This window comes from Tenrec ecaudatus, unplaced genomic scaffold, assembly GCF_050624435.1.
Source record: "Tenrec ecaudatus isolate mTenEca1 unplaced genomic scaffold, mTenEca1.hap1 Scaffold_2223, whole genome shotgun sequence".
Classification (NCBI taxonomy): domain Eukaryota; kingdom Metazoa; phylum Chordata; class Mammalia; order Afrosoricida; family Tenrecidae; genus Tenrec; species Tenrec ecaudatus.
This window is the reverse complement of record NW_027458453.1, coordinates 1-72,089: the sequence shown is the minus strand read 5'-3', so window position 1 is coordinate 72,089 and position 72,089 is coordinate 1. Positions and strand designations below refer to the sequence as shown.

Sequence of the window (72,089 nt, the reverse complement as noted above, 5' to 3'; positions counted from 1 at the left end):
TTACAATCATTCCTCCATTTGGACTCATCATTGCAACCTTTGTGACAATCCACCTCCTTGAAAGACTCTCTATTTTTCATTGACAGTCTACTTTACCAAGCACAGGACCAATCTCGGGGTTGTGGTGCTCCTAATGACATGCTCAAATAAAGGAAATAAAGGCTTACTTGAATGCTTCCAAGAAGCAGCCAATCGGAAGGACCTTGGGCCTCTACTCAAGCACTCCCTCAATGCATGAATACTTTCTTCTATTAAATTGGCATTCTATGATGCTCACCCTCCAGACACAACCGCTGAAGCCAAAGTGGGTGAACAAGCAAATGTGGTGAAGAAAGCTGATGGTGCCCGGCTATCACAAGAGATAGTGTCTGGGGTCTTAAAGGCTTGAAGGTGAACAAGCGGCCATCTAGCTCAGAAGCACCAAAGCCCACATGGAAGAAGCACCACCAGCCTGTGCGATCACGGGGTGTCAAAGGGATCAGGTATAAGGCATCATCAGAAAAAAAAATGTCTTACCATAGTGAATGAAAGGGGAAGTGCAGAGTGGAAACTCAAAGCCCATTTGTCGGCTGCTGGAGATCCCCTCGCAGAGGGGTCTAGGGGAGGAAATGTAGCACCGATGAAGAATATAGCTTTCCTCCAGTTCCTAAATGTTTCCTCCCTCCCCCGCCCCTCCCCCCCCCCCCCAACTATCATGATCCGAATTCTACCTTGAAAGTCTGGATAGAACAGAGGATGTACACTGATGCAGATAGGAGCTGGAGGCACAGTGAATCCAGGGTGGATGATACCTTTAGGAGCAGGGGTGTGAGGGGCAATACTGGGAGGGTAGAGGGTGAGTGGGTCGGAAAGGGGGAACCGATTACAAGGATCTACATGTGACCTCCTCCCTGTGGGACGGACAACAGAAAAGGGGGTGAAGGGAGATGCCACACAGGGAAAGATATGACAAAATAATAATTTATAAATTATCAAGGGCTCATTAGGGAGGGGGGAGCGGAGAGGGGGGGAGGACTTGATGCAAAGGGCTTAAGTGGAGAGCAAATGCTTTGAAAACAATGAGGGCAAAGAATGTACAGATGTGCTTTATACAATTGATGTATGTATGGATTGTGATAACAGTTGTATGAGTCCCTAATAAAATATTTTTTTTTAAAAGCAGCCAAGATGTGCTTATTCCAAGACAGACCTGCTTGTCCTTCAGGCAGCCCGTGATATATTTAATATTATTCTCTAACACCATAACCCAAGTACATCAATTCATCTTGGATATTTCTCATAGGGTATTTGACCTTTACTAGAGTCGCTCTTAGTTATCACAACTGTGGCAGCTGTTTCTGACACTACAGATAGTGTCCAGGGTTGCTACGGAAAACACACAATATATAGGACAGCATATTCTACATATACTACAGTGAATACTCACGGAACAAAAAATAGCAGTAGCACTGACGTTGAAGAAATCTATATGACGTCTTAACACTGGTCACCATGAAGAGAAATGTTAATCTTCAGAATGTAAAGGTAGATTCATGCAAGTTATACTCAGGAGAACTTGGACCACAAAGGTATGTGGCACAATGATTAAATGCTCAATTTTAGCAAAAAGATTGGCAGTTCAAAACCACTCAGTGATTCCGTTGGTTAAAGAATTGATAACTTTCTCCAATCAGTATTTCAGAAAAGAAAATCTATTCAGACGGTTCTCTTTCATGTTGGAGACTTCATTAGGAGTCTCTAACAACAATCCTGCGCTCATATAACCTTGGATGCATAAAGTTCGATTGATATGCAGACAAGACATGTGCTGCCAATAATTATCCAAGACACAGTGAACGTCAACATAAGAGCACTTATAAAGACAATGTATTCTGTTACATATTTCCCTTTGCTAGATGTGCTTTTCTGCATAAATCATATACCATTTCCCTAGCACTGTTATTCAACCCGGGAAGAATGTTGTGTATTTTGATTTCTTTTTTATTATGTTAAGTACCAAAGAGTCAGTTCCAATTCACAGTGATTGAAAATACAATAGAACTAAAAAACGTCTCCCTCAACACCATAATCACAATGAATATTTTTAGCTCATTGTTACAGCCACTGTGTCAATCTATCTCATCATGTACCTTGTTCTTCATTGATCTCCTACTTTATCATGGATGATGTCTTTCTCAAGGGACAGGAATCATAACTTTACATGAAACAAAGTCGCCCCATCCTTGATTCTGAGGAACTCTCTCACTGTACTCCCTTCAAAACAGATCCATTTGTTATGTTGCCAGTCCGCCCCACAGTACTTTCATCATTCTTTTTCAACATCACAAGTTGAAGGCCATCATTTTTTCTACGACCTTCCTTATTTATAGTCCAGGGTTAATATTTATATAATAATATTGAAAATGTCATGACTTGGTTTCTAAAAGGGACCTTTAAGAAACCCTGTAACATGTGCCTGTTGGTGCAGAGATATGAAGGGATATGGTGGTGCTGAGGGATAGGATATGGTTGCTCACCACAAGGTCAGGGATTCAAACCAGATAAGGAATCCTCCTGAGTAAGAAGTTGTCTATTCCTGTAAGTAATTACAGTCACAGAAAAGCCTAAGGAGCAGTTCTAACAAGTCTTATAGCGTTCCTATTAGAACAGATGCACTCACAGGGGGTTTGGTTTTGGAGGAAGAGCTTGTTCGTTTCCTAAAGCAGCTGCTTGCTTTCTTGGTTTTCCTTCAGTGTAGAAGAAGATCTGGTATGTTTCTAGCTCTCAGACCTAACAAAAAATAAATTAATTAATGAAATAGTAGAAGTATATGTTCACATCAAACAATACTGTACACTGGAACTCTGATAATTTTATAGTTGCAAATATTGGAATCTAAGGAGCCTACTGGTTTAAGGCATGCCTGTGGGTCACATCACTCCCATCTCTGTCATCCAACTTGTTTCAGCAACCAGCTCTGGAGACACTTTGTTGTGGAGCTGTGGTGCCTGTGAATTATCACTCTGATCATAGTCCCCACCTCTTATAACAGCCAGGAATACTCCTAGGGAAATGCCTGTTGTGGTTTCTTTCATAACGAGACCACCACCATCACCGCCCTGTGATAAGAGGATTCCAGAGCCTTCTGAGTAAGGGAGCTTTTGATATAGAAACGTCAGTCTCCTTTCTCTTCCGCCTGATAGTACTAGTTCTCCCATCAGGTCAGTGGCTGGGAGATGCAGAGGGTCACAGCAGATTCAAAGACCCATTGGTCCTTTAATGCTTGTTCCGAAGACTCCAGTGGTCCTGTACGAAACACAGGTTGGGTTGGGAAGACAGCATTGGGGTTCACACTGACTCTTCTTTACTGTTTATCTTGCACACTCATACAAAGTTGTGTCCTCAATTTCAATCCATTAATTTTCACAGGAAAAATATTTTTGAAATAATTTCTTTAAAAAAATCATTTCATTGTGGGCTCATATACTTCTTATCACAATCCATACATACATCCATTGTGTCAAAAAACATATGTACATTTGTTGCCATCATCCTCAAAACATTTGTCTTCTACTTGAGTCCTTAGTATCTGCTGCTCATTTTCCTCCTCCCTCGCCACTCCCCCCTACCTCATGAACTCTTCATCATTCATAAATTTTTATTTTGTCATATATTACACTGTCCGACATCTTCCCCCGCCTTCTTCTCTGCTGTCCATCCCCCAGGGAGGAGGCTATAGGTAGATTCTTGTAATCAGTTCCCTCTCTCTACCCCACATTCTCTCCAACCTTCAGGTATTGCAATTCTCACCACTGGTCCTGAAGGAGTCATCTGTCTAAGATTCCCTGTGTTTCCAGTTGCTATCTGTACCTATGTACATCCTCTGGTCTTGCCAGATTTGTAAGGTAGGATTGGGATCATGATAGTGGTGGGAGGAAGCATTCAAGAAGTAGAGGAAAGTTATATGTTTCATTGTTGCTACTGTGCACCCTGACTGGCTCATCTCCTCCCCACCACCCTTCAGTAAGGGGTGTCCGGTTGGCTACCAATGGACTTTGAGTATCCACTCTGCACTCACCCACATTTTCAATGATATGATTTTTTGTTCCTTGATGCTTGATACCTGATCCTTTTGACAGCTCGTGGTCACACAGGCTGGTGTGTTTCTTCCATGTGGGCTTTGTTGCTTCTGAACTAGATGGCCACTTATTTATCTTAGAGTCCTTAAGACACCACATGCTATATCTTTTGATAGCTGGGCACCATCAGCTTTCTTCGCCACATTTGCTTATGCACACATTTGTCTTCATTGATTGTATCAGGGAAGTGGGCACCCACTGATATGATTTTTAGTTCTTTGATGTCTGATAACTGGTACCTTCTGTACTTCGTGGTCAGCCAAGCTGGTGTGCATCTTCCATGTGGGCTTTGATGCTTCTCAGCTAGATGGCCGCTTGTTTATCTTCAAACTTTTAACACTGCAGATGCTATATCTTTTGATAGCCAGGCACCATCAGCTTTCTTCACCACATTTGCTTATGCACATGTTGTTCTTCAGCAATCGTGTTGGGAAGGTGTGCATCCTGGAATGCCAATTTAATAGAACAAAGTGTTTTTCCATTGAGTAAGTGCTTGAGTGGAGGCCCAACGTCCATCTGCTGCCTTAATACTAAACCTATAAATATATGCACATACATCTGTTTCCCTCTACTCATATAAAATATTTACATATGTACATTCCAGTCTTTAGACCTCTATAAATACCCTTTGTCACCTAGTTCTTTCCTCTATTTTCTTTTACTTTCCTCTGTCCCACTATCATGCTCAGCCTTCATTTGGGTTTCAGTAATTTCGGTTACCTTGCCCTTGCTGAATCCCTACCAGGTCACTCACACTCTCCTTGCTACTGAGTTTGGATCACTTATTGCTCCCCTGTCCCTGGGTTGGTTAGCACCACCTCCTTTCCCCCTCCTACTTCTCTCCAATGTCCCTCCAGAACCATTGGTCCCGTAGTTTTCTCTTCCAGACTGTTTATCCAGTCTATCATATTTAGATAGATCTGTAGAGATAATAATATGCACCAAAATCAAGTCATAGCAAGATAGGCGATGAGTGAGAAGACAGCTAGGACAACAAAAAAAGGAATCCAATTACCCATGCAAGAGTAAATTAATTAAAAGAAAAAAAATTTTAAAGGAGAGAAAAACCTGTAAATAGATCAAGGTCTGAATTTTGATCTCTAGGTATGTCCCCCAGTCAGGTCCAATGGGGTACCATGCTTTGGACCCAAGTCTGTCCTTTGTACTCCCTCGGGGGCTCCCTGCTCTGCTTCTACAGTTGCTCTGCAGCACACTTTTAGTGGTTTGTCACAGAGTCAGTCTTAGCCAGTCCTGGCCCTGAGTCTGCAGTGTTGACCCCTTAGGACCCGGGGCCATCAAGGGATGGTGTGTCTCTTAGTGGGATCAGCCATATTGTCCACTCAGTCCATTGGCTGCTCAGAGTGGGGATATCGTCCTCCAGACATGATGGGCCAGGATGTGCTCCATTGTCTCTTCCTCCCCATTCTTTGCTCCCATTTGCTCTCATCAAAAATGCCCCTCTCCCCTAGGTGCAGCTTCAATGCCGTCCTCTCAAGTAATTGAAATAATTTCTTCAGGTAATTAATCTGCCTGGATTAGTGAAACATTCTGCTGTGTGACCTTGGGCTTTATATATGCACCAATTTGTTCGAGTATCTTCTCTAGATTCTACCTAATTCACATCCAGAAAACCTGAAACACGAGTGTGTGTGTTTTTTGTTTTTTTTTTTACTGGTGGACATTTCCAGAGAAGAGTGTCCTAGGGATTCGGAGACAAGTCTAGCAGTAGTCCACTTGAACTGTGATTGTCCTTTTTCCCTCAGGCCAATCTCAGGTGCAGTTGTAGGGATTGCCCCCCCCCCCCCAAGAAAAAACAACAACACCGAATTTACTGCTGTTGAATCAATTAAGACTCATAGAAACTGTAAAGGACAAAACATCATTGCTCTTTTGAACTTCTGAGACTCTGAAACCTTCTATGATCAGAAAGTTTTATCTTTCTCCTGAGGATTAGATGGTGGTCTTGAACTGCAGAACTTGTAATTAATAGTCTATTGTGTAATTCACACCACCACTGGATTTCCTAAGTTTGGTTTGTGTGTGTGTAGCTTTGGCCTTTGTTATGACAGATATATTTCATTTTTTTAAATTAATGAGTAATTTCTTTAAAATTTGATCAGTAATAGATGCTTGGATCTTGTTCAGAAGTTAATTATAATGATAATAAAATTATAATTATAGATTAGTTAGAGTGTGTTATTTTCACAAAGTTGAGCCTTCCTCTTCATAAACATGGTCTATTATTCTAATTATTTGCATTTCTTTTGGTATCTTGGAGTAGTGTTTTTCTTATAGTTTTCTTTATACAAGAATTTTGTTTCTCTGCTTAGGTTTATTCCATTTATTTTATCTTTTAGGTAGCTATTATAAATTGTATTATTTTCTGATTTAATTTTTAGAGATTTCAATATTATTCTTCTAGGGCTTTTGCATTTTCTATGTTTAGAAAATCATCAGCAATTATAGAGAGTTATCAGCAATTATAGAGTGTTTTATTTCTTTGATGCCATTTTGGATGCATTTGTTTTACATTTGTTGATTGATAGCTATTGTTCAGAGTTTGTGTTAGTCAGGATTAACTAGAGAAACAAATTCATAGACACTCAAATCTGTTTAAGAAAGACCTTTATATAAAAGAGCAGTTGTATATTGAGAAAACATCCCATCCAAATCCAGATCAAGTCCATAAGTCCTATATTAACCCATATGTCCGATATCAATCTACAAATTCTTCTTCAGACTCATGCAACACATGCAATGACCACAGGTCAGTAGGTAGAAAGACGTGGATCCAGTGGCAATGGAAGCATCTCAACACTGGCAGGGGTCTCTACAGGCTCCTCCAGCTGCAGGACTCTAGTGTAGCTCCATGTGTCTTATCAGTAGGAATGTCTCGCGGGGAGTGTGGAGGAAAAGCCATTCCCCCACAATGAATCACGGGTTTGATAGGCACAATCGTACAGTTGAAGTATATAATGATTATAATAATGTCATAGAGAATAAGGAGAGATAGAAGAGAGATTTAAATAATGGAATCAGACACGTTTCATGATAGCATGCTCACCTCAGTCCAGATTGATGGTCCACGTGGAGATGGTAGACATGAGGGCAGGACGGAGGGGGAGGGGAAGGGGGACAAGGGGAAAGGAAACAGGGGAGCAAGGATGGTGGGATGGGGAGAGAGCCAGAGAGCGAAGAGAGAGAGCTTTTTACTGCTAACCCAGGCGTATATATCTTTTTTTTTGGGGGGGGGGCGGCGTGCAAGCCCCTAATTACAGATTAATACATAGAGGAAAAGGTTGTGCTATAGGTTATACAGTAATGGGAGGGCAGTGATCTAAGGGTACATACCTAAAGGAATAGGAGGGATTAAGGGTATATATGTGACAAGATGGGCAGATCCTAGGTTCAGGATGGCAGCCTAACTTTGCATGTCACCAAGCGGATTTGACCTGTTCTCTGGCTCTCCATGGAAACATTATCAGTAGGATGTGAACCCCACCTACAGTGGACCAGATTTCCTCACGGAGAATATCTCTAAACATATGACCTCCCACCATGTGCTGGAATATAGCCTCTAATGTTTGGCATATCTTTGGGGGAGACAAAGCTGGGAAGGCATTTGTATCCTACAAGGGAGTGAGTGTGGATCCCATCTCCAGCAAGCTATTTATTTCCATAGTGTTACCAAATGAGGTCATCAAGCTATCACCTGATTGACAGGCTAAATTCCACCCCATTCGCTATCAAAATTCTCAAGTTGACACCAGATTATGTAACTACCACAGAGTTTCAGCACAATATGAACTAAGATTGGTATTTAATGGTAGCCTTATCTAGTTCCAATTTGAAAGGAGAATGCCTTCACTTACTCTCCATTGAGTTCAATGTTTGTCATTGACTTTGCATTTTAGGGCCTATCAAATCAGTTTGGACTCACAGCAACATGAGAGAAAACAGAATGAAGCACGGGTCTTGCTTCATCCTCACAGCTGTGATTCATGAGGCCTTTGTTGCAGTTACTGTGCCAATGTATTGTGTTAAAGGTCAGCTTTTTAAAAATTACTTTATGCTTTATTAAGCATTAGGTCCTTATTCAAGCTCTGATTTTCCTGACATATGTCCAAAGTACTTGAGATGAAGTAATCACCTCACTTATTTCTATTAAGCATTAAACATCATCCAATATACAATTGTTTGTTGTTCTGGTGGTCCACCCTACCATCAAATTATTCACCAGTACCACAATTCAAGTACATCGTTTGATTTTCTATCTTTTTCATTAATTGTCTGACTTGCACGTGTATATGAGACAATTGGAAACCGCATAGTTTGGGCCAGGTACATCTCAGTCCTCAAAGTGTCATCCTTGCTCTTCAACCTGTAAGGAGGTCTGTGCAGCAGGTTTGCTCAACGAACTGCATCATTTAATTGACTGTGGCTTCCATGAGTATTGATTGCAGATCCAAGCGAGATGAACTCCTTCACGGCTTCAATATTATCTCCATTTATCTGATATTTTCCATTGGTCACATAGTGGAGAGTTTAATTTCTTTACATTGAATTTTAAACTAAAGGGAAAGCAGCAGTCCCGCTCTTTATCAGTAAGTTTTACAAGCCATGCTGCCTTACAATATGTAGTTTTGTGTCATTTGTAAATGACAGATCATTAACATGACTTCCTACAATCTTGATGTCGTAGTTTTCAGTTAGTACAGCTTCTCAGGTTATTTGCTGAGTATAGCATGTTTCTCAGAGAAACTACTGAAGTTTTCAATGATTCTATATTACTGTGATGTACACTGAAAATCCATGGAAACAAAAAAATACACCACAGATTGCATTGAAGGTATGTGTTTAAAAGAAGAAGAAAAAAGATTCCATGAAAGTACTAAAAATGTTATCTGGGAAATATGGCCAGGTCCTCTCTAACTATTCCACAAAAAGATCTGAAAAACAAAATCAACCAAATAATAACAACACCAATGAGTAATGGAAGTTAACATATTTGTATGTGTATCTTTGCAACGTGAATGCCTCCTTTAGTCATGTATCTATTCATTTCTTTTGCCCATTTTGTGTCTCGAAACTGTACATGTACATTGTCTCAACTGGGCTGATTTAGATGTTAGAAAAAATAAAGAGGATTAAATTCTCAAGAGAATATTCAGAGAAACGAGGAAACACAGTAGAATTAATATCCACTGTCAATTGGGGGTTTTAATGAAATCAGAATTTCTTAACACTCTCTATGCTTTCTGTGTCCAGACATTTTCTCTGCTCTTCAGCTTAAGGACCTTGAGTTCTCAATAAATGGAGGCCAATCCCAGAGAAGATGAAGACATTACACTTTCTCTTTTCGGTTTTTGAGAAAAGACTGAAAGCTTCTCTACTTTTTCCTCCTGAGACTCTAACACGCAGATCACACCTTCAATTTTTGGGTTAAATTTCAAAACATGATGAAAGACATGACACTGTGGTCAGAGATCTCTACGAACTACCTAACTTGTCCATAAGTTTTTATTTTCTTTCGGATATTCTTTGGCCTGGTGGTTATGTATTTCTCACAATATCAAGATATTTTAAAATGGTTGATATAAAAGAGGCTCATATTAGTAGTCATCATGGATTTTTCTCCCTGTCCTGGGTGCCCTGTGACAGGTACACCATCAGGATTTGAGCCCAGGAGTGATGAATCCCTCACAAATTCTCCCCCTAAGATTTTCTGTCTCTTGTGGTTCCATATTTCTGGAGCTAAATCTACCACAACCTGCAGAAAAGTTTGCAGTGGTTGTAAGCAATATGTTGATCAGCAGAAAACAATTACCCACCTCAAAGGAGTTGACTATCAAGCTCCAGAAGAACATCCACCAAGTCGTTCACCCCGCAATACTGAGCTCAATGACCACTGAGGGACACAGCTGTCCATTACTGTGTGAGAGGAACAGTGAGAGGACTCAGTGCCATCCCAGGCGCAACCTTCCCTGCAATAATGACCTCAGTCTATAGGGATCACATGGGCTGCACAGAGCATAGGAGCCAGACTTCTGGGCAAGGGCAATGGGGGAGGCAGAGGAGCAAGGAGCTTCCTGTTAGTATCTAGGGTTTCCTTTCCCTCCAAAATAGTTTCTCCAATAATCTTTGCTTCCTTAATATTTATTACAAAATCACACATCAATTTCAATGTTAATTCATTTATAAGTTGTATGCATAAACACAATTAAATATATGTACGCATGCACACATGAATCGTGAGGGTATAGTGGTTGCTCATTAAGCTGAGACTTCAAATTTCAGGAGATCTGAACCACCAGCTGTTCCACAGTAGAGAAATGGGTCTTGCTGTTCCCATAAAGAGTTACAGCTTCAGAAATGCTCACGGGCAGTTCTATCCTGTCCCCGTGAGTCACTGTGAGTCTGCACTGACTCATGGCAGTGAGTGAGTGTGAGTGACGAATACATGGATGTATACTATATTATTTGTATCATTAACATGAATGGTTGTACTGGGTTAAATGAAAATGAAATCACAATACAACAAACTGTGGGGTTTATCTGAAGAGAACTTAGAAGGCAGTTCATAACCACACACATTTGAATAGTGTGGAAGCAAAACTCTGAAATTGATTACCTCCATTTCCAATTAATGGACCTAGAAAAAGATGAGTATGCATAGGTAGTATCCATAGAATAGGTAGCAGAGGGGAGGAGGCAATATAAAAGGAACCAAGATAAATGAAATTATAGGAACACCATCAGTAAGCCAATGATATGAAAACTGACTCTTTTAGAAAATAAAGAAAAGTGAAAATTAGCCAGGTTTCCTGATCATGACAAAAGAAGGGGGACTTGAATCTCCCAGATCAGAAACCAGAGAGACACCATTCTGCATGTTTTGTGGACATGCCTTATGAACAGCTTCCTGTCCACGGGGTACAAATGTCACTGAAATGTGGGAATGCCTTGGAAGGCAAGAAAATCAGTAAGATTCCCACACAAGAAACATATAATTGAATGGCCACTATGATCATGTGTATCCACATCTTAAGGGGAATGAGAGAGGATGCATTGTGAGCGTTCATACCACAAAGTTAAAAAGTTTGTTTTGTATGTAATATAAAGTTTACAAATAGAAAACTACTTTATAAAATGTTGATAATATAGAACAATTAAAGCAATGCTTGATAAACAGTTTGTTAAAGTGCAGTTTTTCTTTGATAGTGTTTGTATTTCTCTGGGTCCGAGGGAGAATTATTGCCTAAATTTTCTACTCATCTGCTTCTAAATATCAGGGGATATGCAAATGCAACTGTCTGCTGATAAACCAGCCACAGTCCCTGATGTGGGCCTTCTCAGAAGACAGTCTGTCTCCGGGGTCTTAGTTACTATTTTGAACACAGGAACTAGTACAGAGGACACATAATGAATTTTATACCAAAGTTGGCTTTCATTTTGACAATTTTACATGGCAATTACTGAGAGCTTGCTGTATGTGTGTATAATTGCGATTGTCTGTGATTTTATGTGTGTCGTCTAATCACAGTGACTCTATGTTTAGAGGTGTCCAGTGTGAGGTGCAACTGGTGGAGTCTGGGGGTGACCTAAGAAAGCCTGGGGGTTCACTGAGACTCTCCTGTGCAGCCTCTGGATTCACCTTCAGTGACTATGGCATGAACTGGGTACGCCAGGTTTCAGGGAAAGGCCTGCAGTGGGGGGCAACCATAAGCTATGATGGTGGTAGTACATACTACACAGACTCTGTAAAAGGACGATTCACCATCTCCAGAGACAACTCCAAGAACACGCTGTATCTTCAAATGAACAACCTGAAAGCTGAGGACACAGCCATGTATTACTGTGCAAGTGACACAGTGAGGGGAAGTCAGTGTGTGCCCAGACACAAACCCCACTTGCAGGGAGGAGACTGGTCCCCAGGAGGCACTCAGGACCCTCAGAGCACAGGACTCAGACCCAGGAGTAGGTGCAGCGCGAGCTTCAACGCTAGTTTCCTGTTGTCATGTGTGGATTCTCTAAATTTTAGAGTTCCCTCTGGGAATCTCCGTCTAATTTAAAAATAATAATTCTGTGCCTACTCCTGTTATCTATATTAAAAAATTATATTGTAACAGGAAAAGATATTCTGTCCTACAGCAACAATCAACTTGTTAACCTTTAAGGACAAGAAATGACTCTGCCAGGGGTCCCTGCATCAGAGTTCTCATGACTTTCAGATAAATACTTTCCAATCAGACTCTAGAAACATTGTAGCTGGCAAAGTTGAGTCTTAAGTGTTTGACTATTTGCTGAAAATTTCACAGCATGTTCTTCCAACACAATTTGTGAGGCATTCTGACAATCATCTAGCTAATGATGTAGTTAAAATCTAGGCAGTCAGCATGTTTTATGTTGAAATTATTCTTCACATGACACAGGTTTTGTTGCTGCTGTTGTTTGGTTTGGTTGTTTTCCTAATCTGGATGGTAGCCTACGTGTGTGTGTGTCTTTTCTGGAGCCCCATATGAAAACACACAAGCTCATCCATTGCATTTTATTATCTGTGTGCTAATATCTTGTGTTGATCTATCCTTCAGAACCTTCAACCCGTGATAATCCAGAGAGACACGAACTTATCTGTGCAAATTCAGTATTCAGGGAGATCTCTAGGGCCAAAAGGGATCATTCAGTTCTTCATGCTGGATGCTGTATCTTCACCTTCACAGCCCCACAGAATGTTGGCCACTCTTTCTTGTTTCACCCAGAGAGTCCATACCTGTCACTCTCCTTCTGGTGGCTTTGCTACTATTTTGTATTGGGATACCAGTAACATTCCCAGTATCAAGTGACATGCAACTTTACGTGAGGATTTTCGGATATTTCAGTATAAGAATCTGTATTAAATGTAAAATTAGGTGTGAATGACATTATTAACGATGACATTTTGTATGAGAAATATCTTCCTGTGACAAAGGTAAATTGCTTTACAGTGATATGTACTCTTTCCACAGTAGAATGACTCTTAAGTAGACATAGCAGTGTAGTTGTTGAAGAAAAGCTCTTTCTCTTTAGTGACTTACAAAAGCCATTCCTATTTACAGCAATCATTGAATTGGAGCCACTTTGGGAAGAATTCACTAAGATTGCTAGATTTAGCTGATCTTCTAACTTTTGAATAATTCTACCATAATCTAATGGAGAAGAGAAAATGTATATCTGACAGTTTAAATGTTCTTGGTTTTGTTATGTGTGTCTGATAAATATATAAGTTCCCGATAGTAGAGGACTACTGACTTTATTCCTAAAGTCATCCTCAATGCTAAGCCAAGTCTACCTCCTCAGCCATCTTCCCCATCACTTTCTGTGTTCTGGAAGAATGGGACCTTCGTCTTGGTGAATGGAAAAGTCATGGACAGGATTGTGTTCTCTGAGGATACAGTCAACAATCTCAACCCAGATGAACCCATTTTAAAATATATTAGAAAGCTACCAATGATATGCAAATCTCCAACCAGATATAGTTTCATGATGTATTTATTTAAATTTAGGTCTCATTCACTCTTTATAATATATCTCAGAACCATGGACCTCATTCCCAAGAATATGTCGGTTTCGTCATATTGGGGCAGCTCTCAGAGGTGAGTAGGTCAGAGACTGAAACGAGAAGGTTTGGCAATACTTCATCTGAGCACCTGGATCTCTGTCTCCAGGCCAATGTGCTGGGGTTGGACCAATGTATAAAGTGTATACATTTTGTCTCACTATTCTGTCTCCTGATTCTCTTACATCAGCTACGAGTCAGCGTATTATGGAGTGGTGTGTGCAGACTATACTCCTCCTCCCATATATCAAGTACACATCCCCAGTGACCCTGTTCATAGTCACATTCATTGAACACTGAGCTCCATTGCTGCGCAGGCCATTGCCGTGCATCCCTGTGAAAGGAGGTGGGGGAGAAGGCAATGTGACTCCTGAAGTCCAGGAGAAGAAAGGCGTATGAGCTGCATAATGCTACATGATCTCCGTTTCTGTGTATTCTTGTTTTTTCTTACACGTAATGTACATTATTGGATAGAATGTTCTTTATTTTCTATAGTAATAGTCTCCAAAAATAAATACCCACTTTATGTTTTTCTTTGTATCAGGTCATTTTTGTGACCTTGTTAACGATAATATTTATACCACATTTATTGACATTTTCCTGTAGATTTTTTATCATAATTTTAGAGTTTCATATTTAATTTTATAATACCCATCTCTGTGTCAATCATGTATCCCAAATTGATGTGTATCACTTACAACCGTTTCTTACTATTTTGTATTACCCATAATATTTGTGGATAGATGGGCATGTTCAATATGTCCATATATATCAGCATATTATGTTCTGTATGATGTTTTCTATTGAGGACTGATTATGACCAAAGTTCTGCTAGGCTTTAGTTGTCAGAGTTTGTTAAAATATAGTCATGGATCCATTTGTAGTTAACTACAAACAATGTACATCACTGCTAACCTTGGTTTTTATTTAAAATATTAAAGGACTCAAATTCCTCTATAAAACTCTTTTTAAAATGTGTTTGCTTTGTGTTCACTTGCTCTATCACTAGAGAGAATCTCGATATTAACTTCCCTGATGCACCCTGCTGTTATTTTTACTGAGTGCGGGTCACTGTTGTGGCAGGGTGTGGGCCATGAGCATTTCTCTGGTCTTTTGACTGAGCCTCATTCCAAGGGGGTCCTCCTGGACCGGGCTCTGAGATGTGGTTTCTACCTGTTCCTTTTAGTCTGCGAAGGTTCTACGGATCTGCACATTCTGCCTACCCTTTCCCATTGGGCAGAGAACTTTTCTTCCAAGTTGTTCATTCCGTTGGTGCAAAGGTTTTCCCCAGTGCCTTCAGCTACTAATCATTAAGCTCTTCCTCTTCAGATGGAAGACTTCATGCCTAAATAGAGAGGTGGTCTGGGGCATGACTTTAGACTTGCCCTTTTAAAGATAGATTATTTTTTTTGTCTTACGGTGGCTTTTATTATTATTTTTTTGACACTGTTTTTTAATTTTAACAATTTATTAGGGGCTCATACAACACTTATCACAATCCATACATAAACATACATCAATTGTATAAAGCACATCTGTACATTCTTTGCCCTAATCATTTCCTTTTTTTTTTTCCTTTTCTTTTTTTACATTTTATTCGGGGCTCATACAACTCTTATCACAATACATACATATAAAAACATCAATTGTATAAAGCACATCGCACATTCCCTGCCCCAATCATTCTCAAAGCATTTGCTCTCCACTTAAGCCCTTTGCATCAGGTCCTCTTTTTTTTCCCTCCCTCCCCGCTCCCCCCTCCCTCATGTGTCCTTGGTAATATATACATTGTTATTTTGTCATATCTTGCCCTATCTGGAGTCTCCCTTCCCCCCCTTCTCTGCCGTCCATCTCCCAGGGAGGAGGTCACTTGTGGATCCTTGTAATCAGTTCCCCATTTCCAACCCACTCACCCTACACTCTCCCAGCATCGCCCCTCACACCCTTGGTCCTGAAGGTATCATCCACCCTGGATTCCCTGTGCCTCCAGCCCCCATATGCGCCAGTGTACAACCTCTGCCCTATCCAGGCCTGCAAGGTAGAATTCGGATCATGGTAGTTGGGGGAGGAAGCATCCAGGATCTGGGGGAAAGCTGTGTTCTTCATCGGTACTACCTCAAACCCTGACTGACCCATCTCCTCTCCTAAACCCCTCTATGAGGGGATCTCCAGTGGCCGACACTTGAGCCTTGGGTCTCCATTCTGCTCATCCCCCTTCATTCAATATGGTGTGTATATATATATATATATATATACACACATACATATACATACACACACATATATATACATATACATATATATCTTTTTTTTTCATGATGCCTTATACCTGGTCCCTTTGGCACCTCATGATCGCACTGGCTCGTGTGCTTCTTCCATGTGGGCTTTTTTGCTTCTGAGCTAGATGGCCGCTTGTTCATCTTCAAGCCTTTAAGACCCCAGACACTATCTCTTTTGATAGCCGGGCACCATCAGCTTTCTTCGCCACATTTGCTTATGCACCCATTTGTCTTCAGCGATCCTATCATGGAGGTGTTCAGCCAATGATATGATTTTTTTGTTCTTTGATGCCTGATAACTGATCCTTTCGGGACCACTCAATCACACAGGCTGGTATGTTCTTCCAGGTGGGCTTTGTTTCTTCTGAGCTAGATGGCCGCTTGTTTAAAAGATAGATTTTTACCAATTGGTATTGAGCCTTAAAGTCATTTTGTTCTTCGCAGAGTCAGGAGTGGTGGATCTGGTGCATGGGGCAGTGACTCTTCATCTGTTACTGTAGCCATGATCAAGAGATATAAGGAAATAAGGTTTTGTTTATTATCTGCAGCGTAAGGGATTTTTCTGCAAGAAAACAGTATTTTTTTAAGTCTGTGTTCCAGGGAGATGCTATTTACTTTAACCCAAGGAACATTTAACTGTTTCTTAAATGTTTCAGCCTAATCTTATTGAGTTTAAATATCATCCAAGACATCTTCTCCAGAGAAGGTAAGAACTTGCTCCTTTTCCTTCCTGATAGCAGCTCTCTCTCTCAAAATACGATCGATGTTTGTTGTTTTAAGTGTAATGATCAAGGACCTAATATGAATCCCAGCGCTATGAAGACCATTTATAAGGAAGCAGGGACACATGTTAGTGCCCCATTTCAGGGCGTTCATACGCTGTCAAACACAGCAAAGGAAGTACACACAAAGAAGGCAACATAGATGAGAGTGATCTAAAAATCAGACATTTATGTGCATCAAAAGAGTTAAAAGGGAAATCAAGCAACAAATAAAAAGCTCTTTCAATTTTAAGCTGCAATGTATATCTATTCCTTGTACAACAATAGACAACTGGAGCAAATATTATTGCATTTTCCTTAAGCCATATTTTCTATTATTTCCATCTTTCAGAATTTTGAGAGATGCAGTGCACCTTGATTAAGTGACTGACCAAGCCCAACCTCATGAGATAGGGGACTGCAAAAGAAACCCAGACATCTGAGTCTAGAAGAGTTCGATGTGTTGCTCCTTCAGAGTACAGGGAGATAGGAGATCATTGAGAACATGTGTACCAAACCTGTTAGGATAGTGATGTGTACATGAATAATGTCATGTGGTTGACACTTAAGAAGACCCCTACTAATCACTGCTATGAAATTATGATATGATCATGGCAGTGACCTGAACTAGTGTGCAGCTATGTGGTAGTCACCTAATCTGGTGTCAATTTAAGGACTGAGAGTGTAAGGGTGGAGTCTAGGTTGTCAATCTGAAGATAGCCAAAGGGACCTCTGTTGGCATGACCTTCTGAGAATTCCGATACTTCCTCTTTGGAGGAAGAAGACACCTCTCTCTCTCTGCTACTCCCTGGGAGACATTCCAGAAGACAAGCCACATGGACAGAACCAGACCACAGAAGCCAGAGAAGCCACAGAGACTTCTGCCAGGGCTAAGATATTCCTAATGATACTGGATCCAAAGACTTCCTACCCACTGGCCTGTGATCTTCTGCATTTGGCATCATTGCATGTGTTGTGTGAATCTCAAGAGGACTTTGCAGATTGATATCAGAAATATGGGCTAATATCGGATGTATGGACTTGATCTGGACTTTGCTGAGATGTTTTTCAATGTTCAATTGCTCTTGTATATAAATATGTTTTTTATACACATATGTGTGTCCATGGATTTCTTTCTCTAGTCTACCCAGATTAACACAAGCTACATCACGGTCTCAAGCTTGAATCGGTTAGACAAGCACCAAGAGCAAAGAGTGAGATGGGGGTTTGATGAAATGAACAGGATCAAGTGATGCTCTGCCAGTGTGCATATGAAAAGTGAACCAACTCAATGATCTCCAAATGAAAAATGCTAGAGTGTCCTGTGCTTTCACCCCTGGATTGTAGTGAGTACAATGTGTCTTCACTTTAAAGTAATTGATTATGCCCTTCAGCAAATTCTGGCACAAAGAAGTCCAGGTGACCAACACGTAGTGCTTGGATTTCCCCACCGTAAAAAGAAACATTAATTTGGAGGTGTACAGATTCTAATTAATCAGCAAATGAGTGTTGTCAACCCTCAGTCTGAGGAAAATATTTAAACTTTATGAGGAAAGAATCTATAAACTACATGTTTATAGATGTCACAGCTTCTATAGCCAATAATATGTACCATTTTCCAAAATTAGACAATCTTTGAGTTTAGGGAATAAATGTCAGTTGAGACCCATGAGCAGTTGTGATGTGGCTGTGCCCAGAGCACAAATGGAGAGGCTGTCTGTGGTTGGAGATGCTCACATTTCAATGGAACCAGAGTCCCAGGGCAAGGGACATTTACAAGAGTGTCTGTTTAATCTCTAAATGTCGAGGATCAGTTGGATGGATAGACCTAATTATAATGACGAGTGCCTCGTGGGTTTCAGGAAAAGGTCTTTGGTTTCAAAGTCGACAATATTGTACTTGACTCTTACTCTGAGCCTTTTCTTAAATGATTAGTTTTCATTTACTGGTTTTCTCCATCTTTGTACTTGAAATCATGACTCGACTGATTTTTCACTATTCCGGATATTCTAGCAAACAAGGGAGTGGTTTTCTATTCAGAATCTTGCATTTCTTAGAGGCTACTGAATTAAAATATTGTCTTGCCTGGGGCCCAACTTTTCCAGGTGTCACGTTCTTCCCTGAGACCCAGTAACACTTGAATCACTTTACTTACACTGAGGTTGACCTCGATCATTGGGCTCTGGGATGTAGTGTGGGTATTACAGGTAAGAGTAGTGGGGTTGGTGATGACCATGGCCCAAGTTTGGGAAATCCTGGCTGCAACAGATTAGCAGAGGGACAATGTTGACTGGAAACATTCTGCCTGAGGCTTCAGGTCAGATGTGTGCAAATAAACTGCAAAGCTGGGAGTGGAGCTTGTCCTTTGGGCACAGCATCTGGTTTACCCTTTCCTGAGTGTCAGAATTTGGACTGAACAGAACCCACCGTCACGTGATTCCTTTCCTCAAAATTTCATTAATTTCTTTTGGATTTTTCATTGATTCACAGAATCCAGAAACATAAGGGAATCTCCTCAAGAGTGGAGTAGGTGGAAATTGGAACTGAATGGCTTCATAGAAGAGTTGGACCTTTGGGATCTTATCAACCACAACTCCTTGGGACTAACCTGATATTCATGCTTCTCAAAGATGTCACTCCCACACAAGGAAAACTATTAAGGCTCTGAGGAGGTTAATTAAGAAGTTTCAGGGTATACAGGAAAAAAAGGACCTTGGAAATTGTGAGGTCTGAAGATGACTTGGGGTCCAATTGATGGTTTTAACAAACTATATTCTGCCCACTCTCTGGAGCACAGGATATACAGGAGCCCAAGGCAGGGCAGGAGCAATGAGGACCGGGAAGGAAAGAACACTGGGCTCAGAAATTCTGGGCACTCTTTGACCTCTCCCACACACCTCTTGGTAAAAACTTCTTCTGTTATAGACTAATATGCATATGAGTTCAAACATTTACCCTACCATGAGCTCAGAAGATAGAGGGGGTCTGGTCTCTATCACTTTCTGTTTATAAGGACAGGACATCCTCATATGCAAATTATATTTCAGGCACTAGGGTACAATTTCACCCTTGGGGTGGGAAAGCTATCAGTTCTCTTCAGACGGGGCTGTAGGTCTCTTGGGAAAGCAGAGGTGTGGTGTTAAGATGCTATTGTTATGTGTTCTCCTATGCTTGGTGACAGTTCCCCAAGGTGAGAGATACAGATATCTGACCTGGGTCTATGGGGATAGTTATGACTTCAAGTGACTGACATGGAACATTTGTTTTTGTTTTCAGGGGTCCTGTCCCAGGTGCAGCTTCAGGAGTCAGGTCCAGGACTGGTGAAGCCGTCCCAGAAGCTGTCCCTCACCTGCATTGTCTCTGGTTTCTCCATCACAAGCAGTGGTTACTGCTGGCATTGGATTTGCCAGACTTCTGGAAAGGGGCTGCAGTGGATGGGAGAGCTATGCTCTATTGGTAATACATATTATAACCCGTCTTTTCAAAGCCGACTCTCCATCACCAGAAACACATCGAAGAATCAGTTCTCCCTGCAGCTGAACCCCGTGACTGCTGAGGACACGGCCATGTATTACTGTGCAAGGGAAACACACAGTGAGGGGAAGTCAGTGTGAACCCAGACACAAATCTCCCCTGCAGGGGAGACACTGGGCAGCAGGGGGCACGCAGGATTCATGAGCACAGACACCCAGTCCTAGACAGGCACAGATAGATGACAGGGAGGATTTCCTGTTGGAATTAGGGCTTTCTCACTTAACTCTTAGCCTCCCCTGGGACAGCTTTTTTTTTTTTAATTTTGCCATCTTTTTTGTTTATTTTATATTGGGATGCAAAGTGCAAGGTCAGTAGTTTGAAACCACCAGTTCCTCCAAGGGAGAAAGATGAGGCTGTTTGCTCCTCCAAAAGATTAACAGTGTCTGAAACCCTACGGAGCAGTTCTACTCTGTCCGAGAGTCACTGTGATTTGGGATTCACTTGGTGCCAATGTCTTACAGTTATCAAATTTCTGAATTTGTATCTTGTTTTGTTTGTTTATGTCCATTAATTGCTTTCTGTGTATTCTGTATTTTGTTTAATCGTATTTGATATTATCAGGAATTGTTCTATTTTTTCCATCATCCTGGTCTCCATAGAACTTCATACATCGTGTTTTCATTTTAATTATATCATCCTTTTCTGTGACACCTTTTATGATATTATTTATAAAATTATTATTAACATGTTAATGGTTCCCTTTTACATATATTTTGCTGGTTGTGCTTCAATTTACAAGGTACTTTTATAAAAATAACCTTAGTCTCCCTTCAAGTTGAATTACTCCCCTTCTTGTGTACTGCACAAAATATAACTGTTGATTTCGGTAAAACCAGTGTGTGAGGTCACTGACAAAAGCTCAGCTCACACACAGGCTCTGTGTGCAACAGTAGTTTGCTCGCACAGAGAAGAGACAGGGCCGGCTCATCATCAAAGTAGGCAGCAGTCCTCACAGCCAGTGGCTTCACCTGTGGCAAGTGCAGGAATGGAGGTTTGCAAGCATGTCTTGTTTGTGCTGCAGTTGTAGAATAGTGTTCCTTCCTCAACAGCAAACATAGAGAAATAGGGTTGTGCTGTGAGCTGAAACCTCCTGGAAGGCAGGGAGTTGGTTGTGTTGTTTGTTTTTGTTGTTGTTGCTTGGTGTATTTAATGTCATGTGAAGGACAAGCCGTTTGCTTGTTCAGCATGAGCCACAGGGTGTGTTGCAGGATACCAGCTACTAAAGAGTGCTTTTGGTTCCAGAAAATCCTGAGAAAGGCGGTCAACTGGCAAGATCCTCACATTCCAGTAGCCAGACTGACACATCTGAAACACACCTAGGTCTGTTATGGATTCCGGGCAAGGGCCGCAGACTATACTTGGACTGCCTACTTCCTCAATTTTAAATTCCTATTAGAGTTTATCTCATGTGTTTTGTCATTGGGGGATAGCATTATTGAATTTCTGTGATATGTTTTTCTGTTTGACTGTAGATGAAAGCCAGAATTGATGTACATAAAGAGACAGCAAGTAGAATAAGGGCTTCTGGGGCTACAGTGGGGGGTAGGGGAGTGGAATAAAGGAAGATGATGCCATTAGTTGAAGAAGGAAGATGATGTTTTGAAGCTAATTGTGGTAGCAGTCATACAATACTGCTTGATGCACTTGAACTACTGATGAACATGACACCTGTATTTGCTCCCCAAAAAATGGTTTTGGAGGGGGAAAAAAGTGAGAAAATAATTAAAATATTAAATAAAGACTATTCCATTGCTAACAATTTTTACAAATTCAAATTTTGGGCTTATATCATAATCTCTTTTCGGGTTCAATGTTTTAGCTGGCTTTTTGAAGTGTTGCTGTACCAGCAATACTTTCCGTCAGTTTCTGATTGTGGTTGAAAAACTATGTCATATTTTAAAAGTTATTTTTCTCATACACGTGCAACAAACTAATATTTTCATCACTCTTCTCATGCATAATTCAATGGAGAGGGAGGTGGTTTATTGTACCAACCTGGTAGATAAACACATGTGGGGTCAATTGAGGGGCGGAGGGATAAATGACTCGGTGAGCCTTGCCTTTCTAGTTTTGGGGTCTCTTGCTTTCTGATGGTTGGAGCAGATTGCAGATCCCTTACCCAGTGCCATGCTTGATCTGGCAAGGCTCACTTCCTGCAAGAACATCCCCAAGGACACACCGCATGTACCTACCCCAATGCAGCCCTGGGTGCTGGAATAGCTCTGTGGATACCCCTGCCAGCGCTGAGATGCATACACTGCTCACTGATCCAGTTTTCCTCCTGCAATCGGTCTCATTGCATGTGTTTTGTGACATGGAGGAGGACTTTGTGCATTAGTGTCAGACATATGGGCTAATGTTGGACTTGTGGACTTGGGTAGTACTTGGTTGTGATATTTTCCTGATGTAAACTTACCATTTATATAAAACTTTCTCTTATTCAAATGAGTTTCTGTGGACTCGTTTCTCTAATATACCCACACTAACACAAATGGAATTAGATTATCACTGTGTTCAACAATTATCAACAGCTGAAAATTTTCCTATCACACGTCACTGAAACCCATAAAAAAGAATTCTGACTTGTCAATTTCCTCCTTAATGTGGAATAAATAACTCTATAACTCTCTTGCTTTAATTAATTTGAATAGAAATCTTCTTTAAGTACGTTTCCTCTTCCTGTGGAAAGAATGAAGCCTAACCGGTGTTCAATATTTGATTGTTTTTCAGGCAAATTTCTTTCTTGATCAGTATTTTATTGTGGTATATATCTCAATCTCAAAATCTAGATAAATATCTACATGTATATATCATACTTCCTTTCACTGCAACCAATTCAGAGTGTTTGCAACTTGTATCACACTCTATGTCCAAAGTATTTTATAGTGAGGGAGAGTCAGTGGGAGTCCAGACATAAAACTAACCTCAGGGGGTGGGCTGACTTGCAAGGATGCTAAGAACCCACCCACTCTGGACCAAGTGAAGAAAGAGGTGAGCACGGGAGCCTGGATAAGGACTGCAGTGCCCGGTCAGCTAGAACTGCTGTGCTGACCACTATGGTAGCTCTATGTGGACTCATCGTTGCAGCCTTTGTGACAATCCATCTCTTTGAGAGTCTCTCCCATTTTAATTGACATTCTACTTTACCAAGCACAAGACCATTCTCTGGGTTCTTGTTCCTACTAATGTAATGCCCAAATAAGTGAGATAAAATCTTACTTGAAAACTTACAAGAATTAAACAAGATGTGCTTACTCTAAGACAGAACTTCAGGCAGCCCATGACAAATTTAACATTATTCTCTAACACCATGTGTTAGTCCAGGCAGACTAGAGAAGCAAATCCAGGGAGACACTCACATGTGTATAGGAAAGAGCTTTATATCAAAGAGTAACTGTATATTAAGAAAACATCCCAGCTCTGATCACATCTATAAGTCCAATATTAGCCCATATGTCTGACACCAATCTATAAATTCTTCTTCAGACTCACACAACACATGTAGTGACAAAGATCACAGGCTAGTGGGTGGAAAGTCTTGTGGATCTGGTGGTGCTGGAAGCATCTCAGCACTGGCATGGGTCTTCACATTGCCAGGGCTCCAGTGCCAGGGCTCTGGCTATTATCAGTGTAGCACCATGTTGCTTTGTAAACAGGAATATTTCAACAGGTAGAGATTCTATCTGGGTCTGGCTTCCAGTGAGCTATTTATCTCCTTTGCACCTCCAAATGAATTCATCAAGCTGTGACCTCATTGATAGGCTAGACTCCATCCCTTCCCAAGTTGTCAAGAGATTATGAAACTGCCACACCATATCCCAAATGCGCCAATTCCTTGATATGTTTTATGGGGTCTTTGGCTATTATAGTAGTCACTCTTAGTTTGCACAACTCTGGGAGGTGTTTCTGGCACTGAAGATGGTGCCCAGGGTTACTATTAAAATCACACAATGCCTAGGACAGAATCCCATAGTAAATACTCAAGGAACACATAATAGTAACAGTACTTGCATTGAAGAACTCTACATAATGTCTTAAGACCAGCCATCATGCACAGAAATGTTCACCTGTAGAAAGTAAAAATAGATGCATATGAATTGTACATAGGTGAACCTGAAACACAGAACTATGTGAGCATAATTAAATGCTCAACTTCTAGCCAAAAGGTAGACAGTTCAAAACCTTGGCAATTCAGTTGGTTAAAGACCTGATATGGTTATCCAATTATTATTACAGAAAAGAAAATCCTTTCAGACAGTTCTCTTTCATGTAGGGTCAATACGAGTCTTTAACTGTTTTTGCACCCAAACAACCTTGGATGCTTAATGTTCTATAAATATGTAGACAAGACTTTTGCAACCAATAACTAACGAAGGCACGGGGAACTTCAACATAAAAACAGTTATAAAGAGTGTATTCTGTTACATATTTCCTTTTCTAAGGAAAAGAAAACATATACCCATTCCCCCAGCACTGTCATTCAATCTGGGAAGAACATTGTGTCTTTTCATTTGTTTTGATGATGTTACGTGCCACAGAGACAATTGCAACGCTAAGTGATTCAGTGTAAAACTGAACTAAATCATGCCTAGTTCAGTACCATAACCATAACGAATATTTTTAAGCTTATTGTTAGAGTCACTGTGTCAATCCATCACCTCCTCCTTCACTGATCCCATGCTTTATCGTGGATGATGTCTTTCTCAACAGACTGGTGTCATGATAGCCTGTCCAAATTACATGAAACAAAGTCTCATCATCCTTCCTTCTAAGGTATTCCTTGGCTGTATTTCCCTCAAAACAGATGTTTGTTATATTGATAGCCCAGTTTGTGGTGCTTTCAACATTCTTTTCCAAAAGGTAAGTGAATGGCCATAATTTTGGATATGCCCCCCCTTATTCATAGCCCAGAGCTCATAGTCACATAATAGTATTTAAAAATCACCACTTGGCTTCTCAATGTGACATTTATACAGCCCTTTATACGGGCTTCTTGGTGTAGAGATATATGAAGATATGGTGACACAGTGGGATAAGTATTGGATTGCTCACTGCAAACCAGCCCACTGTGCCTCCCGAGTAAGATGAGGTTGTCTTTTCCTGTAAGTATTTATGGTCAAAGAAGTTCTCAGGAACATTTATAATCAGTCTTATAAGGTTCCCATGAGACAGGATAGGTGCACTTGCAGTGGGCTTAGTTTGAGGACGAAATCATTCGTTTCTTAGCTCATTCGTTTCTTGCTTGGTTTACTGATTTTCCCTCCGTGCAGAAGACTGTCTGGTGTCTTCATAGCTCTCAGAACTCACAATGAATACAGTAATGCATACATTAGTGGATGCATGTGTTCAAATCAAACAATTCATATACAATGGAACCCTGATAATTTTGTGATTGCAAATATTGGGATCTGGGCAGGGTAAAAATTCAGTGTATGCCTGTGGGCCACCTCACTCACATTTCTGACATATTTTTGCCATCCAACTTGCTTCAAGGCCCAGCTCTGGAGAAGCTTCCTTGTGGAGCTGTGACCCCTGTCCATTAGCACAAGCAGAAGACTGGTGTGGTTTATTTTCTCAAATGATATGAACACCCACCTTCACTCCCCTCAAGATTCTCCTCTGGAACCAGAATTCCAGAGCCTGCTGAGCCAGGGAGACTTTGATACAGAAATGTCTGTCTCCATCCGCTTCCTCGTTTTGATGGTCCTAGGTCTCCCATCGGGTCAATGGCAGGGAGATGCACTAGGTCACAGCAGATTTAAGGACAGATGGGATATTCAAAGCTTGTTTCCTAAGACTCCTGGTGTCCTGTCCCAGGTGCAGCTTTAGTAGTCAGGCCCTGAGGTGGTGAGACCATCACAGTACCTCACTCTCATCTGCACCATTACTGGGGACTCAGTCTCCAGCACAAGTGCCACATGGGAGCAGATCAGGCAGCCCTGAGAGAGGCTGTGAGTGGATGGGAAGGAGCTTCTACAGGTCAGAGTGGTTTAGCGAATACACACCAAATCTCAGAGATCTAGTCAGCAACCCAGACACATCCAAGAACCAGTTCTCCCTGCACCTGAGTTCTGTGACCACTGAGGATCCAGCTGTGTATGGCTGTGCAAGAAGACACAGAGAGAGAAGTCAATGTGAATTCCCACACAAACCACTCTGCAGCACAGGGGTGGGGTTGGACTGAAGGGAATTTGGGGCAATGGGTGTGCTCAGGCCCAAATAGCACAGGCCCAGGTTCCAGGAGCAGGTACAAGTGAGAGCACAAATAGGATGGTCTGCTGTGTTCTTTAGTTTATTTTGTTAAAACAAAATTTGGATTTTAGCAACAGATTTAGCAGGAATTTCAGTAGGAATCATTCTATTTTCTCTTAATTTAAAAAAAAAAGATGACGCAGCAGCAGTAGTAGTAGTGGTAGTAGTAGTAGTAGTAGTAGTAGTAGTAGTAGTAGTAGTAGTAGTAGTAGTCGTAGTCGTAGTCGTAGTAGTAGTAGTAGAACAACAAGAAGAAGAAGAAGAAGAAGAAGAAGAAGAAGAAGAAGAAGAAGAAGAAGAAAAAGAAGAGGATTGCTGTAAAGCTTTAGAAAGGAAATAGTAGAGTAAGGTAAAAAGTTGTGAAAAGAGGAAAACAATTATATTCCATGAAATAAGTGCTAAAAAGTGGTGAGGTGGAAAACTGGAAAGACCAGGGGTAGAGTGTAGGGATGGCCTCATTGGAATGGACAATGATTTCTCTTCACTACAGTTTGCTGGGTCATTCATGTCTGTGCCCTCAGGTTTCAATCCATTAATTTCAAAGGGAAACTGTTTTCAAATCTCTCTTGAGTGGTTCACCTGCCTTTGCTTTATGAAGCATTTTATGTTGTGTGACCATTGGCTTATATAGAAATACATCCTTTCCAGCCTCTTCCCTAATATCTGGTTGATTTACATTTAGAAAAATCAAAACACAGTGAGTCTATTCTGAGACGTTTCCAGAGGAGAGCGCCTGAGTGATTCAGACATGATAGTGTGTAGATGCTTCTCTTGATCACATGGCTCATTGTGATTGTCCTTGTTTCCTTGGGTCTATCTCAGTTGCAGGTATAGAGGCTGGACCCCAAACACCCAACTCACTGCTGTCCAGTCACATAAGAATATTAGAAACCCTATAAGGCTCTGGTTCTCAACCTATGGTTCGAGACCACTTGCTGGGGGGGGGGGCAGGGGGATGAGCAAACGACATTTGAGGTATTTACTCGTGCCAACATGGCTGGTAAACACATGTGGGGTTAAATGAGGGCCTGAAGGATAAATGGCTCGATGATCCTCACCTTTCTAGTTCTTGGGTCTCTTGCTTTGCGATAGTCGGATTAGGGTGCAGCTGCCTTGGCCAGTTCCCTGTTTCAGCTGTCAAGGCTCACTTCCTGCAAGACATCCCCAAGGAGAAGCCACATAGAGCTACTGCAGTGCAGCCCTGGGTGCTGGAGCAGCCGTGTGGAGACCCCCGCCAGCTCTGAGATGCTTACAGGTTCACTGATTTGGCTTTCCTCCTTCAGTCAGTGTTATTGCCTGTCTTTTGTGAGATATAGGAGGACTTTATGGATTGGTGTCAGACATATGGGTTAATCTTGGACTTGTGAGCTTGGGTAGCACTGGATTGGGATGTTTTCTTGCTGTGCACTTAACCTTTATATAAAACTCTCTCTTATACATGAATTTCTGTAGATTTGTTTCTCTAAAGTGCCCAGACTAGCACAACCCTTTCACAGTGATCACCTAAGATCATCAGTAAACACATTTTCCAATGGTCTTAGAAATCAAGACACCACTCCTCCATCCATCTCCAGGTGGGTATGCACTCGTGCAGATACACCCACATATGGGTAACTGGTGTGATGACATCATCGCGCCTACCCCATACAAATACAAGTGTATGTGAAAGGGTTGGCACCATAATGTGCTTAAGCGGACAAGTAACACATGTGCAGAGAGCAGCTACTCTGTAGAGATCAGTTGCTTTGTTGAAAGCAGTTAGCTACTCTGCTAAAAGCAGCTACTGTGTTGAAAGCAGTAGTATTGGAGGTAAAACGACACTTCATGAATTATAATTATTGGGTAAATGTAAAATCCTGTACCGTGAAATCATCAACTACTGCAAAAATATGGGATATCTGTACCATGGCAACTTAATCCTGATGCTGATTGGTCTTGTTAAATTCAGCTATGGTTGATATGAATACTACTCCCTTGTGAGAGTAACAGGTATGTAAAAAAAACACAAACAAACCAAAACCACAGAATGGTAAATCACAGGAAACTTTAACGAACTCTATTGACTGAACTGTGCCATGTATCACCTTTTGTATTATTAAAGCGATTGTTTTATATTATTTTCATTAGAAAACCATGCCATGACAATGAATCATGTAGAGAAGAATGTTAACAAAATAAAATATAGCGAGGATTTTTTACAGTATGTATTTATCTCAATATTTACAGCAGGAATTGAGGAATCACAATGTGTTATTTGTTGTGAAGTTCTATCAGCTGAATATATGAAGCCAAAGAAACTATAACGCCATTTTGTTAGCAAGCATCTGTGTTTGCCAACAATTATACCAACTATTTTAGAAGCAAAGCTCATGGACTCAAGAAAGCCAGACTTGACACTGGTGGCAAAACCACAAACCAAACGTTAACAGCCAATGAAGCTTCATACTTGGTGGCACTCAGAGTTGCCAGAGCTATGAAACCTCACACCATTGCTGAGGATTTATTGTTGCAAGTGACCAAAGTCATTGTTTGAGTTATGATTGGACACAAACTTGTTATGAAATTGAGTCAATTTCCTTATCTAATGATACTGTCCGCAGAAGAATAGGTGACAAGTTTGCTGATATCCTTTATCAGGTCATCCCGGAAATTAAATCTGCTCCACTTCCAATATTTAGCATCCAGTCACTTCCAATATTTAGCATCCAGTTTGATGAATCTACAGACATTGCAACCTGGTCCCAGTTACTGGTTTACCTGAGGTATATTAATGATGGCAACTTTAAAGAAGAGTTTCTTTTTTGCAAACCTCTTGAAACAACAACTACTGCAGATGATGTATTTGACACAGTAGGTTCATTTCTGAAAGAGCATAAGATCTCTTGGGAAAAGTTTATGGAGTTTACTCAGATGGTGCTCCAGCTATGCTAGGATGCCTACCTGCATTTCAACGTTTGGTACTGAATGAGTCACTAAAAGTCAACGGACTTCACTGTATGATTCATCGGCAAATATTAGCAATGAGATGCTTCCACAAGAGTTACAAGAAATAATGAATAGTGTCATAAGTTCTGTCAATTTTGTAAAGGCGAGCACTTTAAACAGTTGACTGCAACTGCAGAACGAGATGGATGAGCACAATAATGCTCTGCTATTTAACACGGAAGTAAGATGGTTGTTAAGAGTAAACGTTTTAAAACGTGTTTTTGAGCTTTGTGATGAACTCAAAGCATTTTAAAATCAGAAGGCAACAACGCAGTTCAAAGCACTTTTCAGCGATCAAAGTAAACTACAGAAAATAGCTTACTTGGTTGACACATTTTCCATCTTGAATGAGTTAAATTGATCACTGTGAGGAACAAATGCAACATGACTTGATTTTCTGAAAAGATCTGATCATTCCAAATGAAACTTTAGCTTTGGCACAAAAAAAAGGATGAAAATAAAATTTATATGTTGTATCTGCTTTTTTTGAGGAACATGACATTGAACCATACAAAAGAATGACGATGGTCATTCCTATGAAAGAACACTTGCACATGCTTGCAGATAAAATTTCATTGTACTTTCCAAATCTACCTGACATTCCATTTGCACTTGCTAGACACCCATTCACAGTCAAAGATGAAGATGCTCCGGAGACAGTTCAAGAAGTGTTCATTGAACTCATTAACAGTGAGTCAGCACAAACTGATTTCGCTACAATGCCAGTTACAAAATTCTGGATCAAGTGTTGGCAGTCATATACCTATCTGAGACCATCTTCTTCCATTTCCAACAACATATCTGTGAAACAGGGCTTTCCAGCTTTTTGGTTATCAAGTCTAAATACCAAAGTAGACTTCGTTGTGCTCTTGCAAAGACTGAGAACTTCTGATCTGGTGAGAAGGAAGGTTTCTCAGCATTTGCACGCACGCTGGCTTTTTATGCATACAGTCGCAAAATGTAGCAATGCAGTTTATTATCATTATATTAAAGACTGTTAACCATGCTACACCATGCTTCAAGACAAAATTTCATTTATTTGTAATCAGAAATAAATATTTCACAATACATAATTACATATTGTTTTTGTGATTAATCACCATGCTTTCATTATGTTCAATTTGTAACAAAGAAAATGCATCCTGCATATCAGATATTTATATTACAATTCTTAACAGTAGCAAAATTACATTCATGAAGTAGCAAAGAAAATAATTTTATGGTGTGGGTTCTCCACAACATAACATGAGGAACTGTATGAAAGGGTCATGGCATTTGAAAGGCTGAGAACCACTACTATTGGACAAGGGCTAACTGGCCGTTTTGGATTTCTGAGATCATAAAACTTTTCAGGATCATCTTACTCCGAAAGAGTAGCTGGCAGTTTTTAACTGAGGACCATGCAGCTAGTAGCCCATTGTATAATCCACTACACCATCAGAGCTTCTAGGTATAGAATCTCTTCCCTTTCTTTTTCAACTTTTCAGAAAGATGCTGGGATCTGAATCAGAATTGCATTATAATTATAGATCACTTGTGGTGTGTTTGATATTTTCACAAAGTAAAATTCCCTATTAAAGAGTATGGCTAATTTTTCACTTTATGTCTTATGGTATCCTGTAGTACTGTTTTTAAGGTTTTCTTTGTACAGATGTTTGTTTTTCTGCCCAGGTTTTTTCCATTTTATCTTATAGGTGGCTCTTGTAAATGGTATTATTTTCTTGAATTCCTTTCCAGAGCGTTCTCTGTTGGTACACGGAATCCAAATGGACTTTTCTATATTGACCTATGGCCTGTGAAATTGCTGAACATTTCATTTGGATGCAATGATTTTCTTGTAGGGCCTTGGATTGTCCATGTTTAGAGTGATACCATCTCCAATTACAGTTTTACATCTTTGCTACCATTGTCAGCTTTTATTAGACACTTGTTGATCAATAACTGCCATAAAGACTTGCAGCATATTATTAAATAAAAGTGGTATTAAATGGTATCCTTATCAGGTGCCAATATGTAAAGGGAAAAATTTAATTAACTATGCATCAAGCAAAATGTTTGTCATTGGCATTGCATTTTGCTGTTTAAGTCAAATTAAATCATGTCACTCTCATAGAAATGTTAGAGAAAAAAAAGAATGAAACACATATGGGTCCTGCTTCCTTCTCACAGTTGTCAAGTTTGAGCTTAGTTGCAGTTACTGTGATGTTCTATGTTGTTGAAGTTCATCCTTTTTTCAATGATATTTTGCTTTATCAAGCATGATGTCCTTTAATGGACAGATCTCTCAACAAATTTCTAATATACTTAAAATGAAATTTTCATAGTATCCATTTATGACAAGCATTATAATTGTACAACTTCTAAGCTACAATTGACAGTGCATCAAACTATCAAGTTCTTCACTAGCACTATAATTAAAATGCATCATTTTACTTTTAAACAGCCTCATTCATTTTTCAACTTTCAGTGGCATATGAGACAATTAAAAATAAAATAGCTTGGATCTGGTAAATATTAGTTCTCAAATAGACACTGCTTTTTAAATGTTTAAAGAGGTCCTGGGAAACAAATATGCCCAGGGAAACACATCACTTGTCTATGGCTTCTGTGTATATTGATTGAGGTCCAAGTGAAATGAAATCCTTGACAACTTCAATGATATCTCCATTTTTCATGGTAATTTGTATTGGTCCTATAGTGAGGATTTTGGTTTTCTTTCATCGAGCTGTATTCTGTAGTTAAGGCACCAGTCTCTGATCTTCATCAGTACGTTTTTCAAGTCAGACTACCTTATGGCATGCAGTATTAAGGCATCTTCACACTACAGGGAATTAATAAGGCTTTCACAAATATTATTTCCGTGCTCTTCTATATTTAGGACAACTTCTTAGATTACTTTCTTTTTTTAACATTTTATTACTCATACAACTCTTATCACAATTCATACGTATACATACATCAATTGTATAAAGCACATCTGTACATTCTTTGTCCTCATCATTTTCAAAGCATTTGCTCTCCATTTAAGCCCTTTGCATCAGATCCTCTTTTTTCCCCTCCCTCCCTGCTACCCCTACCTCATGAGCCCTTAATAATTTTTAAATTATTATTTTGTCATATCTTGCCCTATCCAGCGTCTCCCTTCACCCCTTTTCTGTTGTCCCTCAGGGAGGAGGTCACATGTAGATCCTTGTAATCGGTTTCCCCTTTCCAGCCCACTCACCCTCTACCCTCCCAGTATCGCACCTCACACTCCTGGTCCTGAAGGTATCATCCACCCTGGATTCCCTGTGCCTCCAGCTCCTATATGCACCAGTGTACAACCTCTGCTCTATCAAGGTAGATTTCAGATCATGATAGTTGGGGGGTGGGGTGGAGGAAGCATTTAGGAACTGGAGGAAAGTTGTATACTTCATTGGTGCTACATCGCACCCTGACTGACTCATCTCCTCCCCTAGACTCCTCTGTGAGGGGATCTCCAGTGGCCGACAAATGGGCTTTGGGTCTCCACTCTACACTTCCTCCTTCATTCACGATGTTAAGTTTTTGGGTTTTTTTTATGATGATGCCTTATTCCTGATACCTTTGGCACCTCGTGATCACACAAGCTGGTGTGCTTCTTCCGTGTGGGCTTTATTGCTTCTGAGCTAGATGGCCGCTTGCTCACCTTCAAGGCTTTAAGACCCCAGACACTATCTCTTTTGATAGCCGGGCATCATCAGATTCCTTCGCCACGTTTGCTTATGCACCCGTTTGTCCTCGACAATCGTATCATGGAGCTGTGCAGCCAATGATATGATTTTTTGCTCTTTGATACCTGAAAACTGATCCCTTCGGGACCACGTGATCACACAAGCTGATGTGCTCTTCCATGTGGGCTTTGTTGCTTCTGAGCTAGATGGCCACTTGTGCACCTTCAAGGCTTTAAGACCCCAGACGCTATCTCTTTTGATAGCCGGGCACCATCAACTTTCTTCATATTTACTTGTTCAAATGCTTTGGCTTCAGCAATTGTGTCGGGAGGGTGAGGATCATAGAATGACAATTTAATAGAAGAAACTATTCATGTATTGAGGGAGTGCTTCAGTAGAGGCCCAAGGTCCTTCTGCCACCTTAATACTAAACCTATAAATATAGACACATAGATCTATTTCCCCATCCTCATATATATATTTGCATGTACATGTCTTTGTCTAGACCTCTACAAATGCACTTTGCCTCCTAGTTCTTTCCTCTATTTCCCTTGACTTTCCTCCTGCCCCACTATCATGCTCCATCCCCACCTGGCTTACAGCTATACCTCTTCTTTAAGTAACCTTGCCCTTATCATTCCCTACCAGGCCAGCCACTCCCCACCTCGCCACCAATTTGAATCCCATGTTGCTCCCTTGTCCCTGGGTTTGTTAACACCACTTCTTTACGGCCAATCTCCCCCTATCCCAGGTACCCCCAGAACTGTCGGTCCCTTTGTTTTTCCTCCAGATAGTTCATCCAGCCTGTCTCATGTAGACAAACCTGTGGAGATAATAACATGCACAAAAATAAGACAGAGGAAAACAAAGCAACAGTATACAGCCAGACAACAAAACAACAAAAAACCACTGACAAAGAACAAAACAAAACACATCAAGATAGAAAAGCTTGTAGTTAGTTCAAGGTTCGTTTGTTGGCCTTTAGGAGTGTTTTCCAGTCCAGTCTATATGGGCACCACGCCCTGGCCCCAAATCCACTTTCAGCATTCCCTGGGGACCTTGCCACTCCATTCCCTTGCTGTTCCGCTGAACTCTCCCAGTGATTTGCCTCAGTGTGGTCGGATCAGGTCAGGTGCAATCCGCACACTGTGTCTCTGATGCTTTCTCCGGTAGCGCCATTGGTCACTGAGGGGTATCATGTCTTATAGTGGGGGCCATGTTGTCCTCTCTGTGGACTGGCTGCTCTAATCAGGAACATCATCCTCACGGCCTGGTGGGCAAGTCTGTGCTCCACTCTCTCCTCCTCCCCTTCATCTGCGCCCGTGTGCTCTGATCCGATATATCCTTCTGCCCGAGCTGTAGAATCAATGTCGTCCTTTGAAACAAATTCTTCTTGGGGGAGGGGCAGGAATCCACTTAATTTTTGGTGTTGGGGCCAGCCTCCCAGACCTCTTCACTGGTTCCCTACTCCACTCCGGAATGCTGCATTCACACCTCGCGGCACTGGGTGGAAGTCTGGTCCCACTTTCCCTGTGGAGATATAAACAATACCCTCCCCTTGGGTGGGTTAGTGCCCCATGCCCCAGCTCACCTTTTCTTCCTTATATTCATCCTTTTATTTTTCTTTCCCCACCTCCTCCCCAGTTGTCTACTATGTGCATCCCTGGTTTTGATCTGGTCTCTGCCATACTACACAGTCTTCAACCCAAAAATGTTAGTATATAGTAACTTTTTCCCCTATGCCACATTAGCATTTTTTTTAATATTTGCCTCAGCAGGATCATGTTTTACTTTTCCTTTTGTACCTGACTTACTTCACTTAGCATGATTTCCTCCAGTTCCTCCCAAGCCGGTATGTGCATCATAGTTGAGTTTCTTTCCCTGTGATCTATCTTTCTCAGAGTGGTGTGTTGAAGTCACCTACTATAATTGTCGGGTCTGTGATTTTTTCTTAATCTTTTGGAGTGTTTGGTTGACATATTCAGCTGGTCTCTCATTCAGGGAATATATGTTTACAATGCTTAGTGGTTCATTGTCTATGATTCCCTTGAGCATTAGATAGTATCCTTCCTTATCTCTTTTTATGGTTTGTACTTTGAGGTCAATTTATTCCGAGATTAGGATTGCAACCCCTGCTTTTTTTGTATTGCTGTGTACTTGGTAGGTCCTTCTCCAGCCTTTGATTCTCAGCCTATTTTTGTCTGTAGCCTTGAGATGTGTCTCCTGTAGGCAGCAAATGGATGGGTTGTGTTTTCTAAGCCATTCTGCTAGTCTCAGTCTTTTAATGCCTGAGTTCAGGCCACTGATTTCAGGGTTATTATCTCCATCTGTGGACTCTGTGATGCCATTTTATACCTTTTGTGTTGGGAGTTTTCCTACTTTCCTTTCTCATTAGTGTGTGTTTTTTGTGTGTATCATTCTTGACTTCTTTCCATCCTTAAACCAATGCTATCTTGGGGTCTCTTTTCTCCTTGTTGTGCTCTGGGTGAAGTTGTTCTATGTATTGGTCTCTTATTTGTGCTTGGTGAGTGTTGTTCATCTGCCCATACTGAGTCGGCGAGGATCTTTTGTAAGGCTGGGTTTGTTGTAATGTAATTTTTGAGTTTTTCCTTGTCTGGGAAGACTTTTACTTCTCTATCGATCTTGATCGATAATTTGGCTGGGTAGATATTCTTGGATTTGCGTTGTTTTCCTTCAATTTTTGGAGTAATGTTACTCCACTCTCTCCTTTTTTTCATAGTTTCTGCTGATAGGTCTGAGCATATCCTTATGTGGGAACCTTTATATGTGACTGCTTGTTTTTCCCTGGCTGCTGTCATGATTTTCTCCTTTTCCTCAAAGTTGGATAGTTTAACTATTATGTGCCTTGGTGATTTCATCTTGGGGTCCTGTCATGCTGGTGTTCTTTCAGCCTCCTGGATGGTTGCCTGGTTTTCATTCATTAGGCTGGGCAAGTTTTCCTCCAAGAATTCTCTCGCTATTGTAGCAGATGATTCTTTGTTGTGTCTTCCTCCGGTAGGCCAATAATTCTAATGTTCTGCTTCATAGCATCAGACATAGCTCTTAGGTTTTCTTCAGCTTCTCTGATGCTCTTGTTAGATTTTTGTTCACGTTTATTAAAGTCTGCTTGGCTGTCCTCCAAGACATGATAGGGTTCTCTGATTCCTCCAATCAATTTTCAAGGAACATGATTGTGCTATTGTTTTTCATTATCTCCTCGCTAAGCTCCTGTATCGTTTCATCCTTTTTCTGTATTGTTTCCCTCATATCCTGCATGGCTCCAAGCAGCATTCTGAGTTTCTTTGAGTGGCATCTCAATGTCTGCTTCTTCTATGTATGTTGTTATGTTCAGGTCATCTTCTGCCTTTGTCTTTTTTTCTCCTGTTTTTTTCGTTGAAGTCGTTAGGGGTGATGGCTTTTTGCGTTGAGTTATTTTAGAGGGACCAGGTGCCATTTTCTAGTCTCTCTCTGGAAGACTTACAGGAATGCTTCTTCGAACTGCCTACAGCTGATTTTGCTATGGTATTAACCTACCACTTTATCTTCCTGTGGCTTCCCTATCAGGGGAGTACCCCAGATGGCAGGTCGGCTGCCTGCCCCAGTGTTGCACAGGCTGGGCTGATGTTCCTGTTATTGGTTTGAATGTTGAAAAGTGTTGGCTGAGCTGCCTTATGTCCCCAGGTACTCAGGCAGGAACTCCCTGGTGAGAAGTCTGAGGAGTATCCCCTAGAGAGCAAGCAGGCCTTTCCCTAGCCTTTGGCTATCTAAGCAGGGTGGAGCTCACCTAGCTGGGTGTGGCCAAGGCGCAAATGCCCTAGGGCAATGGGAGTGCCCCATATGTCTGCAATGGAGCATGAGAGAGCAGGGTAGGAATAAAGAGCAGGGGGAGAAAAATTAAAATGTTAGACTAGACTCTGCAGGGGTATAGGGAAGTGAGGGAAGCAAAAGCAACTATGTAGCTGAGTCCCACTCCCTGCCTGTGGAGCTACAAGGGCTTACTCCCTGCCCCAAGCCCCAGCTGCTATCCACAGCTGAGCCCCAAGAGTCGCAAGAAAGCTGCTGAGCAGCCCCCAAAGAAGTGGGGGGACACAGAGCAGAGATGTTAACAGATGCAGCAGTGTAGCTGAACCCTGATCCCTGCCTGTTGGGCTGTGGGGTGTTGGGTTTAGTCCCTGCTCAGACCACGTAGGCACCGCAAGCTGTGGCCATGACATGAAAAAGCTCCTGTGCAGCCCTCCACGGCTGTGTTGGAATAGAGAGCAGAGATATAAACAGAAGCAACAATGTAGCTGAACCCTGATCCCTGCTGGTGGAGCTGCCAGGGTCCTGTCCCTGCCCTGAGGCAGGCAGGGGAAAACTGTGGCTGTGTTTAGACCAAGCCCTGCTACAGGCTCCAAATGGCCCCGGCTCCGGCAGATACATTGGCTGGGCTCCAAATGGTCCCGGCTCCAGCAGTTACAGCGGCTGGGCTAAGGTCAAGCCCCCGGCGGCTTCCAGTGATGTAAGCCAAAACCCACAGCCCTTCAAAACCCAGTGGATATGCGCCTACTTATCTTTATGATGCACCTCCTGCAATCCAGCAGCGTTGAATTTCCCTCTAAGCAACTCTCCTGGGCTGGATTCTGCAGAGTCCCCCTGGCATGTGTCACTACGTTGCCATCGTCCTGTGGGCTCGAACTGATAGTCCTTAAATTGGGGATAGGATTTAGTGCAAGCCCCAAACCCATTCCTTGATCTATTACTTTATTACCTTTTATTTGATAAAATTAAAATTATTTAACTTGGCAACCACTGTATAGGTCATATTGTTCCATAGTTCAATTCTGTCCAAACGAATTGTGCAATTTCTTGCATACTCATACATGTTTTCCAAATGATAGGGTTCCTTCCTAGACTTCTTGAAATCATCTCCCTTTTTTCTCCTCCACCCTTCAAGCACCCTAAAACCTTGTTATGCTTTCTTTCCCTGTGGGCACAACATCCCTAGGTTTCATTTTCTGAAAAATAACCAAACAAATAACACTGCTTCAAGACGGTGAGCTCCAATGGCGGCACACCTGTGAGAAACAGCCTAATGTAGATGAGTATAAGCAGACTGCAACAGAACAGCCACACAGTTGCCAGGATAATACGTCTTAACACAGCACACTTGCTGTACCAAGACTTGTTTGTTAGACAACCAATAGTAGACAGCTCTTGGTACAGCTATTTTCTTCAACCCCAGACACCATGTGTTTTCCAGCTTAATTCCTCAGGTTACAGTGAGTCTGGGGTAGAATCCAGTTCCCCCAGTGGAGTTCCCATTTGGGGATCCCACAGAAGCAGCTCTGCAGCATGACTTGTACTCTGAGAGTCAGGATTCAGTTTCCCACTGTTCTGTGACATCTGACCTGGCTTCGCAGGTAACCCCAGAGTCCTAAGTCAGCTCTGCTCTCCGAGTGCAAGTCATGAAATACCCTCCCTACCTGTTGATCCGAAGAGCACCTGCAGTCTCTCCTTACTCCACTTGGCTGTCAGCTCTCCTTTCCCACACCCGAGCAGACACGCACTTACGTTCACCCAAAATTGACTGTTCCATCTCCCCTCTTCAGTCCTGCCCACGCCCTACCATCACTAAGCCTCACCCCTTTGAGAGGGCCACCACCCTCTCCAGGGGACCTCACCCCAGATCCATATTGCTACTACTCAGCATCCTGCCCCCTTTCCCCCACCAATGGATCCCAGCTATCAGGAGATCAGGAAGTGTCCTCTGGCCAAATGACCTCCACTATACTTACCTTGACCAGAGGATTTGTGGTTCATGGCACTGGTCCAGCTCTTTCCCAGGCGATCTAGCTCCTAGCCAGAGGGCCTGATGACGTGCAAACTTGAGCTTGTGCCCTTTCTGCGACTTTTTCCAAGTGGAGTGAACTTAAATAGCATTTGTCCTTTTGTGCTTGACTAACTTCACTAAGCATGTCTTCCAGATCCTTCCACGACTTGAAGTGTTTCAATGCTGCTTTTTAGGGATTCATATTATTTGTGTGTTTACATCAGTTGTTTTTTTTGTTTTTTTAATGTATCCACTTTTCTCTTGATGGGAATTTAGGCTGTTTCCAGCTTCGTGCTATTGTGAACTGTGCTGCAATGATCATGGGGGAACACATGTCTGTTCGTCATCTCTTTCTTATTTCTTTGGGGTATATGCCCAGTAATGGTATTGGTGAGTCAGATGGTAGTTCAATTTCCATATGTTTTAGGTATCGCCATATCTCCTTCTATAGTGGCTGTACATATTTACATGACTACTAGCAGTTGTACAAAAGTCCTTATCCCACCAGACCCTGTCCACCCTTTATTGTTCTGTTATGTTTTGTTTTTAAATTGGGATACATTACTGGGCTTTAGTTGGTATCACATTGTTGTTTTGATTTCCAATTCCTGAATGACTACAGACCTAGAACATTTCCACATGTGTTTATTAGCCATTTATCTATCATCTTGTATGAATTGTTTGTTCAGGTCTTTAGCCCATCTTATCAAAAGTTTTTTTCTTGCTATAACCTTGTAAAATTCTGTGGATCTTAATCATTAGTCTTTTATATGATGTGTCATTACTAAATATCCTTTTCCAGTCTGTGGGCTCTCTTTTTACTCTTTTATTAAATAAACTCTATTGATTTACACAAGTGTTTTCTTTTTCATAGGTCCCATTCATCTATGTTACCTTCTATGGAGTATGTTTCTTTTGTTAATTCTGCCAACCCATGTATTCCCTGGACTAATGATCCTGCTAGCTCTGGATTTTACATGTAGGTGTTTAATCCACCTGGAGTTATTTTAGTACATAGAATGAGATATTTCATTTCATTCTTCTGCAGGTGGTTATCCAGATTTTCCAGCACCATTTATTGAGGAGGGCACCTGCTTCCCATTTAATGTCTTTTGGGCCAATGTAAAAATCAATTGTATGTGGATGTTTTTATTGTTGGGTTTTCTGTCCTGATTCATTGACCTGAGAATATTGGTCTTTTAAAATAAATTTATATGCTGTTGGATTCTATTGACCAGGGCTTTGTTGAGGATTTGGGCATCTATATTCATGAGAGATACCAGTCTGTATTTCCAGAGGTTATTGTGGTTTGGGGCAAGGGAGGAGTATAACCAATCCACTACAGTCCCTTATGTACCCTGTGAATTATTTTTAGAAGAGTGCACTTTTATTGTGCTTATAACAGTGGTTTCCTAAACAGCTCAGAATTATCCGCTGTTTATGCGTGGTCCTGGGGTGTCAATTTTCTATTACAATGAATGGCCCAGGGAGGAGTGTACATTCAGAAGTGGATCAGGCTACAGTCTGGGCACCAGTTCTGAAAGGTACCTGGCCTGTGCAGGACAAGTGCCGGAAACCTGGAAATACCAGGTCCTATTTCTACTAGCACGGTGAGGCATTTTGTGATTCCTTTCTCAAAGCAATATAGAAACACCTCCACCGACACCTAGCCCTGCACCTGGCAGATTCCAAGCACTCCTGTTTCCCCAGTGCTGAGACTCTCTCCACGTGGCCTGATCTAATCATCTGCAGGAAGGAGCTGGGCATAGCTAGGGATTATCACCAGTGGGAGCTCTCCTCCCTCTGCAGACCTTGTGGTTCACCATCAAGCCTCCAGTTGTCTCTGCAGGCTTCTGTGGGATGATCCTGAAGTACCAACAGTTCGGCCGGGAGTTGCCACAGCACCTGCAAGGGAAGCAAAGCACAGGAAGGTGCTGTGAACTCTGACGGCATGATTGAGAGCACAGCTGTGCTCTCTGTGGATAAACCAATTTAAAGGACACCTGGTATTATATCCCAGGCCCCAACCCAGCTACCTACCTGCAAATTTGGCAATCCCACAGCAGTGAGCTGTTCACAGGGCCGATCCAACACTTAGCTTTCCTTTTAAATATATTTTTTCACTTGCTTTGCTTCAATTTAAAGGTAGATGTACAAAAATAGCCTTATTCTTCCTTCCAATAGTATCCCCCTCTATTGTAATGTAAGGTCAACTTAACAGCATGAATCTGTTAAACCATTGTCTGCGGTCCCCAGCAAAAGCACAGTTTACCAACAAATACTGCATGCAACAGTACTTTGCACACACAGAGAAGAGATGGAGCTGGCTCATCAGTAACGGGTCTCACTACCCCCAGCCAGCAGTCTCACTTTGCGGCCAGTGCAGGGATGTTGTTTTGTAAGCATCCTTCGTTTGAGCTGCTAAAAGAACAGTGTTCCCTCCTCACCAGCAAAGATGACAAAATAGGGCTGTGCTATGAGGGAGAATCTACTGGAAGGCAGGGAGTTAGTTTTGTCGTCGTCGTTTGTATTCCTTGTAATATATTTAACAATCAGTTTGGGGAATGTTAGCATGTGTTCAACCAAAGGTAGAAGGGGCAGGCTGTAGGACACCAGACCTAAAGAGTATGTTTGAACACAGAAGCCCCTGGAAAGGCAGTGATCCAGCAAGGTCACCACATCCCAGGAGCCAGACTGACATAATTGATCCTAAACACAACTGGTTCAGTCCTGGACTCCAGGGAAGGACAGAAGAGTACACTTGGACTGCCTTCTTCCTCAACTTGCAATTCCTTTTGGGTTCACCTCAGATGTATTTTGCAATTGGGGGTAATTCTCTTGAGTTTTGTTATGTGTCTTTCTGTTTAACAGTATACGAACCCAGAATTGATAAATGTATAGAGGCAGCAAGACAAACAAGGATTTCTTGGAGATACAGTGGGGCAATGGGTGGGGTAAAAGGGAGCCGATATTAAAAAGTTCAAGAAAGATGTTTTCCTCCTGCTTGATGTGATGGAACAGTGGGATGATATGATATCTATGTTACTATGGGTAGACTAGAGAAACAAATTCATAGACACTCACGTCCTTGAGAAATAGCTTTATGTACAAGAGAACTCAAATATCAAGAAAACATCCCAGCCCAGTCCAGATCAATTCCTTAAGTCCAATCTTAGACCATATGTCCGATACGTATTTTTAAAGTCTTCTTCAGACTCACAAAACACATGCAATGATGCCAAATGCAGCAAGAGCACAGGCCAGTGGGTGGGAAGTCTTCTGGATCTGGTGGCATTGTAAGCATCTCAGCGCTCGCATGGGTCCACGTGATTTCTCCAGCTGAGAGCACTCACATAGTTCCACATGTCTTGTCAGCTGCAATGTCTCCCAGGAAGTCAACAGAAAGAGACAGAGAGAGACAGACTCCTACATTCAAGGAGGAATGAAGGAGTTCCCAGAATCCTCAGGAGGCCACTCCAACACAGAGGCCACATTGGCTATGATCTGATTAACTGGCTAGACTCCACCCCTTCACTCTTAATCCTGTGAAATTGACAAATGATTATATGACGACCACAGCTAACTATAAGATGGTTTGGGCAAAAAACAAATAATCAAATAAAATAATAAACATAGACTATTTCATTATGAAATTTTTTATTGTAAATTCAGTTATTGGTTTATATCACAATCCCTTTCCTGTTCAATATTTTAAAGTTTTTGAAATATTGTACTGGCAAGAATTTCTGTCCGTTTGCAGCTATGTGTGCAAAACTTTCTGTCATGTATTGGAACATATTTTTCTCATGAAACATGCAACAAAATACTATTTGCAACATTCTTCTCAGGTGTAGTTCAGTGGCATTAGAGTATTGTTTTCAACAATTAAAAACATCTGCAAAATTTCCCATCAAACATAACAGAAAACCACCCCCAAAATAATTCTGACTAGAAACTTTCCCCTTAACATCAAATAATTAACTAAAACGTTCCAGTTTCAATTATTTTGAATAGAAGCCTGATTTAAATACTTCCCCGTTCCTCTGTAAAGAAGGCAGCCTAAATCCTGTAGAATATCTTTGTCTTTGAGCCAGATTTTCTTTACCAGTATTTTTTGTGGCGTACATCTCAATATCAAAATCTGTATAAAGAGCTATGTCTGTAGATCATACTTCCTTTCACTGTATCCAGCTCACAGTGTTTGCAACTTGTAGCACTCTCTACCTCTAAAGCTTTTCCCACTGAGGGACCAGAGGTAAAAATAACCTCAGGGAGAAAGTTGACTTGCAGGGGTGCTTAGGCCCCACAGGAGCCTGGATACAGACTGCAGTTAGAGCTGCTGTGCTGACCACTATGGTAGCTCCAGTGCCCGTGTTTGGAAATCTGCAGAGACAACTCCAGGTAACACTCCTGACCAACAATCTGAATGCTTATGACCAGAGAAAATGTTACTGTGTGCCCCACAGAAGTTGGAAGACTGTGTAAGCCCAGGAAACACCTCTCCTGTATGTGATGGGTTGCTGTCAGCAGGGGGCTCAGAATACCCATCACCCACAGAGGGTACTAATCCATGGGAAGAAATATGACCTTCTTAAGACTTCTGTGGGTTCCTGTTTCCCCACAAATAACCTTGTTGGTAGGAAACACTTTTTTTCCAATATTAAACATGGACTATAACGCAGTATATTTTATCCTTTCCCAAATATTCTGAAATGTTATAGGGGAAAGGAGTTTTAGGGAGACATATACTTGTTTCCCTACGTGGTCAAAGGAATGAAAAGATTCAGGTAGGCCTAGTCTTGATTCCATTGCATGGTAAGCATAGAGATTGTCTTTAATTTCACCAGATCATCTGTGTACTTCTGATGGTAATAGATGTAAAGCTACATTAAACTTAAAATCTGCACAGATGTCCGCATGATTGGTAGAGTGAAGACCTCAAAGAGAGGGCTGTGTTCTCTCAAGGACTCCACCAGCATCACTTTTCTAGTGTGAGTCCCAGAGGCAGGGGCCCCATTCAGCCCTTTCCACCTTTACATACCATGCACCTCCCACACGCAAATGCCTGACAAGAACCCAAATAAAACCACAACATGCAAGGACTTAAATTCATATTCCTTCTCACCTGGAGAGCATTTTCTGGGTGTCACGAATCTTATCCACATGAACATGAAGCATGTGTGGGTTTTCCTCTTTCTGGCAACTCAGGGTGGTGAGTGGTTCAGGGAGTCAGACATGAAGTCTGGGAGTGAAGAATCGGGGCACATGACTCACTGGGTTTCTCTCTATCCCCAGCTGTATAGGCCCAGGTGCAGGTACAAGAGTCAGGCCCTGGACTAGTGAGGCCCTCACAGACCCTATCTCTCACTTGTGCGGTCTCTAGATTGTCTTTAACCAGCTATCATGTGACCTGGGTCCACCGGGCTCCAGGAAAGGATCTGGAGTGGATTGGGATAATATGGGAGAATGGGGGGCACAAACTATAATCTAGCTCTCCAGTACTGAGTCAGCATCACCAGGGATACATCCCAGAACCAGGTTAATTTAAAACTGAGCTCTGTGAATCCTGACGTCACGGCCATGTATTACTGTGCAAGTTACACAGTGATGGGAACTCAGTGTGAGCCCAGACACAAACTCAGTTTCAGCAGAGACAAGGGAATGAAGGCAGTGAGGCTTTCCTCTCAGAAGCTGTGGTTTCCCCACCTTGTCAGCACTTCTCCAGGGACTACCGTGTATAGTCTAGGGAACCTTCATGCATCTGAGGAAGAACATGCACTCTGTGGAAGTCTGGAAGGTCATCTGTCGCCAAGATGGTGGGCCATGTCAGTAGAGGGACAGCAACACAGAACACGGGTACCCATATGGTAAGTCACAACTGTCCGTTCACACACTTGGCCCAGGCCAAACTCCAGCACCTCTTCCTTTGTTTTGAAAGCTTTGTTACACTAACTCCAATGAAAGTTTTTCTTGTTGAAAATTTCTCATGATTAACGAGATCTGATGTCCACATATAAGATGTTCCACATTTAATTCATGCAAAGGGCTTTTTTCCTTTTGTCAAATCTCTGATGTGCTGTAAGGCATTGTGTCTGGCTGAAAGCTTTTCCACATTCATCACATATATGGGGTTTCTCTCCAGTATGAGTTCACTGATGAACAGTAAGAGAAGCCATCCAGATAAAGGCTTTTCCACATTCATGACATACATGGGGTTTCTCCCGAGTGTGAATTAGCTGATGAACAGTGAGAGAAATCTTCTGGATAAAGCCTTTGCCACATATATAGGGTTTTACTCCTGTGAATTTTTATATGAGTTTTGAGATTTCCTTTACGAATGAAGCTTTTGCCACATTCACTACATTTATGTGGTTTCTCTCCACTATGAGTTTGCTGATTAATAGTGAGAGCAGTCTTCTGGATAAAGCCTTTTCCACATTCACCACATACATGGGGGTTTTCTCCAGTATGAGTTCGCTGATGAACAGTAACTTTACTCTTTCTGATAAAAGCTTTTCCACATTGACTACACACATGGGGTTTCTCTCCAGTATGAGTTCGCTGATGAACAGTGAGAGCATGCTTCCGAATAAAGGCTTTTCCACATTCACCACATACATGGGGTTTCTCTCCAGTATGGGTTCACTGATGAACGGTGAGAACATTCTTCGTGAGAAAGGTTTTTCCACATTGACCACATACATAGGATTTCTCACCAGTATGAGTTCGCTGATAAACAGTAAATTTACTCTTCTGGCTAAAGCCTTTGCCATATTCACCACATACATGGGGTTTCTCTCCAGTATGAGTTCGCTGATGAACAGTGAGAAGAGTCTTCCTGATAAAGGCTTTTCCATATTCACCACATATGTGGGGTTTCTCTCCAGTATGAGTTTGCTGATGAGCAGTGAGATCACTCTTCCTAGTGAAGCCTTTCCCACATTCACTGCATACATAGGACATTCCTGCCACATGAGGTTCCTGATGTCCCTTGAGGTATGATACACTGTGAAAATTTTTCCCACATTGCAAGCATTTTCCTAGCTTTTGTCCTTCATGACTTTTTTGATAATGTTCATTGAGTTTGAACATTTTCTTGAATATTTGCCCACACTGACTGCATTCGTAGGTCTTATCTAGTATACCAATAATCTGGTGTTCATAGAACACAGAGTCTTCAATGAAGGTTGTTCCACATTTATCGCCTGTGTGTAGTTTCTCAATTTCATCAGACTCCTGATGCTGAATGCACTGTGACTTCATGAACCTGGGTGGTTCACACTCAGGGAATTTCATTTCAGTATTAAATTGCTCTTGTTCACTGTGGAGAAAAGTTTTCTCATCTTCTGTATTTTGTTGCTTCTGTTCTGATTTAATTCCAGAATGATTAAATCTGATTTTACATTTTTTTCATGTAATCCAAACATCTCATAAGTTTCCTTTGGAGGAAAATTATTTTTATGCTGAGAATATGTATTACATTTGTAGCACCATTCCATTCTGTCAATGCATCTTTCACATTGCAAGTGCTCAAGCAAATGATCATCATCTTTCTGGATTTCTATAAAAGAACACAACATTGACTCTTTTAAATATCTTGGTTTTCAATGGACCCCATAAAATACACATTGATATAAAGTAGATCTTTAGTGACAACCCTCTTTTATGACTATAAATAAAACACTATGCTTAATGTTTATTGCCCATTGGACGAAATACAATCATGTAAACAATTCAAATGGTAAAAATAGTTACTATAGAAATCAGGTTGGATATGAAAGTGATAAATGGACACAGGTTTGATATTTGCTTAAAGAGGTACATGAATACATACAACAAACATAACAGAAGGAAGACATGAGACCAATAGACCACAGGAGTGATATGACTTGCTAATTCCATTTGGTAGAGGTTAAATGTATTCATTTAATCAATCTTTACTGAAAGACAACTAAGTGCTAGATAAAGTTGGGAATGCGAAACATGGCGAATATTCTACTTGGGAGAAAACCATTTTTACAGGTATATATGAAAGGGATTATGGTACAGAAACACATTCCTTATGTTTGTGGAGCCTGTATTTTAGCTCACAGCACTCCTCTTACAGTGCTGTCCTGTGGTGGCGTGCAGGTTGCTGTGATGCCAGAAGCACTGCCACCCAGTGTTTCAAATACAAGCAGGACCACCCATGGTGCACAGGTCTTAGTGGATTCTCCAGAAATAGGGACTGGGAGGAAGATCTGGTGATCGACTTCTGGAACATGAACCCCTCAGGTTTAATGGCAATGAAATAACACTGAACAAGTACTAAATCCTCAAAGTACAGTCAACCATAATGATGTAGATGGAGGAAAAGCTTTGGGGACCTTCAGTGCTTGACATGGCATGACTGAAAATGAGAAAAAATAGCTGCTAATATCCTCTAGTAAATGGAAAATGGCATACATGCAATATTGTCATGAAAAATTGCAAGTTGTCAAAACAAAATGGAATGGTAAAAATTGATAGTGTATGCATTATTCAACTTTAATAGACTGGTACTGGCTATTTTTAATTAGATAATCAAGTGGTTTATAAGGCTGAGATCGACAAATTCAAGAAGACTGGCATCATATTCATTATCCAAAAGCACACTGCAATATCTTCCCTGATGTATAATTTTGTCAGTGGTAGGCTAATATTCATATGCCTGCAAGCAAGACCAGTTAGTACAAGTGTTATTCAGTTTTGTGCACCAATTAAAGCAAACATAGAAGCATTCACAAAGTTGGAGAAGAGTCCCAGTCACATACTCTTAGTTAAATATCATCGCCACACTATCCTTTCATTGTAGTGCCACCTTAATGATACCTCATACAAGCGCATGGCTAATTACTATCTGCCAGCTGCTTTAACGACAAGAGCAGACATGTTGTTGTTATTGTTCTCCCCGCTCAGGAGACAATTACTCCACTCCACCTACCCTCAGCACTGGTCTTAAGTTGCTCATCCAATTATTTCAGGGATCCCGAGGCTAAAGATCCTGCCTACCTTGTTAGGTAGCTAGGTGTCTGCCTGTGTTTGTGTGGGAGGCGGGGGAGCTGCATGCCCTGAGATTATATAAATTGGTGAAAGAATGCAAAGCCTTTTTATTTCTGCCCTTCAATTACACACCAGTCCTTTAGGACCCATCCAGTGGGCATTTAAGAGAGAAAGAGATAATTGATTCCTTAAGTGACAGCAACAAAGGGAACCTGATTGCTTTCAAAGCTAGGCATCTTTCAGCTGAGAAGCAAGAAGTCAGGCACCTGTAGCAGCTGTATACTAACATCTTCCTGGAGGGCAGTTGGGGGGAAATCTCTGTCTGGAGATTGCTCATTAGCAGTTCTAGCTTTGGGACTTGTGGGGGTTTTCTTCCAACACTAGAACTGGTCTTCCAAGCCCTGTGGTCAGGAGTACAGATATAAGGCTGCTGCTCACACTTTCATCCAGGTTCTGTTTACCACCACAATAATGAAATTGAGGGGAGAAGGGATAAAGGAGAGCTGATATCAAGGAATTAAAGAAGAAAAAGTTTTCAAACTGTGGTAGCTATTGTACAGGACTGCTCCATGTAATTGAACTATGGGAAGTTATGATATCTATAAGAGCTCCCAATAAAATATTTAAAAATATATATTGAAATTTTCACATGAATTTTTCAGCCTGACATTGATCAACCAAACAATCATACACACTGATAAGTGTAAAATTTGGGGAAAGTAGCAGTAGTTGGAAAATGTGACCTTAGTAACAGAAATGACACACAGGTTCACTGATAACATTTTGAGACTAATGATGAATTCATAGCAAATTCCTTATTAAACACCAGAAATGGAAACTACACATATGGATTTTCCGGAATGGAACAAATGAAAATCAAATCAACCACATCTACAGAAAGAAATGGTGGAGAAGCTTATAAGTCAAAACACGCCCAGGGGTTAACTGTGGAACAGATCATAAATTGCTCAAATCCAAGTAGAAGCTAGCCAAAGTAGCTAGAGCACAGCTTAGAGACTATGTAAAGAATAAACATGAGGAATAAAAGTCTGACTGAAGACTAATGACAGAGACCAGATGAGATGTGGGATGACATGAAAGGCAACTTACACATGGAAACCAAAAGGCTACTCAAGAGACAGAAAAGAAAAGAGAGCAATATTGAATGTACTATGCATTGTTTGAATAACAGCAATAAAACCTATTGGAATATACTGCAAAAATGTTCTTTAGAAGCAGCAACAGTCATCTTTCGTGTATTGGACCTGTTAAGAAGGGGTGGGCCTAAGGAAGGGACACTACATAGTAAGAAATATATAGCAGACATTGCTTAATTAAAAAAAAACATGCCCTTTCCACTTACAAAAATTATTGGAGGAACAGACAACTTAAAAAAATCTTACAGGTAGAAAAAAATGTAAGGTACAGTGCTAAAGTATACTTTAAGCTGATAATTTTCTTGCTAGGAAGATGATTTTAGATACCTGGAAACAACAGAAGTCATAAATATATTTCACCAAAAGGAGTAAAATATGGGGAAATATGTCTGTTAAAGAATTCCAACAGAGAAGGCAAATTGACCATCTCTCTAAGAAAACAGAAAGAACTGACATCACCTGCATGAAGAAAACTTTAAAGGAACAGGACACCAAATGAGAATATGGACACCAAATCTTTAGAGAAACTCCAAGGGGGGAAGCTAAGGAAGCACAAAGGAGACCCGTTTATGGTGGGAGCTCAAGATGCAAGATGGTGCTGCATACTGCAAATGGATATCCATTCTTACTCAGTAGGGGAGGAATGTGCTGTATTCAGAGGACAGTTACTAATTCAGAGTTCTCTGTTTGGAGAGAAGCGTGCAAGACAGATTTTCATAGTAAAGTGGAAACATAAAAGAAGGGAAAATTTCAGAATGTTAAAGAAAATTATGGAAGCAAACACACTTAGTGTAAAACAAGAAAATGGAAATCTAATCTCATAAGAGCTACAGGTGTACTTCCCTCAACATCTTGGACAAGTGAACTCTCACATACAAAGTAGCACACACTTTTATGCATTTTCTGACACCTTTCATAGATATGAGGCCTTCTCCCTGTTCAATCAACTACCCCAGCCAATTCCCCTTAAGGTGTTTTGACCATGCATCTGAGAAAATTCCACTATAGCTTGCTTCTAATACCAAACACAGTTCTCTTGTTCCAATTGAGAGAAAGCTTCTGGGGTGACAATTAGATAACCTGTTTAAGGGAAATTACAGAATCTTGGACACACCAAAATTAACGTAAAGTTTGTAAAGACTGCAGTTTTGTATTTCTAGAAAAATAATGTTCAAAGGAACAAAGTAAATAGCATTCTTTCAAGGGTAGAAGACCTAACCCACTAACCTAGGATGAGAAAATGCAATGAGAATCTACCTCTTTGAGAATACCACAAACACCGCAAAGTTTTTAACATATAAGACAGGAAAAGCCAGTGACGAGGTCAATGACTTGAGAATTCTCCTCACCAATGGAAACCAGGTTGTGATAGTTCTCCAACATCACATCCTGATATAGGGTTTTCTGAGCAGAGTTCAGGAGCTACAATTCCTTCCGGGTGAACTTTACAGCCACATCGTTGAATGTCAGTGGTTCCTGTAGTAAGAGGGGTCTACTTAATGAAGTATTTTCCATTTGAAGATTTAAAAAAAATATATCTTACAGTAAAAAAAGGAAAACAATAATAAAAACTATTGTGGTAGTTCATTCCATAATGCGTCATTAACTGAGGACTTGGTACAAAATATTTTACCTTATTTCTACATTCACGACCATCAGCCGAGAAAACTAGCCCTAATTTTAGAAAGATCTCCAGTGTTCTGAGAAATAAATGTTTTCAAATACATTCTCCAGGTCAAATACTGTGCCCCCACAATAGCTAGCTCCACATTAAGGAGCAGGCTTAAAGGAGCTCCCATAGTAGAGGAATCATTTCTGTACCTGGCTACTTCACTATGCCTGAAGGTTATCTGTATATCTGAGCAATCAGGTTCTAGAGCCAGCCCAACATAAATGTAGCAAACACCTGGGGAGGGCACAGGGCCGGTTTGAAGTCAACTAACACTAGGTCAAGATGGTAACTCAGCATCTTGCTTGTTTAGAATTTTACCCGCTTATGATATGACCCATTAACTATGTACATGCTAACTGCATGACACGAACGCCTTATGGAAAGACCTGTAAGCTCCATTATATATACCCACTGGAAAATATATTCACTCTCTCAGGCCTGACATGGGAAGAGAGCCCCTGTGTCCAGCTGTCTGCTCTCTGTCTTTTAATATTTTCACAATTGCAATGTCACTCCTGAGGATCACTTTTGGAGTGTTGGGGACCCCAGTGCCTGAAAATAATGCACCCACTCTTAACATTAGAATTTTGAGTTCCAGTGACATTATCTGAATGTTCTAGAAATAGCTCAGCTTTATAATCACACAAGGTATATAAAGACCTATTTGTTATTAAATGGCATTAGGGTTTCTACCAGCATCACCATTATTAGAGGCTCGGTACCTTCAGTGGCAATAAGTACTGGGAACAGTGCAGATGGGGGAGGTCAAACATACCTCAACTCTCCAACACTTTTTGTCAACTCTAAAACAAGTCAATCCTTCCACACCACTCTGTCTCACTTCTGGGTTTGATAATCTGTTGCTGTGGTCACACAACACTCAATAGATCAAAGTGGTCTATTAATGAACAAGGTACAACTCGGGATCAGGAACAAGAAGCTATAAGTCAGAACCAAGATCAGAATGTTCATAGACATTATCTCCCTTACTGAGTGCAGAACAACTTTCTAAGCTCTTAAAGGCCACCTTAGGACAAGCTCCTCTTGACAACCTTAGGACAAATTCTCCTCAGCCACCTTTGGAGTGAATTATCTTAACTTTAATTGCAAGGTCCTCTTGAACTTGCCATCTTTCACCACATGCTCTCCAAGGCGCCCCCAGCCTAATTCTGCTGGGTGGATCTCTGGAGCCTTCCTAATCTTGCCTAGGCAGGGAAGATGCTGGGTTGGCCCAAGAAGCCAACATATTAAGAGGGAGAGAGAGAACTGCCTGCAGGCATGGTTTGAGAGGAGACAGTGAGGCATTATCCTGTCATCTGAGCTGTTGATTTGGGTTTATTAGCCCCTGCAGCCACACAGTTCAGAATGAACCCATGGATTAGGGATTTGCAGCTTCCAAAAAATTAATGTGGCATTTCCTTGAATGGCAACTATGAGCTGCCTGTGTGACCTGACTTGAGAGCTTCCTCCACTCTATGAGCCATTAGCTTGCTGTCTGACCTTCCAATTTGGGTTCCTCAGCCCCTGCAACCTATTAGCTGACGAGATTCAACAACTTCTCTTTGTGAGGCAGTGGACTGTGGTCTGACCTGATGATCTGGTTCATCAGCGTTTATAAACAAATCAATGAGGAAAAACCTACAGACTGATTCCTGACCTTTATATAGATCTGGAACTCACCAGCTTCCACATCTTGAAGAGCGATTTATTTACTTGATGACTTTTGAGTTTTGTGAGATGTTGCTGAGCAAATCATGGACCATCTTGAACCTCTACCACATAGGGATGGGTCTACTGCTGCTCCTGCAAAATGAACTGTACTATTCATGGGTCAAGAGCTGCACCAATGGAGACAATGACCAGGGCAGAAGGGACAGAGTGACAGAGCCAATGGTGTCAGGTCCAGAAAGGGCTTTTCAGCCAAGAAAGTGGGACAGGCAGGCAAGATCAAGAAGAGGATATCCAAAAGTAGTTGAGAGGACCATATAAAGATGGAACTAAGAAATGAGCCTATCTTTAGAAGGAAAAATGTCTGATAGGGGACAGGGAAAACAGGCCTTCCCTGAAGAAGAGCAAATGTGCCTACATGGTTCTTTAATATGAAAGTCAATGTGTAGCCTACTAATTCTGATACCAAATTATACTCTGTTACTGAGTAAAACTTGTACCTGTGACTCTGGACTGTAATTAGTCCATGGCCACTGCAAAAAAAAAAAAAAAAAAAGAATAAGCTGAGTAGGAGAGGAGTGTGGCAAAGATACTGGTGTCAGACTGGAAAACCATTGGAGGGTACAGGTCTGTCTAAGCTCTGCCTCATATGAATCAGAGCTGATGTTGACAGTTAATTCTCTCTCCTGCATCTCTAGTTAGAGGAGGTGAGATGCTGTCTCATTTTTAAACCACTAATGCAACAAGACCCATTTTAGATGCATTGATGAGAATGCTGCTGTGTGGGAGAGTATTTAACATATCACCTTCAGAAATAAGCATTAAAGAAAGTTACTCAAACAAAAATCCCATGGACTACTGAACTCTCCTAAGGAAGTGATTTTATTTCTCCTTAAAAACCATGTATAGCATATAATTTGAAAGATATGCTGGCCATAGAATAATAAATTATGAGCTGGAAGATAATGTTATCCAAAGAATCCTCAGTGCTATATTATGTTCAATGTCAATAGTTTATTGTTAATCCTATGATCAATATATTCCTAATCTTCTCCAGCCAAATGTTGAAATCAGAGTAAAAGTTTAGCTCTAAGTTCTACTATTTCAAATTTCTGCTTTTCCAATGAACTGAATCAGTATTATACAGGCTCCTACAATTCCAGTAGAAAATACAGAAAAGGATAAAACACATCAGAAGCACCTGAGCCTTGGCCATTTTCTTTAGTCCTTAGGACACTACAGGCAAATGGGATGCTCTGTCTTATCTGGATCAGCTCTAATGATGCTCACAAATTTCAATCTCTCGTGAGGAAATCCCAAAAGTAATAATACAAGGCACTCTTCCTCCTTCCTCTAAGCTGCTGGTGATGCACCATCGGCAGGCTGATGGGAGAATACAGTGTAACACATAACCAATAGGTCCAGGTGCTGTTACTGTTCTTTCCTTCTTCTAAACACCCAAAGTCCCCAATACTGTTAACGGTGCCCTTATTGAGTAATGGGAAACATGCTTATACCATGAGCAATAAAATCTAAAACTCATAATGTTCACACATGTGAATAAAAGATTATTTTATAACAAATAGAGATTGGGCAATCAAATATAAATATAAAAAAATAAACAAAGAGTTGGATCCCTACCCCACAGCATACAAACTACCAATTCCTTACTGTGTGACTCTCAAAGAGAATGACAAATCAATGAACCTTTAAGATGATTATGTTAATTAAAGCATCTGGAAACATTTTACATGGGATATATAAAGAGCTATTATAAACTAAAGATTATTTTATAGGAGAACTATAAATTGTAAAATAACTTTAGAAACACTTTTAAACTCACCATCAAGTAGAGTTAGACATATAAGCTGCAGATAGGACACAGGAGAACTGCTGTACAGAGCTTCCAAGATTCTAAAGCCATGACAGGATGCTAATGGGTGTATACCTCTGACCTTGAGGATAGAAGTCCAACACTTAACACATGTCAAAAACAAGGCTCCATAATAAACATTTATTAGATTGAAATTTATATCTATACATATATAAATTACATATAAATGTAAATGAAGAAGTATATATCCCCCAATAATGAGTGCACTTTTGAATCCCAATATAGATAATGTTTTTAATATACCATTATTTGTAGTACCTAATGCAGTTAGATCAGTGGTTCTCCACCTATGGGTTGAGACCCTTTTGGGGGTTGAAGGACCCTTTCACAGGGGTTGCCTGATTCATAACAGTAGTAAACTTACTGTCATGAAGTAGCAACAAAAGTAGTTTTATGGTTGGAGCTTCACCACAACATGAGGAACTGCATTAAAGGGTCGCAGCATTAGGAAGGTTGAGAATCACTGAGTCAGACAGGTGGTCTATACAAGTACACAGTCTAGCTATGCCCCCTTAACTTTCTCCAAATTATTTACCTGGGTTTGTCGCCTGCCAATGTGAACGAGGAAAAGTTGTCCCTCATAGTGGTTACTGTCAGGCTGCTAATTGCAAGGTCAGCAATTGGAAACCACCAATTTCTCCTCGAAAGCATGAGTGACATGGCTTTTTACTCCGTTATAAAGTTACAGTCTTGGAAACCCACTGGGGCTGTCATATAAGACAATCGGGCAGCTTGGCCAACAATACATTGGTACCGTTGTGCCTTGTGGTTATGTAAATAAACTGTCTGAAACCTAACCTACAGATTAGTTACTTTGGAATTCATGTTACAACTAATTGAGTTATTTCAGAGACAGAAATTGGGATCTCACTACCAACAAAAAAGAAGAACCAGGGGGACTTGCGGCAAGATGGCGAAGGAGTAACAAACACCAGAGGAACTCCACAGAATTCAAGCTAGGAGAGTTACTTAGAGATAACTGAACACTGCTGGAATGCAGGAGGAGCATCATAAAGACAAGTAGGCACAGACCCATGGGGTTTTGAGGGGCTGGGGGCTTTTGGTTTACTTCAGTGGAGGCCGGCTGGGGCTTGACCTTTGCCCCGCCACTGTCTCTGCCAGAGCCAGGACCATTTGGAGCCTGTAGGGCTGCTTGGTCTCAACACAGCCACAGTTTGCCACCACCTGCCTTGGGGCAGGCACTAGACCTTTGCATCTCCTCTCTGTCACCCTATCAGTCTTGGAGGGCTGTGCAGCAGCCTTTTCTCAACACAGCCACAGCTTGCTGCTACCACCTCCGAACAAGGATTAAACCCTTGCAGCTCCTCTGGCCTGGATAAGGGCTCAGCTACATTGTTGCTTTCTATCCATCTCTTCACTATATTCCCCCTCCCCCGCCCCTCATGGGCACATTTGGCTTGCTTTTTAACTTTTTTTTCTCCTCTTTTCCTCTTTCTTGGTCTCTCACACTCTACTGCTAACCTCCAGACCACTCCCTTAGCTTAGGGCATTTACACCTGAGCCACACGCAGCTAGGTGAGCTCCACCCTGTGTAGTTAGCAGGCTGGAAAAATCCCTGCTGGCCCCCAACAGGGGATACTCTGCTCAACTTCTGACTGGGGAACTCCTTCCAGCCTTTGTGCCTGTGGGGCATAAGGCAGCTCGGCCAACACTCCTCAACAAAAGTTACTGCAGGAGCCTCTGCCCAACCTCTGCAACACCAAAGCAGGCAACCCTTCTGGGTCACTCCCCCGAGAGGGAAGCCACAGGAGGACAAAGTGGTAGGTTAATTCCATAGTGAAATAAGCTATAGGCAGTTCAAAGTCTCCCAGAGAGAGCCAGTGCTCTTCGACTCCCTGGAAAATGGCACCTGGCTCATCTAAAACAACGCAACACAAGCAGCCATCAGCCCCAAAAACCTCAACAAAAAAAGGAGAGGAACAAAAGGCAAAGCCAGAAGATGTCCTGAACATAATGCATGCATAGAGGAAGCAGACATTGAGCTGCCACAGAAAGAAATTTTCAGAATGTTACTTGGAGTCAGGGGATATGAGGGAAACAATACAGAAAAATGATGAAATGATAGAAAAGGTAAAAACCATAAATCAAAGAGAAATACAGGAGCTTAGGGAGGAGATAACAAAAACCAGTAGCACACTCATGGACCTCGACAAGCAACTGGAAGAATCAGAGGCCCGCATCAGTGACTTGGAGGACAGCCAAGCAGACTTCAACAAACGAGAACAAAAATCTAATAAGATCATCAGAGAAGCTGAAGAAAACTTAAGAACTAAGTCTGATGCTATGAAGCGGTACATCATTAGAATTATTGGCTTACTGGAGGAAGACAAAACAAAGAAGTCATCTGCAACAGTAGTGAGAGAATTCTTGGAGGAAAGCTTCCCCAGCTTAGTGAATTAAAACAAGGCAACCATTCAGGAAGCTGAAAGAATCCCAGCAAGACTGGATCCCAAGAAGAAGTCATCAAGGCACATAATAGTTAAATTATCCAACTTTGAGGAAAAGGAGAAAATCATGAGAGCAGCTAGGGGAAAACAAGCAATCATATATAAAGGTTCCCAAATAAGAATATGATCAGACCTATCAGCAGAAACTATGAAGAAGAGAGAGTGGAGTAACATTTTCAAAAAATTGAAGGAAAACAATGCAAACCCAAGAATACGCTACCAAGCCAAATTATCAATCAAGATAGATGGAGAAGAGTCATTACATTGCACGCTCATCTCGATAATATGATCACTGAAGACAGATTTGTGCATAAGCAAATGTGGTGAAGAAAGTTGATGGTGCTCAGCTATCAAAAGATATAGCATCTGGGATCTTAATGGCTTGAAGGTAAAAAAGCGGCCATCTAGCTCAGAAGCAACAAAGCCCACATGGAAGAAGCATACCAGCCTGTGCAATCACAAGGTATCAAGGGATCAGGTATCAGGCATCATCAGAACAAAAAATCTTACCATAGTGAATCAGCGGGGGAGTGTGGAGTGGAGACCCAAAGCCCATTTGTAGGCCACTGGACATTCCCTTACAGAAGGGTCTTGGGGAGGCGATGAAACAGTCAGGGTGTGATGTAGCAACGATGAAAATTACAACTTTGATCAAGTTTCTGGGTGCTTCCTCCCCCCCTCCAACTGTCATGGTCTGAATCCTGACTTGCAGGTCTGACTAGACCAGGGGATGTACACTGGTGCAGATGGGAACTGAAAATGCAGGGAAGCCATGGCAGATAATCCCCTCAGGACTGGTGGTGTGAGTGGTGATATTTGAAGGGCACAGTGAGGTTGGGTTGGAAAAGTGGAACCTATTTCAAGAATCTACATGTGACCTCCTCCCTGGGGGACATACAACAGAAAAATGGGACACAGAAATATATGACAAAATAACAATTTATAAATTATCAAGGGTTCATGAGGGAGGAGGGAGTGAGGAGGGAGAAGAAAAATTGAGGACCTGAAGCCAGGGGCTTGGGTGGAGAGCAAATGTTTTGAGAATGATGAGGGCAACAAATGTAAAAATGTGCTTTACACAATTGATATATGTATGGATTGTATTAGGAGTTGTATGAGTCCCTAATAAAATGACTTTAAAAAAAAAAAAGAACCAGGAGTAGGGGCCTTTAGATCCCAGATTCTTTCACAGAAATTCTTCAATCCAGCAGACAGGCAGCTGTGACACAAGAGTGGACATGAAGGGAAGAAGCAGCAACAGAGACATGGTGGCAGCAGAACCAAGAGCCTGAGACAGAGCAGTGGCATTCCCAGACCACAGAACAAGAGAGCTAAGTGCCTTTGGGCAGGAGGTTAGAGGTGAAATAGGGGTACATTTGAGTTCTTATCTGGGGAACTAGATTTGCCAACCCACATAGAGCTAAGTGTGTCTGGTATAAGGCTAAGGTGCAGAGAGAGAATTTATCCGCAGAACTAAGAGAACTTTGTAATTTTTGTACATTTAGGACAGAAGCCAGGGGGTTGCAGGGCCTGACCTCACCTGCAGGTACGGCTGTCAAGATGCTGTCCCAGAGAACTGTACCTTGAGGCACTGATGATGCTAAATTGTGTGTTAGGGTGGAAAAGTGACTTCTTTGTCAAACATAATTTGAGGAGAGCATTTATTGAACTTTAAGAGACAACAAAAGATACGCACACACATCATATGGATAAGGGAGGCCATTAGCAGTTCAAATGCAACTGAGGATTCAGAGTCGAGACCCTAGATAAATAGGACACAGAACAAAAGGCCATGTCACAGATCATGATTGGTGGCAAAGCAATACATCAGATACAGGTGGGACTGCAGCAGCAGGAATGGGACCATAATTGGGACATGCACATTATTAGATAGAAAGACTTAAAAGATTGGTCCAGGGCCTTCAAACTGAGGCAATCAAGGCCAGACTCATAACAATGGCCCCTGTGCTGTCCTCGCTTAGGTGAGCTCCATCAAGGATACATCTAGGCAGGCCCTTGGAGGGGGATGGATGGAGAGGAGTGCAGGCAATCTATTTTGTAAGGCATTTTCCGCAAGGGTAAGATGATCTACATTCTTGGCTAATTATCAAAAGGAATTCAATGGAGGCTTAATCAAACTGGGGAGGCAGCAAATGGACAGAGTTGTCACTGTCATCAGCAATGCAAACCTTAAACCCAACTCAGTGCCACAGAGTGGATTCTGGTTACAGTGACCCTTTAAAGGGAGGTGGAATGGCCCCTTGTGGATTTCGGAGACTATAACTCTTACCAAGATTGGAAACCTTGTTTTTCTCCTCAGGGGTGACTTGTAATTCTGAACTGCTGACCTTGCAGTTAGCAGTCCAATCTGTAACCACTATGCCACCCGCCTTTTGCAAATTGGAGTGCTCACAATTTAAGTTCTAATACAATTATACATGGTTACATTATCAGCAAATTCTATCATTCCGGGAGATGCGCAAATTGCTCGGACCCCGACCAATGGGGCAGCCTGGGTTCTTGTACACTGGTGTTTCCTGGGTTCAGACCCCAGAAAGCTCAGATCCCTCCTGCTTCCCCTCAAACTCCTCTGCCCAGTGCTGACCCCAGGAACCCCAGGGATGCTCACCCTGCTTGGAGTCAGGTGAATGGATTTGGTTCACGACCCAGTCAGAAGTTGAAGTCCTTCCTTGTCATGCTTCAATGTGCAAGACACTAGTACCAGATTTCTAGCTCCCTAGACTGGACTGTATTTCTCTGTGGCAAATCTTTGTTCTGAAACAGAAGAGGAGGCAATGTTGAAAAAGGCATATCACTTTCTTGGCCTGTACTTCTTGCGCTAAATAGTGACCACCCCCACCACCTGGGATCAAAATCCTGCTCAAAGCTGAGGGTTTGCATTAAACAAGGGTCCACTCTATCTTTGCAGAGCAATTTTACTAATTTCCCAAATATCATGATCAACTTTGGATCCACAAAGTGGAAGTACTTAAGGCCTCAAATTTCTCAAGCTCCATTGAAGGTAAATATCTTCTTTTCACCAGCAATCTAACTGAAGAACGGAATATTTTATGAAGAATGTTCTTTAAAAGCCCATAACGGAACCTCAGACCAAAACCCTTGACATATCTGGTGAAAGTGATCAAGCTGAATCACGCTCATATCTGCCACTCCAACTCAGGCTGAGCTTCTCATTAAGTAAAACCTACTCCAATCCCCTTGCATCCTGGGTATTCTTTACAATATCTATTGTGTGAAGAAATCCCTATGGTTGGGTAGCCCATTTATGCACAATAGTGTAGTAACTAGAGAAAGTTTTTGTACAGGTGGACAACAAGAGACAGAGCGACACCAATAGCACATCCTAGAGGTACCTTGGCCAAGATAGAGATATTCTAAACAAGAAAACAAGCCAGGGGAATCCTTATTTGCTACTCTCTTAAGCTCTTGTGTTTACAGATGTCCGATTTTAAAGCCTTTGGGAAAGACTGCAGCTTACAGTCATGGAATGGCAAGGGGTCATGGTAAGAGCCAAGGTGAGGGAAGATGCTTAAAAATGCAAGATGTATCCAGAAAAGAGATGACTGATCAAACCATTTTGTCATCTTGACCTAAATTCTGGATTCCAAGCTTTCTAGGTAATGCTGACTGATGGCAAACAACACACACTGTAGTAGTGGGCTTATTGGCTTGGGTTCAAGGATGTCCCATCCATAGTCTCAGGTGTGAGTGACGATTTGTCCCGTCAAGAGGGGTGTAAATCATTTATCACTCTAGAGGATCCAGCCAGAGCAAGTGATCTATGAGAGTCGAGTGGGTTTCAGGATGTTCAGAAAGTTTACAATCAACTGAATCACAATTCAATTCCATGAGAAACTTCAAGGCTAACTGTAAGACAGATTAAAGTTGAAGATTCTGGCAGCTAGACAGGAGAGTATTCACGCAATATGAATAGACGCTTTATTCTTTTTGTCTAAGTTCACGTTATTGGGTGAAACATAACAATAATTGTCAGAGTAACCTTATTAATATTTTCTATGAGACCAGTAATAACCTGTAAACAAGGTCAGATAATGATACTTCAAGAAAACTGTAGAGCAATATTGATAATGGATCTACATGAAAAAGTTCTTGAAAACATTGGGAATAGAGTCAGAAAACACATGAAAATAATTACACATGATAATTAAGTAGAATCTATCCTAGAGTTGATTTAATATAAGAAAATGAGCACTGTAATATATACCAATTAATGTAAAAAAGAATTAATAATCTAAATAGACACAAAACTTACTAAACAAAGTCAAAGACTTTTCATGCTAAGGAAAAATAACTCTACAAATCTAACATAAAACAAATATAGTTCAAAATGTTAATATGCTAATATACATTCCTAAAAAGAAAAAGTCATACTTGAAAAAACATCACCCCACGTCAGAAAAAGGACAACCATAAATGTCCACTTTTACCAGTGATATTAAAAATTGACTGTATGTTCTAACTAGAGCTACCAGGTTCACTTTTTTTTAAGGAAGAGGCTTCCAAAAAGACATAAAAATTCCTTTAATCATAATTTAATTATCACATCCATAAAATATTCACGATATGCCATGAATAGCTAATAAATGCTAAAACATTGTAGGCTACATTTAAACACGCTGAAATAACTCTTGGTACTTAACTCCCTAACTATTAATTGTTAATCAGAAGTGGAAGGGGAAGGTGGGGGGAGAAAGAGGGAACCTATCACAATGATCTACGTATAACTCCCTCCCCAGGGGGATAGACAACAGAAAAGTGGGTGAAGGAAGACATAGGGCAGTGTAAGAGATGAACAAATAATACTTTACAAATTATCAAGGGTTCATGAGGAGGGGGGAATAAAAATGAGAAGCTGACAGCAAGGGCTCAAGTAGAAAGAAAATGCTTTGAGAATGAGTATGCCAACAAATGTACTAATGTGCTTGACACAATGGATGGAGGTGTGGATTATGATAAGAGTTCTACAAGACCCAATAAAGTGATTTAATAAAAAAAGAAATACAGCATGATCAAAATTATAGCATTTATCTTACAGAAAAGGAAGTACAAATGTATTCAGATTAAAACCCTGAAACAGGGAATTTGTTTCCACCCATTCTGTGATGAAAGCATGAATTTAGAGTCCTGTAGTTTTCTGTAGTGTTGAAGGTCCTCATATACTGATGAATTAATAAACTAAACCAAGGCATTCGTGTGCACATATAATATTAGAGTGACTATATAGACACACATATATGTATGTGATACACACACATATATGTATGTGATACACACACATATATCAAGCTGGACAACAGATAGGATTGATGCTCACCCAAAAACTGAAGTTTGGGGACTTGAACACACTGAGCCATGGATGCTCTAGGTAGCATTGGACCCATGGGCTTCAGTTGGACTGGGCTGGGATGTTCTCTTGATGAAAAGCTCTCTCTTATGCATATGTCAGTGTCTATAGTTTTATTTTTCTAGAGAACCCAGCCTAAGGCAGATCCCCATCACATTAGTGTCATATGAGGGCGAAAAGGTGTACCTGACATGCTGCTCTTGGAGAAAAACACATCACAAGGAAAGTGTGAAAAGATAATCAACAATTCCCTGACACTGAGCCAGTCCTATGCTCCTCTAGGTCTGTGGAATTTTGGTGGAAGAAAATCTATTTATAACAAAAATATCAGAGGGGCCAGCCCCAATCCCAACTAAGAGGACAGCTGCCCCTTCCCCCAGAAGAATTTACTTCAGAGGACAACACTGAAGCTACAGCTCAGGGAAAGGGACATGTCTGATCAGAGCACACGGGAGAAAATGAAGGGGGAGGAAGAGAGAGTGGAGCACACATCCTGGCCCACCAAGCTTTGAGGACAATATGCCTGCTCTGAGCAGCCCATGCAAAAAGAAGCACTATGGCTGCCCCGACTATGAGTCATGACATCCCTCACTGACCTATAGCCCTATAGGGGACAACACTGGAGACAGTTTGGGAATTGCATCCGATCTGACCCCACCACACCCAGGCAAAACACTAAGGGTGTTGTGCAACAGAACAGCAAGGGAAGTAGAGCAAGGAAGTCCCAAGAGTACCAAAATTAGACTCGGGGGCCAAAGCGTGGCACCCCATCAGACTCCACAGAAAAGCACTCCTAAAGGTCAACATAGAGACCTCTAACTTTTTACAGGCTTTTCTCTTTTTTCCCTTTTTTTCTTGTTGCTGTTGTTTTGTTTTCTTTTGTCATTTTGTTTTGCTCTTTTGTGTGTATGTGTGCTTGTGTGTGTGTATGTGTGTGTGTGTGTGTGTGTGTGTGCATATTATATCTGCACTTCTAACTAGATAATATAGGCCAGATAAACAATCTGGAGGAGAAAGCAACAGGACCCATGGTTGGGGCGGGGAGCATGACATGGGAGAAGGGGAGGTGGGGGAAAGAAAGTGGTGTTAACCAACCCAGGGAAAAGGGAACAATCAATAAGTGATCCAAAATAGTGGGAAACAGAAAGATTTCTCCAAGTCATCTCCCCCAAATATATGTTAGACTTAGGACACTGCTCACAATTAATGGTAAATAATTGTCAAGTTACCTCCCTGAAGGCAATCAGCTGTCAGAGGACTGTCTAGTCCCACCACATATAGGGCCCATCCCTGCTGTTAAGGACAATGGGATACTTCCCCCTAAAGGCTTCAATTTAGACCCTGCAAGGTGGGTTTACAGTACACCTTACTGATAATGATTTCTACAGTGAACCAGAGAACAGGTCAAACCTGCTCAGTGACATCCAAAGTTAGGCTGCCATGCTGAATCTCGGGTCCGCCCATCTTGTCACATGCACACCCTTACTCCCTCCTCTTCCAACAGCATATGAACCCCTACAGCATCCCACTCCCATTACTATATTACCTATAGCACAACACTTTCCTGTGATGGATTTCTTCACCTGTAATTAGGGGGCCTGCACATCCCCAGATGATATAAAAGCCTTGGTTAGCAATAAATATTTCTCTCCCCATGTGGACCACCAAGTGAGGCTGAGGTGAACATGCAACTATGAAATGTGTCTGACTCCATTATTTCAATCCCTCTTCTATCTCTCATGCTCCCTATGACTTTACTATAATCTTTATTTATTATCACTGTACAATTGCACCAACCGACCCGCTGTGATGTGTTAGGGTCTGGCCTTTCCCCTGACACAAAATAAGTGGCAAGGAGGGTGTAAGATGCCTGGTAGGGATTGATCAAGGCAATGTAACTGAGAAGAATTACTGAAACCCTGAAATTACTGAACTACAGACAGAGCATGATAGTGGGACAAGAGGAAAGTAAAAGGAAATAGAGGAAAGAACTAGGAGACAAAGAGCATTTACAGAAGTCTAAATACAAGCATGTGCATATGTAAATATATTTATATTAGGGTGGGGAAATAGATCTAGGTGCATATATTAATAGGTTTAGTATTACGGTATCAGATGGACATTGGGCCTCCATGCAAGTGCTCCCTCAATGCAAGAACACTTTGTTCTATTACCTGGCATTCCACGATGCTCACCTTCCTAAGATGATAGCTGAAGACAACTGTGTGCAAAGAAAATGTGAAGAAAACTGATGGAGCCCAGCTACCAAAAGATATAGCATATGGGATCTTAAAGGGTTGAAGGTAAACAAGTGGCCATCTAGCTTAGAAGCAAGAAAGCCCACATGGAAAAAGCACACAACCTATGGATTGATTACAAGGTGTCGATGGGATCAGTATCGGGCATATTGTGAATGAAGGGGAGTGAAGATTGGGGATCCAAAGCCCGTCTGTCAGCAACTGGACAGCCCCTTACAGAAGGATCATAGGGAAGAGACGAGCCAGTCAGGGTACAGTGTAGAAACAATGAAAATACAACTTTCCTCTACTTCCTAAATGCTCCTCCTCCCCTCCACTATCATGAACCTAATTCTCTTACAAATCCAGCTAGACCAGAGGATGCACACTGGTACAGATAGGAACCTGAAACATAGGGAATCTGGGACAGAAGATGCCTTCAGGACCAGTGGTGAGAGTGGTGCTATCATGAGGGTGAAAGGAAGGTGGGGCAGAAAGGGGGGACCCATTACAAGGATCTACATAAAACCCCCTCCCTGGGGGATGGACAACAGAAAAGTGGGTGAAGGGAGACATCGGACAGTGTAAGGATGAAAAAATAATAATTTATAAATTATCAAGGGTTCATGATGGAGAGGCAGTGAGCAGGGAGGGGGGAAATTGAGGAGCTGATACCAAGGGCTCAAGTAGAAAGCAAATGTTTTGAGGATGATAAGGTAACACATGTACAACTGTGCTTGACACACAATGGATAAATAGATAATAAATAGATAAAGCTATCATGTTAACCTTGAAAAAACACAGAGCTCTTACAAGGCACAATGCACACATAGCCTCTCTGCACCAAAGGTCAACACTCACATTTATAACACGTAAGGAAACTTAGTAGACTCATAGTCACACTTGATATAAGAAATCAGTATAACACTAAGAGCCTTATATTCATGGGGAAACATGACATCATGCTCCTGAGAGGAAAGTACTACACTTGTTTATATAACAAAGTATTCCCATTACTCAGCTCACATACTGCAATAGCATCACTGAGTATGAAACATACACAAATATACATATACACACGCACGCACACATCTTTCCGTTTTTAATGAAAATATTCATACCTACTGAGGCCAGGTTTCTAAAAGTTTCCATCATCCCGTGTCTCTATAGTTTCCTCTCAGAAAGGTCCAGCAATGCCCATTCTTCCTCGGAGAAATTCAGAGCCACCTCCTCAACAGCCACAGTGTCCTAAAACATCCCGTATATTCTGGCTTGGCAAGGTACCATGCATTCCACTATGTGAAAGGATGAAGAAGACAGTCCTGGGGAAACAGAGACTTCACATGGGCATTAGACACAGGGGTCTTGCTCTAAGGATTTCCATCAGGGTTTAGCTAACCCACTTCACCCACTAGATCAGCTGTTCTGAACCTGTGGGTTGCAACTCCTTTGGGGGTTGAACAACCCTCTCAAAGGGTTCTCCCGTTCATAACAGTAGCAAAATTACAGTAATGAAAATAATTTTTTGGTTGGGGGGTGAGCACACATGAGGAACTGTATTAAAGGGTTGCAGCATTAGGAAGGTTGAGAACCACTGCACTAGACACACTCCCTCACTAATTACATGTTATCCCAAGGACTGCATGCTTCTAGCATAATGAGTTTATCTCTGTACAGTTTGTCTGTGACCAACTGCAGCCTTATTTCTATCTAGCTGTTTCAGAATAGAGAACAGTCAGAACACATAAATCAGATGAATGATCAAAAATAAAAGCCTCGATTCCAAATTCATATCCTCTCTTCCATTGGAGGGAGGATTGAAATTAGAATATTTATCAGAACAGGAAGCACAGGGTGAAAGGAAGATGACAACTAGGAAACACTGCAGAATTTGTGCTTCTCCCTGTCGCCCCTCCTTAGCCATTGGAGAGCTGCTGGTATGAACTAACAAAGTAGGGACCCAAAGCCCTGGAGTCATGGTATCCTCTTGGAGAATTCTACGTGATCAAGAGCTGACGTGTTACCTGGTGATAGAGATGATTATTTGGGGAATTATGAAATTTTCTATAGAGTGTCTATGTTACTCGCCTACTTTCCAGTCACTCTGCAGTTGCACGCTTGTGTATTTTGTATTTTCAATGAGATAGGACAAGCTATTGAAAAGGGAAACCGGGCAAGAGTGAAAGGTAACAACAGAATATAGATACCCTCTGTACACTGGTACAGATAGGAACATGGAAACAAGGAATCCAAGGTGGATGATCCATTCAGGTCCAGTGGTGAGAGTGGCGATACCAGGAGGATGGAGGGAGGGTGGGGTGGAAAGAGCGAACTGATTACAAGGATCTACATATAACCTCCTCCCTGGGGGATTGACAACAGAAAAGTGGGTGAAGGGACATTTTGGACAGTATAAGATATGACAAAATAATAATTTATAAGTTATCAAGGGTTCATAAGGGAGGGGGTAGTGGGGAGGGAGGGGCAAAAATGAGGAGCTGATGCCAGGGGCTTAGGTAAAGTGCAAATGCTTTGAGATTGATAATGGAAATGAATGTGCAAATGTGCTTTACACAATTGATGTATGGATTGTGATGAGTTGTAATATAATGATTAAAAAAAAGAATATATGCAGATATCTTGAAAATTTTCCCACTGAGACAAAGCTACTGTCATGTAATTATTATGGACTGCTCCCCTCAAAAAATACTGGATACGCACATCAATACACACTAAGCTCATAGGATATACTGACAAAAGAGCACAATATATTCAGTATCATAATAGCATGTCCTTTTTGCTGATTGGGAAAATGTACTTAGGTTCCAATTTTCTTATAAGTTGACTGAACTTCAGTGCATTTCAATGTTAAACTGTTAGGATACTAGGACTTACATACCAGGCTTTGAGATGTTTTTCACATTTTAGATTTTTAAAGATTTTTTCACATTTGCAGATCATGGAAGGACGACTAGCTGAACATGATGACCACTAGCATTCTCTCAGCTGTGGGACTGGCCTCCATGACTTGTCATACTTTTGTTCCCGCATCTTTTCAGGAGAGACCAGTCCCTGGAGAAGGACATGGTGCTTGGTGAGGGAGAGAGAGGCAAAGAAGAGAAAGGCCTTCGCCAACATGGATCGACACAGGGGCTGTCGCAATGGCTCCAACGTGGGAACATGTGAGGATGGTGCAGGACAGGGCAGTGTGTCGCGCTGTTACATAGAGGGCTTTAGGGGCTGGAATGGACACGAAGCCACCTAACAACAACATAGAAAAGGTTGCACTTTATGCTAAGATTTCACAGCATGGCCAACTAGCTATGGCATAAAGTCGCATGAGCTGTCACGGTCACTCCACAATTCTGCTACAACAGTGTAACCTAGTGTCGACCCAATAAGCCTTTCAAAATCTCATCCACAGCAGTGCATCGGGTGCCGGGTTTTAAAGCCTTCCCTTTCCTTCATGATGAACCAAAACCAAATGGACTGCGGTCAAGTACATTTTAACTCATTTTGACCATAAAACAGGGAGTGGAACTGCTCGCTAGTGTTTCCAAGTCTGTAAATCTTCACGGGCCCACGCAGCCTCCTTGGCCTCCCTTGATGGGCCTGGAATGCTGGAGCCACAAAGGGTCTGGCCAGCGGCATCGATTAAACCAGTGAACCACTAGGGCCTCTTTCACACAACATGTTCATGATAAAACACTGCATTTATTCAGCAACCACGATTCTGAGGCAATTTCCAAAAAGATTTGGCCACATTGGCTCATTTAGTCCTCTTGTCACTCACTTTTAAGCAGATGTTGCTCCCAATGGGATAGAGCTGAAGTCACCAACATTACTCACAATTTCAGTATTGCTCAAATGAAAACTTGTTGAACCAGGTCAGCATGCAGGTCCATGTGTGTACAACTAAATGCCTGGCAATTACATTTCTGTTCATATGCCCAGAGCTTTTTATTCTGTCAGTCATCAGTTACAGAGATGATCTGGATCTTCTGTGTAGTACAAAGAGGAGATGAAGAAAACAATCTATTCAATTCAGATAACTGGAACGCATTGTCCTGGAAAAGCCAGGACCCTCAGACAATACTGCTTACCTCAGGGCCGTACAACTGGCTCTTGCATATAAGAAATTATTAGATTGATTGAGCAAATAAAAAACCATTGAGCAAATCAGAACAAAACCAGACCAATGTGTTCTGAGAGGGCACACCATTCCAAAACCAACAGTTCAACCCTGGACACATGAGGTGGCTATGAGTTGAAAACACTCCACAGTAAAAAACAAGAACAAAAGCACAAGGCCAAATGATAATAACTCTTATGAGAAATGCAACAGAGGTGGAGTCTAAGCATTAACACATACATATTTACATTTCGTGAGCTAGTGTAGGGAGAAATAAAATGATCACTTTAGGAAACACTAGCCAGAGAACCCTGGCATGATAAGGAAATTCTAACAACATGGGAAGGTTCTGTGATGAATTTGCAAATGCTCAGTTCGATTTCCGTTTCTCAAACATACAGGCTAAGGAGTCAAAGAGCACCCAGGTCTTCAGGGGCCGGAGAGGGAAGCTCCATGGTCAGCCACTAAATGAAAAGCTCGTTAGCAATAAGCATTCATGGAACTTCCCACACTGGAAAATAAGTGGAGCATGAAGAAGCACCAGCAAGAAAGTAAAACAAAAGAGGCAATAGTTAAAAGAAATGCAAATGAGGACGTTCAGGTTTATGACCAATATGTGAAGAGCTCAAAGTCACCATTCCAGTCTCAGAGATAAAAGCTGACCATGTTGAAGTCAGAGTACGGAGGTCACAGGGCATGTTTTTCTTTCTGGTGTACATTTTTTAAAAAAATTACTGTCATTGAGTCAATTCTGACTCAAAGCATCCCCACAGAGCAGAGTAGAACAGGGCCTGCGCGTTTCTGAAACTGCAACTCTTTAAGGGAGTAGAAAGCCTCATCTTCTACTGTGGACCAGTGAGCGGTTTTGAATGGCTGAACATGTGGGTACCAACCCAACGCATAGCACACTACATCACCATGGGTGCACAGTGTTGTAATAAATTGGAGAAAACTAGATGGTAACTAACAACAAGAAAAGCATCCTTTTAAATGCCTCTAATTAATTACTCTAGTTAGGACCCAGAGCAAACATCTGTCCTCAATACAGAGGGGCGGTGAAAACAGGTACTCTCTCAGCTGATTTCATTGTGAAATCATTCTGTGTACCTGCCTATGGGGCCCTTTTGTTTACAAGTGGTTTTCCTTATCTGCCCTTAGTAGTCTAATCAATTGCATTCATTGAAAACAGTGATTTGAAGGATGTGATGGGATTAACTAATGGGTAGTCCAAAAGAGTTTGTTCCTAGAGGAGAAAATACCAGACCACAGGGTATTAGGAAGAAATGTACTTGCTATGTTTTAAGGATAGTCAAAGCCCAGGTTGAACAAATACATTTTTATAAGGATAAAGGAAGTCAGAAAGGTGTGTCGTTGGGATTTCAATGAAGAAATGCAAAAAGATTGAAATCAATAAAAAAGTAGCATGTTCCAAAATTTCATACCATTGTGTGCTCACTTTCCCTATAAGATCACTAAAGACAAATGGGGGATGAACAACAGAAAAGTGGGTGAAGGGAGACATCGGACACAGTGGATGGATGTATGGATAGTGATAAGAGTTGTCTGAGCCCAACGTAAATGATTAAAAAAAATAGCATGTTCCAAAAAACTCTCCTCCACTAATATATCAGTTCCCAAAACTGTCAACAAAAAATATTCTATTTTTTGCACTTCACAAGAGTCCACAAAAAATGTGAATCAAATTGCATTTAGCCTCAAATAGCTAATAAGGGGTCAAGAACAAGGGTTGGCATTGTCCGCACATAACTCCCTGCCACCACATCTGGTCCAACTCACAGCAGAGCTATCACAGAGCAGAACTCCCTGTAGGACTCCCACGCCTGCACATCTTTAGTGGAGCAGGCAGACTCATCTTCTCTGCACATTTCTGGTGAGTGTGCACAGCTGCCCTTGCAGTCAGCAGCCCAATATTTAACCCACTGGACAAAAGGACTCCTTTGTTCACGTGTCCCACATACAATAAAGTATCATTACAGGAACTCATGAAAGACCTACAGAAAAAGAAAAGCAGCTCCAGAAAGGCCCACCAATTTGTAAGGGAAGCTAATTCCTGACACATCAGGCTACACAGGGCTCTGCCTGCAAGCACTCACACTTCAAGATGCAGGTCCCTAAATGGAGTCCCTGAGTAGTGTGAGCAACAGAGTGCTCAGCTACCAAACAAATGATTAGAGACTGAAGGCAACCTTAGAAGAAATCAACAACTTCTGAAGTTAGCCAATGAAAATCTTACGGAGCATAGTTTTACTCTGAAACCACATACGGTCACCATATGGAACCCAATGGTAGGCAAAATGATTGATATTTAACAAGTATTACTTAATTGAGATACAAGGAGCTCATTGGTAGCCAATCCTTCATGCCATGAATGCACAAGGGGTTTTTGAAAAAGGCCATGGGAAAATGGAATAAAAATAATGGAATTTTTCCATTTGGAAGCTACTGCATATCTTTTCCTAATAGATTATGCTAAACAGTGCAAAATTATGCTAAATAGAATAATGTCATAAATCTTTTTAAATTCCTCAAATATTGTACATCTTTAAAGTATTTAGGATCCCTGTTCATCTTCCATGATAATTCAGAAAGAATACTAAGCTATTTACATATAGCATCTCTCTTAAAGATCTATTAAAGCTGATATTAATTTTATTCTCTATCTATGGTAAAGAGACCAGTTAGGTTACCGTATATATGTACGATACACATAAAAACTTGAGAGCTGAAAATTTACAGAATGACTTTATTTTTCTGGGTCCTGCAAATTTTACAAATTCAACTGTGTGGTTTTTCATGTTATAGTTAGAAACTCAATCTCCTTGTAGTTTTGAATTTTCCTTCTTTGATAGATTGCCAGGTTTCATAGGTTCTGGCATGTGTGTACATACACACATGTGTGTCTTGCTTAGTTTTTTATGTCCCTGAGCATGATAATGGTTACCATGGATAGGTGTTCATGGAAAGGCTGGAAGTTTGTGTCTACTCAGTCTCCAGGGAAGAAAGCCTGGGTGATGCACTTGAGAAACCAGTCACTGAAACCCCTCGGCAACATCCCTGCACTCTGACTCACATGGAGTCCCCAGGAGTTGGTGTGGGTTTGATGGCAGATGCTTGATTTGGTTCATTCCTTTGGGGGAAAAATGAATTCTGGTATCATTTGCTACTCTGCAGGCTGGCAGTTCAACCTCACCAGCACATCTGCAAAAGGAAAATGAGGCTGGTTGCTTCTGTATAGATTTTGTTATCAGATACCTATGGAGGAACACTATGAGTCAGAATTGACTGTGTGGCAGTGAGTTTGTTTTGGGGGGTGGGACAAAGTTTCTAGGTGGCACAAACAGCTTGCACTAGACTGTTCCCCTGAGGCTTGATGGGGGTAAACAGCCCGCATTACTGTGGAAGAAC

General features: G+C 41.4%; 1 long non-coding RNA gene across 8 annotated transcripts; it reads right to left on the bottom strand.

Moving 5' to 3' along the window:
• Window positions 1-30,629: 30,629 nt before the first annotated feature.
• On the bottom strand, window positions 30,630-69,627 carry LOC142436339 (uncharacterized). Of its 8 annotated transcripts, none has more exons than XR_012781886.1 (7): window positions 67,431-69,621; window positions 65,653-65,826; window positions 59,538-59,683; window positions 54,390-54,501; window positions 50,556-50,682; window positions 40,840-40,933; window positions 30,630-34,746 (listed from the first exon to the last, which is right to left on the bottom strand). It is a non-coding gene; the product is annotated as an uncharacterized LOC142436339 (long non-coding RNA). The 8 variants fall into 8 exon arrangements; XR_012781890.1 differs by having other exon boundaries at window positions 30,630-34,039; XR_012781889.1 differs by lacking the exons at window positions 30,630-34,746; window positions 40,840-40,933 and adding exons at window positions 45,500-46,589; window positions 53,748-53,929 and having other exon boundaries at window positions 67,431-69,627.
• Window positions 69,628-72,089: the final 2,462 nt, after the last annotated feature.